At 36.2% G+C, this 58,911-nt stretch overlaps 2 protein-coding genes across 2 annotated transcripts; one reads left to right on the top strand and one right to left on the bottom strand.

Moving 5' to 3' along the window:
• Positions 1-8,197: 8,197 nt before the first annotated feature.
• LOC131663109 (uncharacterized) lies at positions 8,198-12,265 on the bottom strand. Its single transcript, XM_058933213.1, has 5 exons — positions 12,254-12,265; positions 11,266-11,357; positions 9,852-10,238; positions 8,353-8,552; positions 8,198-8,238 (listed from the first exon to the last, which is right to left on the bottom strand). The coding sequence occupies exons 1-5, from the start codon at positions 12,263-12,265 to the stop codon at positions 8,198-8,200; spliced, it is 732 nt and encodes a 243-aa protein (XP_058789196.1).
• Positions 12,266-32,521: 20,256 nt separating this feature from the next.
• On the top strand, positions 32,522-58,068 carry LOC131663185 (uncharacterized). The gene is made up of 2 exons (XM_058933386.1): positions 32,522-32,945; positions 56,398-58,068. The coding sequence occupies exons 1-2, from the start codon at positions 32,886-32,888 to the stop codon at positions 58,066-58,068; spliced, it is 1,731 nt and encodes a 576-aa protein (XP_058789369.1). The 5' UTR covers positions 32,522-32,885.
• The last annotated feature ends 843 nt before the right edge of the window (positions 58,069-58,911 follow it).

The following is a 58,911-nucleotide window of genomic DNA, read 5'->3' as shown; positions in this document are numbered from 1 at the left end:
ATTGAAATGTATTTTAACGAAAGATTTATTGATATGGCCAATAAAAAATAATACATGCGTTAATAATTACACTTGCAAAAAACAGGGAATAAATACATAAATTGAATGAAAGAAAAGTTCGCGGCATCGACGGCCTTGAGAGTTATTTCATGGAGAAAATGGTGAAAGTCAATCGGCGACCAACACCGACATTATGTCATTGTATGAATTTCGGTCGGACTATATACTTACGGTACATACCCAGAGCAGACATGCAGTTCTTGTGTTTCTTTTATAAGATTGGTCCAGCGACCTTGCGAAATTCGGTCAGCGCTCCGGTTTCTATAAGCTCAGGGCGATAAATGCCCGACCGAGCTCGTTACAAAATTACGATTTTTCTGAGTCACTGAGCTCGCCCGCAGTTTACGGATCATTTATGCATGCGAGACGTTGGCTGCTTTGTGTCTCCTCGCTTTGGCAATACGTGTCGTTACGAAAGTTCTCACGTGCTTTTCGTCTGTTGTGTCTGCGACGACCAGATTGCATCTGGATGACCGAATTAATCACATGAAATTCGAGTATACGAAATTTTTTGGTCGTGTCCTTAAAGACTGTAAAGATGAGTATTGATGAATAAAGTTGACCGCCTTGAGCTTTTTTGTACGTGATGTTTGCATATTACGAATGATCCATTTATTGAAAACATTTCGATTAATAAAAATAAAATTACAAATGCGTTGCTTCACACAAAACGAAATCACCAAACGTATATATTTTTATTAAATTTTTTTAGTGAAGAGTTAAAATGGCATTAAATTTTATTGCCTAAAAAAATCCGAAAAGAGTTAAATACGTCAATCACATGGTGATTGTTGTTTTTAAATTTGACTTAAAACGAGCTTTTTTCTCATTGATAAGATGAATGAAAGAACGGTAAGACTTGTACAGAGCTATTACTTGTTAACTAATTATCATTTTCAATATAAGATTAATCTTTAGAAAATTCATCTAATTATTTTAGAACTATTAATTTGCATTAACTTGTAGATTTTTAACGAGATTAAATTATCAAATACTTTATAATATCGTGCGAAATTCTAAATATAAAATTAATCGTCTTCATCGATGCACCAGTCTGAAATAACGAGTCAAAGAAAATTTCCACGAAAATGTAATCTCTCGTCATAGTTACTACATTCCTTTGCGAAAGTTATGAAAAGTATACAATACTTCCGGTGGCCGCTCCTATTTTCAACATTACTATGCATTATCAGAGCCTTAAGAGTCGCGTAACCTACTCAAGACTACATGGAAGCGTTACATAAGACGGCACGCGAAGCGTGAACCCCACTGAAATAAAGCAATAAATATAAATTTTTCGTTTCGCACGAGAAAGATTCAGGCGAGTGTCCGTATGTGTCCCAAATAAAAACAATCGAAACGCATGATCATGTAAATTTTCAGCCGCTTATCTACTTTCATCTACAACTTTAACTACTTAGCTCGGAAGATATTTATGGGTCTTTCTTGTCGGCAAGCACATAACACACTTTATGTACGAAATTCGCGGCATTGAATATAAAGGATATGGCATACTTCGATCTGGATTATCATTTATCGTGGGAGATTAAGTTTTAGAAACAGCAAAAGTCCATTTCGGAAATTGTCAATTAGAAAAGCTGCTGCGCGAAAGTACATCGAAATGCCCGTATCGAGCGAAACCCATCGCAAAAATAGATCCGCGCTTACACGCGTATAGCGAGCGGTTGTGGCCGGCTGCATTGTTCGCGGCAAAAAGAGCTGCGCAAGGTCTCGCCTTCTTTTGCCGCGTGCGCAAAGTGACCACGCGAGAAAATAAGCTCCTGCCTTTCACGTGGCTCTCGCGGTTACTGTGCACGCACGCACCTACACCTATACCAGCGCGCATTTCGTTCGCTGATTAAACTTTATTCAAGTTTAAAGCACCGTACGACGTCGTTATATCCGACCAAAAGATTTTATGACTTAATTGAAGCATAAATCTTATTTTTCAATGTCGCACGATTCGGACAATTATTGCCATCGATACGTGAGATATGAATGGCAATAGTGTCGAGCTCAAAATCTCTTGCTTCTCATCTCGTAAAAGCCCCGATGAAAAATATGGTTGTCACGCCGTAAAATCACTGCAAGCGTGAATCTTTTTATTTGGCGGCTTCATGCTCGCTGAGCACACGATGGGAGTATTTTGTACGAGCAAACGTAAACTTGTACAATAGAAAGCTAGGAAGTCGCGACAAGAACCGTGACATTAAATTATGTAGTGTGTCTAGGCTTGCATTTAGCTCTCTCTCGCGCGCCGCATGCTATTACATCTCAACGTGCAAATGTAGCTCTCGCACTGACGTGATGTCGCGATGGCCAAATTATTTCCACATGAATTACCCATGCTGACTCTGTTACAACACTTTTCACTTTTTATGCGGGCTACCGATCGATACTGCCAATCCTGAAAAAAAAAGAAAACGAGAAAACAATCTCACGATCTCGGAATTTCAATTTATCCACAAAATTTCGAAACTGCGAAAATATTGTCCACACAAACGGTCGGTTTTACAAAAACGACGTTCAGTACTACTTTTTATATCTTCTAAGTTAAAATTACGTTTAGTTTATATTTCGTAACAGAAATTATCGCTTTGAAGATCCTATAAATCAGATTGTAATCCATGGATTTCATAAAGGAAATTTACGCTTATTCTTATAAATCCATAATAATTTTTCTAATTTTTCATCATTTTGTAAAGTACTTGAACTATTTAATTCTTAGTTTATCAAGTACTAAAATTGTATTAAAAAATTCTCATTATCTCACTGATTATCGTTATTATTAAAATGTTAACACATCAATATCAGTGCTGAATCATTGTAGACACATAGGATCTACACAGCTTAATCCAACAATTTTTTTCGTTGTATACGATAGTAGTTTAATCACGAATTTAATTATAAGGTTTGAAATGTTTAAATAGCAAAATTGTTTGACAGGTGGATTTCATTCAGACTTGAATGATGCTTGAGTGAGATTGATCAACCGAATCAAAACAATCGGTTGATTTTATAACAAAATATTATAACCATTACGAATGCAGTGAAAGCATAATGGATTAAATTGAAACTAGAAAATATGTAATGGTTTTCAATAGCATGTCTAATGAAGTTGTCTGAAAAAAGTACATTGATGACCCGATTAAGTCAGCATTTTTAGCGGCAGCTCGCGGACGTGGCGCCTGTGAATGATAAGTGGATGAAAGTGTTATTTGTCAAGGCGTGTACGAAAGCACGATTGTGTCAGCGGCGACGGCTCCACCACGCCTTGCAAGAAAATGCCCAGAATGACATTAGCGTGATACGCGCGTCTGCACGTGCTGCATAACTAAATGTAGGTAAAAAGTCGGAGCAACCGAAAGGCGTCACTGACCGCGCGCGCGCGGTCCAGCTCAAGAGCGCAACCAAGCGTCACTGCAATATCGCGGGATGCTGTGAGGCGGCTGATGGAACGATTTTTAATGAGATGCGGTCTATAAATGCGCGCCGATGCATGAATTATTTATGAACGCGGTTATGCAGATTATGTTTGAACAGTGTGATTCAGGGCGCTCGGCTTGCTTGTCGTAATAAGGAAGCGGATAGCTGTTCGGTATCTCTCTCTCTCTCTCTCTCTCTCTCTCTCTCTCTCTCTTTCTCTCCTCTCGAGAGAGTTATTTGTTCTTTCGCGTTGTCGTTTGCTAACTGTCGTGCAAATAGCCGATGAGCTTGGGATTTTTCTGATAGTGCGCGAAGACATCGTGTCTCGCGAGCAGGCTCTCGAGTAATATATGTGGAAATTGATTTCTTCGGCTGTCCAAATTCGACGCCAGTTTTTCTTCCCTTCGCGAAATAGAAAATCAATAATATAAAATATATAAAATAGAAATAGAAATGTCAAGGTCTCGAGCCAATCATTGATCAAAGTGAGATTCGAATGCGGAAATTGAAGGCTCTGTTGCTTGACAAAACAAAGTATTTTGAGTTGAGAAAGTTGCGTATCTAGCGTGTATTAAATACTTTATTAGTTTCGTACGTGCATTGATCCGGCTCTGTACTTTACTTGGATTTGTTTTAACTTCAGCTATTTGATAACTCATTGGTAATTTTGTAGCATTTTATGTTTTCGTATATAATTCTTATACGTGGAAACTTCAGAAAATTCATATTTCCTCGTATACGTTATTAAGCGTGGTTAGGCAAAGATTGACGAGTTCAAAACGCTGCGAATGGTTATTATAGTTGTAAATCGTACCAATGCAATTAATTAAGTGGCATTTACAACTGCAAAAAAAAGAGAGAAGCTGCACCATATCTGAGCAATGCTAAATGATTAAATAAGCTGGCGAGACATTCTTACATAAAATAAAGTTAAATTATATCGATTACTAAGATTGACGCTAATTATACGATACTGAAGAAGTATATATTATGTTATGTGTACATGAATTCAAATGATCGACAATTTCCATTTATGAATTATTTATCACTGCTTGAAGCGCAATTCTCAGTATTGTTTATAACTTGTCGATAGAGTAATTTACTCTAGCGATGCCGAGGTGAAAGTTAATTAAGACATCGCAATCAAATTTAAATTCTATTTACCATAAATCATTCCAGCCGACGCGAAAGACAGGAAGTTCATCAACCATGATGATCTATCCGAAGGGAGCGATGGAACGAGAAAAAAAAAGTTCATCTAATATTCCTTCGAAATTGGCATTGAATTAGAAAAAATATCAACATCACGCACATGCTATTTATGTGTTCAGACGTCGAACCTAGAAAGAGAAACTTTTGTAGGTGGAAACTTTCGGAATTGATCTTAATCACATGATTGGCGGAAAGTAATTGAATATACCGAATTCAATAGCCCATCAAGATGATTATCTACTACAGCATTATACAAAATTTTGAAAAAAACTTGTTTTGATTAATTTAATTGGCTAGAGTACTTTTGATTTGGCCAGATTTGTGCTCGTTTAATGTGTGCAATTTCGAAATTGCGATCATGAAATTCAATCAGTTAATAACGTGGTGTTTTTTCAACTTTAATAAATTTTGATTATTTAATATTGTCACATATGTGATTACCGTCCATTTTTTTTCAATAAATGACTAGTTGACACTTTGGAAAAAGGAAACTCATTTGACTCGGATCGTGGAAAGAAATATTTCGTCATATGGCATCACAATGTCAACATAGTCATTAGTTCCACGCCGAAGTTTTCATGATACCTATAATTGTGACGAGTGCGGTCAGAACTGAAAGAAAGGTCTTGATTGTCAGTGTTTCCTTATGAGTAAGCATGAAGCCCAATAATACTCGTAAGGCAGCCCGCGAGGCACATTGCGAAAGGTGTGCGGGGCAGTACTCGACGCGCGTTATGAGTGATAAACCTGCTCGGACATTCATGCCGCCTGGTCCACCGGAGAAACGACCTCCAATGGTAACAGCCGAAGCAACAGCCGCCTTTTCCTGCGTGTGACATTGCACGCGCACGCCTCGTGGCAGCCACAGTACACTTTTCAGTTGCTCTTGTTCTTTCTCTCTTTCGGAGCCTTTGCCACGCGTAGGTGGCGTTTGCGCGCGCGTGCACAATTTATCTGCAGGCAATGAAATTACAGATCCGCTGTCTCCGCGCGCAGCTGGAAGTTTTCTCAATTTGTAAACTGCGAACGGGGATGGCTATGTAACATAACGACGTTATTCATTAGGCAAATGTGTCGATAATTGAATAACTCGGGGAAATGAGAGTTTGCACGTATGCATATGATTGTGGCGACCGGCAGAATAATGCAATCAAAACACCTAGTCGCAGAAGTCGAAAGCATAAAACACTCGCTGGCTGAGGCGTTTATCAGCTGAACGTGCATGCCGCGGAGTCGCATATCCCGTAATAAACTTTCGAATGATAAGCGATCATCCGGGGCAGGTGTGTGTATCGCAATCCAAAAGAATACAAAAGACCAAATCGAAAGAAAGAAGGAGTCCCCACTTTGACAATCGCACAGCCCGGACGACAGAAAGAAAAAGAAAGAGGTTACAGGACATGCAATGAGCACACGGCTGATCTGCCGGCAAGATCCACGGAAAAAGGCAATCCCTTGGGGAAGGTTTGGCAAGCGCAAAATAATTCCCGCGGTTGCACAAGAAGCGTTAGAAAGCTCTCTCTCTCTCTCTCTCCTTCCTCTCTCTCTCTCTCTCTCTCTCTCTCGTCCTCGCTCTCTCATCTCTCTCTCTCTCTACATCCTATCTCTCTCTATCTCTCCTCTCATCTCTCTCTCTCTCTCCTCTCCTCTCTCTCTCTCTCTCTCTCTCTCTCTCTCTCTCTCTCTCACTCTCCTCTCTCTCTCTCTCTCTCTCTCTCCTCTCGCTCTCTCTCTCTCTCTCTCTCTCTCTCTCTCTCTCTCTCCTCTCTCCCTCTCTCTCTCTCTCTCTCTCTCTCTCTCTCTCTCTCTTTCGAGTCACCTGCAAGCTGCTATATACTCGCGACAGCAATAGCCATTCTTCCGGGCGCAGCTATATGCAAAAGGCAGACAATGAGGCCGACACCCATGTGCCGCTGCATGTGCGAGTCGCACGCGCAACGTAGATTGACTTTTATAGGACGGACACTGGGAACGGGCGAAAATTCCAGGGTGTGGCATTTGCATTGCATTGCCCGCGGATAGTTTCTTTTTCTTTGTACCAGTGCAATATATATGCATAGCGATCTAGTTTCTCCCGTACAAGAGCTTGTGCGCGGTGCGAGCAGGATGTCTTTAATGTGTGAAGGTAGCCCGGCCGCGCAAGGTCGTTCCACGATTATTTTAACTATGTATGTCCTAATCAATCTTCGAACTCCGTTTCCAATTCTTTGCGATTGCTTTAGTGTGCAATAGACGTTTCCATATCATTGCAACTATCAATATTCTACCATTCATTTGAGCCATTATTTACTCAGCATTTATGGAATTCGCTATTTTAACTGTTTGCGTAGTAATCTGATTTTTTTCCTGTGTCTACCGTATAATTCCATTAGAAAAAAAATTTTAGTTCAAGGATATTACGAAACAGATGTCAACCAATGATGCACCTAGAATTGCAAAAGGGATAGTAAAGTATTCCGAAGCATAAGGATTTACGTGAGAAAGCATCAGAAATTTCATGTGAAAAAAATCGACAAGGAAAGCCTATCAAATGTAATGAAGAGGCCAGGAATTCGAGAATATCATCTTTCTTAACATTCTATATAATCGACAACGGGCAAAGCACGTTTCTACGTTGTATTGCGTTACATGTGTTGAAAACATTGAAGCACCGCATTATAGAGGAAAAGTTGGTTTTTTATTGGGATTTCATTTCGTGATCGGTGAGGTAGTGTGATACAGACTTACAGAGATACAAACGTAAATGTATATATATCAATGATGGTATATGCATAATCTCGGCCGAGTGAACTTTAGAAACGAGAGAACGAGCAGCAGACCTTGAACGCAAGCAAGACGCTTTTTAAAGTTCATCGCGCACTTTAACGATTTTAGAACCGCACCCGAGAGGTAAAGTTTACACAACCATTAGAAAATTTGTTTAGTACGTATGACTGCGATTCTCTCTATTCAGGTGCCAATTTACGTATAATATTTTGGCTATCATGGCATGCTGGCATGCTCACGCCAGTTACTTTTTTTTTGTAATTAAATGAATAAAAAAACACGTGATAGCCTAGTGATAAAACAATCATCTAAGATCCGTGGTGCGTATTGGTAATTTGCATACTCACGTAGCATAATGTGACAGAGTAATTGTGACATTAATCACGCTCTTCGTAATATATACGAGTCGAAAAGAATTTTCAAACTGGATCATAAAGTATAACATATTTCGAATGGCCAATGATTTATACGAAGGCTTAGATCTATTAGCGACTCAACAAAGGTACAATATCGTTTACGTAAGAGCTTCCAATTTCATTAAAACCATTGAAAAATTCAGTGACACCTTTGTAACAGCAAAAATAAGTTACGTCAATTAATGGTACCTTTGAAAATATCAGGCCAGTTAAATAATCGAAGTCTATGTACAAAAGTATAAAAAAAAATCGTTATTTTCTTGTCGTCAAAGAACCGGGAAGTTTAGAAGTAAAGTACGGGGAATGTCGCGTCTGTTTCATCGCTTGTAATTTACGCTGTACGATCCAGAGCTGGGGTTGATAGGTGACGCAGAATGACCACGATATTGGATTGGATTGTACGCTATTGCTGGCTGACTGTATTGAGGAGCTGTCGGCAGCTGACGTTGAGCGAGTGTTTTGTATTGAGGTCGGTATTCTTGAGTCTGGTACTGAGCTGGTTGATACTGAGGTTGCTGGTACTGCGGTTGATACTGTGGCTGGTACTGGGGTCGATATTGTTGGGCTTGGTACGGTGGTTGGTACTGGATTTGGTATTGAGCGGCAGGAGTGGGGGCTGGAGCTGGTACTGGGGCCGGTGCTGGTTGGCGGTAAGTTGATGCAATGGCTCGGCTGAAAAATTGATAAGTTGATTAATAGTAGAACAGAAAAAATATTTTTTGTTCTATCGTTGCCTACCACACGTAGGTATAATTCATCATTCATAAGGTGATTTACAATACGAAAGAGAGAATACCATTTCGAGTCATTTATAATATATATGTCAGCTACGATTCGTAGAAAAGTAAAAGTCTCGTTTTGTGCATTTTGAAATTTAGAAAATGTACGAGAAAGTAAAGCTGCTTTATCCATAGCTGATGCGCGACTCGTACAAAGTGCGCCGCGCACTGTTGGCGAGGAACGTGCCAGCCAAACAAATTTACCTATCTCCGCCGGTGAATCCAAGAGGAGAAGCGCAAGTGAGAGCGTTGCTCGCCGGCGAGAGTGGCTAATCGCGGATTCCCACGGAGTTCGCGCACTCACTGCTTTGACATTCAGTCGCTGTCTGTTCAATGCAGATACTTTCCAAGTGCATTTATCGCTTGCGCGAATTTTCGTAAGGGCTTAGATCGTGGTATTAGCGAGCAATATAGCGCGACTTTTGTTATGTTGGGCAATTTTCGACTTCGCTCCATTTTTAACTTATACGGCTCAAAAGATTATGTAAGAAAAGTGAGAATATATTGAACGTTGAGGAGTTCACCTGTTCACATCCGTTCATTTGTATCTTTTACGTTCACTTCGTAATAAGATCTTTTATATTTTGCGACATACCTTCGAAATGGCTACTCACGTTATTTCGTTGATGTGTGACTTTAAGAAATATTAATGTTTTCTTTCAATAAATGTAATAAATTGTTATTTCGCAAAATTAACGATCTATAATATTTTATTGATCAATTTTGAAACAACGGCTCATGCTATTTAAATTTCGAAACACAAATAGAATTCTGTATTTTATTATTCAAATAGTCAAAGATGATAATGGTGACTCGATAAGTATACAACCGATGAGGTAATTTTATTCAGTAGAAAAATAAATGCAGTAACACGGAAAGGTAAACATTCTTATTTAGAGACCACTGAAATCCTCTGAAGCTTGTAACCATTTCAGGAGAACAAATTAGTTTTAGTTTTCCTCACGAATGTACCTAAATTATATCTTCTTTTTTGTTTCAAAGAAAGAAGCAGACTATCATCGTAATCGTTAATTGGCGATTACGAAACATCAATTGATTATCTACCGTTATATGCTGTTTAACTTCTGGAAACTTTGATCATTCGCCACGGTTTTTGCAGACAAATAAAAATTTTTAATCAAAGAAATATAAATAATATTTTTTACGTGAATGAACTCAAGTTAATTATTACCTTGGAGTATCAGGACCATAAGGCAATGGACGTTGCTGCAGTTGATGATTGTATATGGGCACTTTGGGCACAGGGTCGTACCTCTCACCATTAGTGTACCTTGGATCAGTGTAATAAATTGAAGGGTCCTCGCGGTACTGACCGTCGTCCTCGTCCTTGCCTTCAGCGATGCTGTTACCGTTGATCGTGGGTGGGGGCACATTGATACCCGTACCCGTGGGTTCGAAACCACGACGCGACGCTCCATACTCTATCTCACGCACATTACCAGTGTCGTCGACAAAGCCGTATTTTCCGTGGACCTCGCCGTTCGGATATTTAGACTCGATCTTGTAACTTCCGTCAGCCGCCTCGAAGCCGTAGCTGTAGCTGCCATCTTCATTGTGTCTGTGGGAAAGCGAAAAAAATACTTTCAGATACTTCCTTTTTGTTCTAGGCTTACCAGTTATTTAACGAATGAATTGGATGAGAAACAAAACAGAATATTGCTCATTCAAAGGAGCCAACGACAACTTTCACCGAAATATATCCGTTGTTGTTATGCGCGAACATTTCTTGAAATTACACTCAAGGTTGATATCAATCGATAAAAATTTGAAGCTAATGTATTTTCGACGATGTTTACTATATATTATTAGATCTTACAAATAACGAAACATTTTTTTTATTTTTCACATATCATTAAAGTTACAACAAGAAGTTTGTAAAATACAAAATTCGATTAGCTAGTTTCTGTAGCATAGTTAGTATTAACGATGATTAATTGTACGTTTCGTATTTTACGTTAGAATCGATCGTTTGTGAGTTGTGCAACATATCTTGTTAGTTTACAACTAGCAAGTTTTCTGGTGGTGTTCAAATTTTACATTGTTTCTTAAGCAATCATTAAAATAAATAAATATCTGATTATATTGAATGAAGGAATCAAAAATGGTAATAAGATATGTTTAATATGTTCAACTATAAAGTAAATAAAACGTACTTAAAATGAAACAGATATCCGACTAATAAGTGTCGACTACATAATATGAAAATCAAAAGTAATGATAATCAACATTTTGATGGCTTGAATTCAAACAATGTAAGTTTGAAAGTAGTCAAAAAAAGATTTTTAACGCGGTATTTATACTATTATACAACGGACATTTATGTTCTATGGTGTATAGTCGTAAAAAGCTTCCCGAGCCGAAGCAAACAAAAAATTAAGCATTTCACCGACGACAAACATAGTTAACACAAGTGTCTACGTAATTTCGCGCTTTGTCCCGATGTTGAACAATGGACAGCAGAGAAATTAGCCATGCTCTAAAACTAATAACAGAGACAGATCGCGTATTACGCGTATTACAGTATTACAGTGGACACTATTCTTTCGGTCTCTCTCTCTCTCTCTTTCTCTCTCTCTCTCACTCACCTGTTTATCTGTTTCAAAATCGGTACCGGCGTTGTGGTTGGGTATTGTGATTGGCCGAACGTCACGCCGACACAGAATGAAGCAGCCAACAACTGAAAAACAAAAAAATTATGGTCATTCATCCCTCTATGTAAGAGTCCAGACGAGGGCGTGTATCTCGCAGACACTTTCGAAAGTTGTTGCGTAACGTATACGAACAGACTTGCGTGCCCATTACATGATTGGCATTCCCGATTCGCCATCCGACTTTAACGATAATTTGTTATCTATGCCTTTACAGAAATTAGTCCTGTCGCTGGCGTTAGCTACACCACAACACTACCTGCATTTTACGACTGATCGATTAAATTTCAACCTGATCGACAACCTTTGTCGGACTTGTAAAAAACTTCCAATGTTCCAAGCGCACCAATCATTAGTACACGTTTGATTTTCAACGTGATAGATTAACGGAACCCGTTACTTTCGACTTATCACTGATGTTTGAGAAGCTGATACAGTACCGTGAACTTCTAATTAATTATTAGTTAGAAATGTAGCTTATGAAAACAGAGAAACTTCAATTTATTTTGGATATATTTAAAAATATCGAAATTGTATCTTTAAAAGAACAATAAATGTTTTTATACTATGAAATGTTTAAAAATACAATTGAATAAGACTTTTTCACAATTACATATCGCGATAGTCTTCGAATTTCGCAATAAGAACCTTCAACCAATAAATTTCTCAAAGTCAGAAAAAGAACACAGCACTTCACTTTATCAGATCACCAATAAGTTTTTTTGTTGTTGTTATTTCGTCAGTTGAACTATTGCCTAGAACATTCTAATAAATACCAAAGCCGATAAATTAATGCGCGCTTTCTTCACCTCGAGCAAAATCAGAAAGACCAACACACGAAAACAGCATTGAATGAAACCCAATAAAACAAGAAACAGTAAAAAAAAGGAGTGAAAAGAAAGAAGAGTAGTCAACGTGGACTCACTAGTATGCGCATTGTTGCAGTGTCAGTCGAGTGGAGGAGTCGATGGCGATTGTGTTTATAAAGATCGCCTCACGCGGCAAGCAGTACGACTTATATAGGTCCCCATTGGGAGCGGCGGCCCGCCCATGGGCCCGACCACCACCTCACGATCCTGGCGCTGCCACCACCGCCGCCGCCGCCGCAGCCACAGCCGCTACCAACGCTATATATACCTACATTGTATATCTATGTGCGCACGAATAAGCTCGACTTTGAAAATGCCAGATGACCCGAGTCGCGGCTTTTCGAGCTGTGCAAAAGAACAGATCACGCCATATATACTATAAATCTCAAAGCTTGAGTACTATTCTGGACACATATACGCAGGTGCTGACCAGAGATATTGGAATTTTTTTTCAGTTTTTTTTTTCTTTTGTTCCTTGGTTAGCTTAGAGGTACGATTGTGCAATCTAGCACTTTGAAAAATCTATCGGATTTTTATCATCAAGATATCTCTCTATGAGTTCATTTGATGATTAAAGACCTACGCTTTTTGTCGCAATCTTAAGAGTAATATCCCATTAAGAAAGATTAAATTTATAATTGAAAAATGTGACGTGTCTAGGGTTCTTGCATATTTCCGAGTATGATGAAAGCTTTCAATCGATTTACACTTGTGTATAGTGTATCGAAAGTGGAACTTCAAGCTATTATATAATTTCCATTGGAAACTTATTTTTTGAATAATATATTCCACCTGACGATAAAGTATTTAAAAATTCAATCTTAAATAAGCCGCAACCATAGCTTATTTTTAACTAGTTTCTAAGAATGTATGAACACATTGAATACATTGTTACAATGACATTATATAGATATCTGTGTCCTCAATGCTTTTGAATGGGAACTTGAGTCATACCAATCGCTCAAAATAAATGCTTTTGTTGCGTTTTCATGAAAAATTTCAAAAAGTACTTTAAAAAGTCTTTTTCTTAAAGTATTCGTGAAACAAGAAACTTCTTTCCAAATTGATACTTATTATTTTAGTTCATTTTGTATCAATGCTAAAAATAATACTATACAACAAATAATTTTAGAACTCATCTCAATACAGATATACACAATAAATGTGTAGATCAACATCAGCAAAAACTTTCTAACCTTTCTTAGATCAATAGATCCTACCATATTTTTTCAGCTTGTTTTACTATCACTCTATGTTTTCGAAACAATATCAACCGAGTATAAAGACCGACGGTTATCCTATACGAAATCTATCAGGAAGGTGTACAATTATGTAAGGTATTTGAAAGCTATGTAAAGCGTTTTATCTTGACTTTTCTTATTACAAACATTGCATAAAAATAACAGTGACCGATGTGTTATGTAAAGATTTTTAAATCAATATAGAGCAGGTTCTCTTTGATGACAATTTACTGCTTTATGCAATGAAAATTAAAAAAATAATTATAAACATTATTAATATATTTCTTCAATGATCCGATCATTAGTTCTTACTGGATATACATTAAGAATACCTTGTTCCATGATATTATGTACAAAAATGATGAGTCAGTATATAATATTATAAAACGTCACTGAATAAAATTTGTCGATATGTTATACAGTAAAATTTAAAAAAAAGTTGTTTGATTGACTCGCTCTTACGATTCATCGATTTCCAATCAAAAATATGCCTTTCTACCGGTATTAGGAAGTTGTTATGAAAATGATCTTTGGCAGGTGAGCATTATGAAATTTTTCTCATGTTGTTACTTTTACGAACGGTCCACGCAGGTATAAAGCATTACCGTCGTTACTTTCTTTTCCATTTTTCTTTAACCCAAAAAACTTACGCAAGGTAATCACTTGTCTCAAGTTGAACTGCATGCTTTAATTTCAAGGCTTTGCTCGCATAGCCACCTATATATTTCAAGATACCAAGAGACCTTACTACAAACATACGCTTTGCGTGCCTGACAGTTAAGCAAAACATTTGTGTTTGCGAAAAGTGTCTCAGCAATGTGAAAGTGACTGTACTTACGTGCTAATTTAATGATTTACCGTGAATTATGACAAACAACGCCAACGCAAAGAACATATATATGTTAGTTATTTCGAGTAATCTTAACTGTAGATCTCATTGATTGTGATGAAGAAAATAGATGTCAGGGTAGAGTCACAAATAATCGAATGTTGAAAATGTTTGGAACAGCGCACATTTTCTCCAAGATCTTTTGGCGTGGGATTGAATCAGAAGGAATTTTATAAAGCAAAGTCTTTCTAATTAGAAGATCAAGGTGACTGAACATTAGCAGTCATTAGAGAATGAACTCGAGTTACCCGAGCCTTTCCCCTTTGCGTGTCTATAAGAACTTTTCCTACAGGTTGTTCATTCAGAAATCCGTAATGATTGCTTTCCTATTATTTCTCTCCACCAGTCCTCTCTCGTCCAATTCCGGGATCTCGCAGCCGGTCAAATAATAGTCACGAAGAATCAGTAGAGCGTCGTTTTGTTGATGCAACCGGTTATAATTATGCGAATCGCGTTTGTGGCAGTACGATTATGTGCACAAGGGCCAGTGCAATCGGATGCTCGGGGTCACGTCGAGTCGATGCAGAAGGGAAAAGTGAAAGTAGCTCGAGAACGCCAGCGATTTGTTTTTTTCTTTCTGTGATGCCTCGATGAGGGAATCGAGGAAAGTAGGGCTGCAGCATCGAAAAGATGACGGCTTCACTATGCTTCGGTATACAGGTGCAGTTTCGATGGAGTAACGAGAAAACGAGAATCGATTACCTGCGCACTCAAATTGATGTTCTTTCTCCCGGGTGGTGTAACTTCTTTGTAATGAGTATAATTAAAAATAATAATTCTTGAAAAATGTACTGTACGCCTTACAGGGAGGAGAATAATTGGAACGAATAAAGTACATATTACTGCAATTGCTTGTTTTCTCTTGATTGCAACTCGCATAGCTTTTGGAGCAGGGCAGCAGATGTTCACGCCAATCAGTCAAATAGTTTTGATTACTTGGGCAACAATAAAAATAAAAAACTATTTGTTAAACTAAATCATTTTAGGAGTACAACGCGTGCTCATTATGAGTGTTTTTTTTTTTTAATTACGCGATATATCGCCATGCTCAATTAGAACACTATACTTTAACTTATACGGACAAACCCACGCGTGTAAAAGACTCATGATCGCACTTTCGCAAAGATTACATTTTTTCACGCGGTTCGTCGGGCGATAACAGACGGTGCGCAGCCTGCTATTATTTTACGTAACACGAGCCAAGCCTGGGTGTTTGGTTAATCGCGTAATGCAAGGTGCGCGTACATGCAGCCGCGTACAATCGAAAGAGCTTTACTGCATATCCTGCGAGAACTTTCCCATTTCTACTACTAGACGTTCCACAAGTGCCAGCCGAGTATTTAATCGACTTACTCGTACATTTTTATCCACTTCTTGGCTGGTTTTGCCATCATCGCTTATACTTGTAGACTAGTTACGGGCCGAGAGAAAGACATTTACGAATTGCTGTATTACCAATGCTATAATTCGCACCACTGACGCTGCAATTTACCACTGAGCGTTCAATTATTTCATATTTTTATTTTCGTTTCGTGCTCTGTAAATTTAGCATGATTGTATGATTAAAAAAAAATAAATACTTACAACTCAATGTTTTTAAGGCGTTAAATTGTAGCAATTCAATGAACTCATACTTATACTATACCCATCATTATTGATCGACCGCCATAGTACTACTATACCAAGAAATGAGTAGTCGATAATTCTATTATTACCAACGGCTATTTTTAGATTTAGTATAAATTTATTGATTGGTTAAGTACACACCTAATAAGAGAATATAATTTAGCTACTAAATCCAATAAATACTCAATTTTTATAGTATTCGTAACTAGTCATAATTATATTCACCTTACCCGTGACCATGAAGATCATGTTCAAGGTTATTTCAAGGTCAATTTTGCTTTTTCAAATAGGAACCACTATTTTTTATCCCGAATTCGGAAAGAGCGGAAAATTCTACGTTCAAATGAGGTAACATAGTCAAATTCCAAATAACCCTCCAAGGTTATGTAGACGTCAATTTTATTTTCTTCTTAATCTTTCCACTCCTATGATCTGAATGAAAAAAGTAAGATTTTGTAAATAATATTTTAGACTAAAGTTACTGCACTTTACTAAGCGTACTCAATACAAACGACATGCAACAAAAATAATTTTCACTTATGATTTTTTTGAGCAATTAATGAGGTAAGTATGAAGTAACTGTGTGTTTTGTTTTATTATTTTCTATGAAAAAAAAATTGAATTTTTATACAGCAGACTACATTGCTCAGGAGAGAGTTGATATACTTTTAATCCCTAGTGAAAGCCAAGATAATTATCGCCAAGTTGCTAGACTCTACCAGCGCAGATTTCCTTACTAACGATACCTGATCCATACTATCATCAGGAACATTCACCGAAAGGCTCAACAAGGTCGACAGATGCGTCACCACAGAATTCATATTTACGATATTCATATCAAAACCATATTCACGTGCTTGTTATTTTGACCATCGTGTATCTTAATAATCACATTATCAGTCGCCAGAGTAAAAGGCAATAGATTGACAACTTTGAGGATTTTACACGATCAAAGATATCATCCCTATTACATAACAATCATACAAGCTATCACATCTGATGGTCTAAAAGATGGTTGGATGAAAAATCCAACAAAATTCAAATTTCTTTTGATTTATTATTTTTTTAGATGAAGCCAACTTTAAAAATAATGGTGAGCTGAATAAACATGAAAACCATGATAAGTCAGATAAAATCCTTATTGTTTCATTGATAAATGCAGATAGTTTATCTTCAGTCTCGCAGCTGTCTTGAGAGATCAGTCGATTGGATGTGATTTTTAGAAGGTATGTTCTTCTTTATTCATTTTGCCATAACTCTTGCTGAATAGGTCTCTAATTAGCCTTTATCCCTTTGGTGGAGATTGAAATTGATGACAAATCAGCTAATACGTAATGATTAAGTAATGATTTTGCAGTAAAGAGGGGGAATGATTAAGATCGCTTGGGTTTTCTTAAAAAGTGTAATTATGTTAACGTGGTTACACGATAATGTAAGTATGATAAAAATCAATTATACTTATATATTTAAAATTTTAATTCAAACAGTCCTTCCTAGGAATAAAAAAATAAAACGTATGAATTGACATTATTATTTAGAGCTTGCTGTGGTTCCAAAACAATTTAAATAGTTGAGTTAAACATGTAATAATAAAACGTCAAGAAAATTGATTGAGCAAGTATAATAATCAGTCCTTTCCAGGCTACCATAATAAACTATATATAAATTTTTACGAGAATATCTTGCATGAATCTAACTTCAGTTCATTCATCAATGTTGCCTGTATTTTTTGATGGCCAGCTTGTTAGTCGCAATGAATGATAATTGTAAAACACAAAAACTTATTTTTGAACAGAACGGTACTTGGTGGCATGGTTGGCTATAGATAACTTCTCTTTCGTAATGACATATGAAGGCTGTCATTAAGGTAGGCTTAAATTAATTTTTTTCCAATTCGCATCTAAAGTGAAATAAAAAATATAGCGTATAAATTGTATATTTCAAAATGGTCTAATTTTCAGCGGTCTCTTATTGGTACGCTACAAATTTAGTGCGAATTATTCTCAGTACCAGCATGTTTTCTGACTGGTGCGCTGAAACTTTGACGCCAATCACTCTAAGCAACAATGCGCTCTCTCTCTCTCTCTCTCTCTCTCTCTCTCTCTCTCTCTCTCTCTCTCTCTCTCTCTCTGTCTCTCTCATGGACGCTGCAGTTCGTACGCAACCTTCTTCCAGAAAGGCAGTTCTTCACGCGTACTACAGCTTCGAGAAAGGACAAAACCCTTTTGAAGTTCTTGCTACGACACAACTTTCTCATTTAATTCCCCCGGTCTTCTACTTACTTTTCTGAGGATCCAAACAAACTTCTTGACATTTTAAACATTTTCCTAACTAAAAATAATTTCTCTAGATAAAGAGTCATGCTCTCTTTTCAATTCCAATTATACCTACTTCTTGGAAACCCCCGGCCACGTAGCATTCTCCGCTCCCACTAAAATCAAAATCGGTTGGCTCTCTCTTCGTTTCCGGCTTTGATGCACTTCGTTCAAATGGAAAATTAAGATTAAACTGCTACTGTTTAGCAGCACTATTTCTATTTCCCAAAACAAGTCTACTCTATCGTCCAATATTCGATCACACATTCGGAAAAGTACCTTTCTTAGAAGGCGATGATAACGCTTTAGTAATCCTGTTCTTCGCCCCAAACTTAACCATGTCAAATACTAATTCCAAACAACCGAGCAATGGATTCTATTACTCCTGTAAGTAGGACAAAGCTAAGATCTTCGCTGACTCCCTAGAAGAGCAATGTTTTTCAAACTCAGTTTTCGTCAATTTCTTTGACTTTCACAACCAAATCATAAAGATCGGCAGAAACTTCACTCTCACCGACTCCGACACTATCTCCCCTTCACTTCGCTAGAGAAGTCTCGGAAGCCATCAAGTCCCACAAAAACAATAAAACCCCTTGCATTGATTCCTAATGGAGTCCTAAAGATTCTGACTCATCTACATTGGAGCCATCCGCAACCATCTGCATACCTTCTCTTCCAAAACCAGATAAACCTATTAATCAAGCTTCCAGCTACAGATTCATCAGCTTACTCTACACTTTAAGCAAAGTTGCTGAAACTATTATTCTTAACCATCTCAATAAACTCATTGAGGAGAAGAATATCCTCCAAGACTTTTAACACGACTTTCGTCACGGATTTGGGATGTATCATCAACTTCTTCGCAATGAAATTTCTAAATGCGATAAGTTCAACAGACGCCAGCACACTGCCAAACTCCTGCTGGATGTCAAATAAGCTGTTGATAAATTTTGGCATGATTGGCACTACTTTCTTATTTCGTCCCTTCCGCCATCTTATTAACCATTTTCCTTCACTGTTTTGCTTTAACATAATTCGCATGCTTCACGCGGGCATCCCGTCTCCACCGATGTGTTCTTCTTCTTATTGGATCATAACCTTCAAGTTGATAACCACCGGGAACGTGGTTTTAATCAGTAAAAACCTGAGACTACCGATTCATACGTGCTTCGCTCGGGCGTAAACGCCACACGAGGAGAGAATCTACTTTCCCGCACTTGTATCGTAATGTACTATTCCCGCACGCTTTTCTGTACGGGAAGTGTAGCATTCCAGCACGGTATTTCGGCGTGCGGGAAGAGCTACGAGAGCGTGCGAGAAGTAAAAGTAGGTAGGGTTAATCGTGCGGGAAGGTAGGAAGGAAAAATAGGTAGGGGTAAGCATGCGGAATAGTAAAAGTAGGTCTACTGCATGTACTGACGCTTAATAGCCTGTCATAAAAGACGGGACGAGTATGGGTTTCCCCAATTTGAGCATTATTATTTTCCGCACGGAGCGTTAGAAAACGCAATTAGCATGGGGATGGAATGCGGGAAAATCCACAGGGTTTCTCAAAGAAATATTTCTCAAGAAATAATTATTCATTTTGTAACTAATAATTCAAAAGCTTTTCATATTTTTTTACGAACGAGGGAGGGCACCAGCCGAAACTTCCTTTCCTTCTCTTGCTACTCAAATAAACCTACTACACTCGAAATTCCCGCACTTGTGTGAAAAATTAGTGTACGTAACTTGTGCTTGAAGTATGTGATCATCGCACGGGCCTTGTCAAACTTCGCCCGTGCGGAGAACATCTACTTCCCGCATGCGTTACGTAATGTACTATAAGACACTGCTGGGGATGCCATCACGACCAAATACCTTACTGTTTTTAAGAGACTTAATAGAATCGACGATTTCTCTAGATTACTGTGGGAGATGTTGGCTAAATATCGGCGTTAAAGTTGGGCACCACTTTGATGAGAGAGACCTGATATTCAATAAAGAGAGAGAGTTAGTTAAGATGTTGGCCTTGTCTTCTCCAGCTGTGTAGGAGATGCCGTCGTTTGTATAAGGATTGCGATTACGGTTTGTAGTTGTGCAGTGATTTAATCACCTTCTAACAATGTTTCGGGTTGGGTTAGAGATTCTCTTTTTTAAAGACATATTTATTATTTATTTAGCGTCGTAAAAGGATTACAGAGCTTCGTAAATCTCGCGTTTGAAAGCCTGGAACTCGAGATAAAAATGATTAATCCTAGTACTCTGCAGTAACTGCTGATAAACTACATTTTGTCTTTGATCTATTCTGTAAGAGCAGAGATAGTATTGTCTATGCTATGTTAACCATATTTGTGAACATTTAAATGGGGAGCTTTTGAGAATAAATTGAAGCTATCAATTTTGCTATCAAATGTGGAATCGGTTAACGAAATAGCCCAGGGATTTGAGTGGATGGGACTGAGAGTGGAAATTGACTTGGGATAATTTTTCAGGGTGATATGTTTAGTGATAAACATATCGCGAATGTCTGGGGATTTGCGGAAGTCTTTGAAGAAATGAGTAAGCTCCACAAATACTTCCATTAAAAATTTGTGAGATAACAGCAGCTTGAGGAGAAAAGAGTTTTTAGCATTTCTGTCACGGCAACTGCAGATGCCATGTTTAGATTTAATGTCGCTTGATGAAATAGTTGATGAGTTGGAGTTCAGAAATGAGACAATTTCTGAAAGATTTTTAAGATTTTTTTTGTCAGGCGGTGAGTAACAGGTAATGACTCGGAGAGGCTTCTTGTTGTGGATGATTTCAACGCCACAAACTTCCAAAGGAGTAAGTATGCTTACGGCTTTGTGCCTGAAAGAGTTTCTACCATAGTAGCGACACCATCATACTTATAACTAAGGCGGTCGCTATGTATAGAGTAAGTAAAGATGAAGAATTTCTGGGTTGATTGTAGGTGATTTTCAAAGATGCATGTGACATCTATCGAAAGTTCTTCTAAAAGATCGATGATTTCGAGTATTTTCTTTTTACCATTGACTAGAAGGCTGTTAGCGTTCTAATAGGAGATAGTCAGCTTGGGGTTACTGATGGTAAGAGGAGTAGTGGGGTTGAAGGAGGGATGTAAGTCCTGTGTAGAAGGAATAAAAAATCTCTAACACCTCGAGGGATTCGAATGGCACCACAGCACGTGGCGGAGAAAGGTTGGAAGGGAGACAATTAGGATGATGAACTGCTGTAGCATACGACTGATGGGACAAAGATGTAGAAGCAACTACGAAAGAAGAGTTTGCCAGGGCAAAATGTTTGGTTGGCTTATTTCCCGGAGCTATGGAGATCCACGATAAATGGTGCGGTGTAGACATTTGCAGTTAGCACATATGGATTTTTTGCCTGTTTTATCTTCCGCAATACAGAAGGCGGTGGCGTGAGGCTTGATGCAGAAGGCACGAATCTATGAAACTCTGCAATAGTACTACTAGTGTAATCTAAGCATGTGTTGGAACTATCAAGTATCTACATCAAGTATTTTGAGAAATTATTTATGTGACAACTATGTCTCAACAAGTTCTGAAATTAAATATTAATTTGAATCACAAGTTATTTGCGTTTTGGGAATCCAAATTAAGATATTGTTTCCACTGTTTACTAGAATATTGATATGAAATCTTGAGAATACTTTATTTATTCTTTGAATACAAAGTATCATGAAAAATAGAAGCCTGTAGATATTCCTAAATCAATAATGCATGCTTATATGTTACCGTAAATGCTTGCTAAGGCATCCCGAATTTTTAATTTAAAGCGGATTTTAATATATGTATTTAAATTGCACTTCTTGTGAAGCCATACCAAGCCAAGCGAATAAAGAATAAAGTAAATTCCTGTCGTGGGTGGCGACAGCCAGCGAGAGAATTTTCAGATGTGATGCAATATCTCCACCTAGTGATCTGGCACGTCACTCGATCTCGTTTAAAAATGTAAGCACGATTTTTATCAAGGTGAACGTTTTGGTAGCATAAAAAAATTAAATTAATATTAATAAATAAATTAATACTAATAAAATGGAGGCCAATACATAATCAAATAGATTTTAGTTCAAAAGCATCTAAACTACCGTTTCAACTTCTTATATATATTGTGAAAAAAAAGAATATAAAAAGAATGTTGCGCGATTGACGACTAGAATCGATCTAATCTAAAGTGCGTTGACTCGGAGCTGCTTTGCTTGCTATGGCTGTGTAAAAGTCGTAGTGGAGTGGGCAGCCCTCTTCTCATTTTGGCTATTCTATCCCCCTCTCTTTCACCCCCCCCCCTCTCACTGTCATTCTGTTTTTCCCTTCACTTTTCTTCTTCACATGTATTGCAAAGGTCGTAAAACAAATAAATGCTTAATACACGAAAAAGAATAATGATATTAACATTTTAATACATATTTTTAATTTGTTCGTTTTGCTAGAAAAATCTTCAATACAAGGTTTTAAAATATTTGTGTGTACACTTTTACTTGATATCAAAAGAAAAAAATCAACGAACAAAATTAACTATAGTACTTTTTTCTTTTACAATGTTATTTCGTTTGTTTACAATAAGTATAGCATAGAAATGTAACTTAGCGTATGTCAATTATTTGAACTTCCAGGGCTCTATTTTCTCTAACATTCAAAAATTATTTTTAATAATTTTCTAGAAAACGATCGGTATAATGTTAGTTTTTTTGTCATCGATTTCGTATTCGATCATAACGAAATAAAGTTTTGAAATGTCTTGTTTATGTAGTAAATTTGGATAATATTATCTGGAGAAAAGTTGATATAGAAATAGATATAAGTACTTTTGCTAGAAAAATAATTTGAAGATTGAAAATAAAATTTTGAAATAAGTGCAAATTATTAAAAATACAAAATTATAATACTTTTAGAGAAAAAATTAATTTTTTGTTTAGAGTTCAAAAAAAGGAGCTGAAATTACTTTTTAAAAATAAGATTTTCAATTATTTAATTGCAAAACAAATTAGCCCATAACATTTTGAAAAAGCTCAAAAAATTTAGAGTAGCTTTTGTAAATAGAACAGCTTACCCTAAAATTTATTACGAAAATTAAAATTTCTCTTCAAATAAACAATATCTCAATCCATTGATATTGATATTTATACATAAAATAGAATTTGAAGGATCCGAGAACGATATTTATACTTTGAGAATTTTATAAGAATGTTGATTTCAACAAGTAGGTTACTTGATTTAGATCCTTCAATATTTTTTAATATCAATTGAAGTAAAAGAATTAGTTGTCTTTAATAAAAATAATGTGTTACTACACCTCATTATCTATTTGATATATTTGTTTTAATAAAAATTGGAACTTTTGTTTACGTAGATGAAATTATCATCAGTTTCTATATAGTTAAGTTAAAAATATATGTACTAGTAAAGCAAGCGAAACAAGTCGCTTTTTATGCTAATTTTGGGGGAGGGGGGAGTGCAGAACGCATTCCTTTGTTGTAGATCTTTTAAAGTTCTTTTGGATGTATTAAACGCCATCTGTATGATTTAAATAAAACTATTTACAGAAAAATAAAATAATTATTTTGTAAAACAAAATGAAACAGTGGTAGCTGATTGCAAGTTATATAAATGAACACATCAAATTAAAAACTCTGAGTAGATGAACAAAGTTTTTCTCTTAATTAAATTAAGTATTTAAATTTATGTTATCGACTGTTGCTGCAGTAAGTTTTTACCAAGAGTACTAGCTATGTAAACTTTCACTTCCTACTCGGAGGGTATCATTCCGGTACTCACTTCTTTACCTCTGTTTATGATAATACATAAAATATCAATGAAATAAAAAAATAAAATCTTTTTTTGAAATTATCATGTAAATTATCCAGTTTATCTTGAAAAATATGTGGGAATGGATCAATCTAAATAAATGAAAAAACAAATAGTAGTTATATTATTTTAGTCATTATTAATTTATCAGGATTCACTCGTTTTTAATTTCGTATAAATTATTTTGAATTTTCCAATTTCTCTATAACAAGGTAGTTGATCACAATATTATGATCAAGGCATCGAATTTTGACATTGTGAAAACATTCAATCATTGACAATAAAATAGACGTAGAACTTAGTTGTAAGGTGATTTTCTTATAAAAGCAAATTCATAATATGTATAAGACTCTTTCTCAAACTTGGTATGCGAACTTATAATAATAGTTTTAGAACAATGCTATGCCATCAAACAATTAAAACAAATTATAATTATTATCATATTTTCCAACACCTTTCAGCAATGCTTATTCTTATTCTTTTATAATAGATTTTATTAAATTTTCTTACTTTTTAGTAGTTGATTATCAATTATCAAAGTTATTTTTTCAATTTTTTGAAATTATCTTAATACATTATATTCATAGAGCTCTTTTTTTAATCAACCATCAAGATGATATTTTCTTTATTAAATTAAGAACAGCAAATATTTAAACAATTGCAATTTATTTAATTAAAAATTCAAATTTCAAGCTTCCGTAGATTGTACATGAAAACATTCTACTCGAGCAAATGTTCAAATTTTATATATTCTACATAATATTATTCTACGTGGAGATTTAGATAAAAAATAATACTGTATGAGTGAATACATTTTTTATTTTCTTATAAAATAATTTCCAATTAACATAAAATCCAATATAAAATTTGCAAGTGTTCTTTAAAAAATTTTTACTCTTAGATTTGCAAATTTCAGTTGGTAATTAACTTGTTAATTACATAAAGAAAGCTCAAAACTAGTAGAATTGCATTTCACTGGACTAACTCAACTAGAACTTCAAGAACACAGCTGCTGTAAGGACACATGGAATTCTTGATGATTCAATGTTTATTAAAAATTATTTTCTCTTAGTAAATAAACTTCATTCCTGACTGCATTCTAAAACACAATTTCCAGTATAAAAAAAGTGAAACAGGATAAAAATAACAACATATCTTGTAGAAAAATGCAGTCAGACAAGAAAACGGCATAAAAATGACTCAAATAGAACGATTAGCACTTCATATCTTTTATTTATATTTTTTGAAGTGCTTTGTTCAAATCAGATATTGATATAAAGTTTCGCCTCTAACGTAAATAAGTTGCTGTTTCACATGTCTTGTTTGTATTAAATTAAATTTCTTTTTATTCTACTAAAAATAATGAAAATAAAATTGGGAAAAAGTTAGTTAATTGATGAAAAAGATTTCAATCATTATTCAGTCTGATAGAATTAGGATGATAATTTTCACTCTTCGGCAATATCGATTGGAACAGGTGCATTGTATGAGTACTATAGCAATATTATTTTTAATAATAATATTTGATGATAATAAAATGATTTATTTACATACATACGATCGTTTAATCGCTTATATACGTCTTTTGAATCCATTGTATTCGACATTGGAAAAATTACTGATAGAGATTCAGGTTAATGGTAACTCATCCGTCAAAGTAGCGTTATGAAGAAATTTTGTAAAATGAAAAGAAACCCACCGGTAACTCATAAATTTCGTGAAATGAATACATCTCTATTAATAGCAATGGTGCTACTAATAATTATTGACATTGTAGATATGCAAGAATTCATTCAGAACAACTTCCGACTTATACCGTTCGAAACGTTTATGATAAAACAAACCTGTTCTGTGGATTATATTGTTATTGTGAATGCATACATTTTATTGCCAGCAGGTTTTTGTTTTCTCACTTTGGACAGAAGACTACCGTTTGATCAAAATCAGTTATTTTTTAACACCATAGTGAATATTGCACATGTCTTCTGTAGATACGAAAGAGTACATTGACTTCATCGAATCATTTTCATCAAAACAATGATATAAGACAATAATTTAAATAAAATCGTTGAACCTAAGATTATTATTTATTAATGAACAACGACTTCCTATTAAAAAAAATTACTTCATATGTTTATAATATTATACTGATAAATTTAATTTCATTACAAATTTATTTCGAAAACTTTATTGAAACTTTATTTAAGGCTATCGAAATTTTGAACCATGGTACCAAATTGTACTCAAGTTGAAAATTGTACTCAAGGTTTCTCTTCATGTACATATATATAATACACTAAGATATCAAAACTTTATCTCCCAAGTTTCCTCTGGAATATGTATAATAACAAAGAAAAAAAACCATATGATTGTATAATAACAAAGAAAAAAAACCGTATGATTCGATAATTTGGTATTATAAGATTGCATTAATTCAATTCTAGCTCGTTTGACCAAGTCAATTATTTACAAATATTTTTTAAAGTCACTCTTTATTATTTCAAGTTTCAATTGTTAAGCTTAACTGAGTAAATTTTTAACAACTATTTTTAACCGATCGGCTTGATTAAACGAGTTGCAACTGGATTAATGTTATTGATCCATATGAAATTATAAAATCCTATATTTTTTCCGCATTATTATATATAATTGAGACAAAACAAGGGAGACAAATTTTCTTAATTTTTATGTACTATATATGCACATCAAAGAACCTTAATTCAATCAGATTTTTTAATTGAAGCTTTTTCTTACAAATTTTACATCGAATTTTGACTTGATTTCAAATAAAATTTTTAATTGAAAATTGGACACTTTGGTCGGTTTAGAAAAATAGTTTTAAAAAAATTTTGAAACGACATTCTAAGTTGACTATTCACAAATATTATCTTCAGATCAAAAATATTGTCAAATTTTTCAATTTATTAGAAAAGTTATGTGACGGCTAGCCATAACTTAGTTTTTTTTATATTTAATTATTAAATATGACGAACGGAGTGGGAACCTTCCTGATTTCCCACGATGAAAACGCATTCGAAATATAAACTTTGATAGTGGCCCGAGCCTGCGTACTCAAGCTTACAATCAACGCTCTATCCTGCTTTGTCCCACACGTATGTGTTGACAGGGGCCTACGATCATCGCGTATACATCGTGAAGTGTTATCACGCCGATAATGGAAGGGGACCATAAAAATGCAATCTATCTTTTTTTTTCCCACCGATTTTTAAGAAAATATCCGTAATATTAAATAGATTTTCATCAATTTTGTAAGCCATTATAATGCGCACCTTTTTGTCACCGAATAACCAATAAATAGAACAATAATGTATTTTATAATAAATCGTAAAAGGTTTGAATTTTTCTGAATGTTCATAATAGTCACTATGTATCGTCATAATTAATTAAGTTTAGTACAATTATGTATAAGTAATTATAAGCTATAGCGTTACTCTTGCTCTTAAAAGTGGCACTCCGAGAGCCATCTCTGGAGAAAAGGGCCCAAGTTAAAAAGGGACCGCCCTTTCTCTCTCTGAAAATTCACGCCCACAGACCAATAAAGAAATTCTGGATATGATTAGAAAATTTCCGACCAATACAAAATTTAGCCGTTATCGCTTCATGGGCCTGAGGAAAGGGATTTCCACCCAACCACCCACGGCTTATAAAAAGCTCTGTACAAGGCTGGAGAGGAAGTTAAGTGAAGTTAAGCTCAGTTCAGTCAGTTAAGTTAGAGGAAGTCAAGTTCAGATAGAGTAAGTGCGGAGTGAGCACCAGGAAGTCCGTAATAAGAAGTTTTTACTAGTGAGCGAGTCCCGGAGCAAGCATCAAATCACCCAACTATATTCAGAACATATAGAGAGAGAAAGAGGCCAAAGAGCAGAGAGAGAACGCAACATTAATAATAACTAAATTGATAAAATAAAAGTAAGTAAAATCTTAAACCTGGCTATCCTTTTCTTTCTTTAAGTAATCCGCCTTTCTTTTGGAAATTCATTAAGCGTGAGTCTGGTGAATTTCCATTAAAGTCCCTTAAGAACACATTAAGCGTGAGTCTGGTGTGTTCGTAATAACATTTGGTTATTACATTCCCCGTTAGCATACAGTTTTCTCAACGCAACAATATTGCTCGTCCCGGCTTGTGTGTTACACGATAGCCAAATCAGAGCAACCCTGAGTTTACGCTTGCTCCAAGCGTACCTGAGAGTGACCCCGACGTCACAGTTAATTAAGAAATTATTAATATTTCATTGTAAAAACTGAATTTCTATTTTAAATGGAATCCAACATTTATAATATATTATCTCAAGAAGGATTCATGCATACAATATTTGATATATGCAATTAGCATTAAAATTGTATAATTTGGTATTGATATTTAAAAGATTACAACAATTTTCGGAGTAAAAGAAATGAATTCCTAAATCATAGTTTTACAATTTTAATCACTTCAATAATAAATAATTTCACAATACCGAATACTGAAAACGTTCTTGTAATTATTTGAAAAAAGTAACAAAAAACAAAAAAATATGACAGCTTATAGGTTTTCAATAGAACATAGGAAATAATAAAGAATGTAGTTGATATAATATGACGATGAAGATTAGAGTACAGTTCCATATGCAGATATCGTAATTTTTTTCAGAATATGATGCTGAGCAATTTTTTCCCAGAGCACAAATGAATTTAGAAAAAGTATTTAGTAGTCAGTAGTGTACTTAGAAAAGGTATCGTAGTGCTGATTTGTAAAATTCCGTAAATGTTTATTTAAATTAGTTTCTTTCTACCCATTGGTCAAGAAAATCAAGCCTCTCAATATCTTAATTAGGCTTGTTTGTACTCGACTGCACAAGTATAATAGCTTCTTTTACATATCTCGCGAGTTCGAAAAAGCTAAATACAACATTTATGCAAATTATACGACATAGGATCTTAATGCGCTATGTACTTGCGGCGCAGATAAAACAATAGTTATAAGATGATGAAAATCGTTTCAAAACTTGGCCAAATAAAGACACGACTTTCAATTACCATGCTAGCTATGCATGCCATTCGTATGTTCACGCATCTTATCACGCACTTAGATCAGGCGCGGTTCCGTAGACACGCGACGTGCTCTTTCGCACATCCCAGCGCGGCGATATATCGGCACGACTAGTGGTTCAGTCGGCCTTTCGCCCGACTATACCTACGTCAGACAATGCGCAGCTCCGAACAAAGCGCATTCGTACCAAAATAAAGTTCTGACCTTCAATACAAAAGAGTCCGACCATAGGAGAATCCAGGATATGCTATTGTTTGCCCAGGCTAAGCGGCGTACAATTGATGAAATTCAGATTGTGCTTATCTAGATCAAGGAAATACCAGACTGGCTTACGACGCTTTGCCGAAAATCGAGATTTACGGCTTGCCCATGAATCACAAACTCTGGCCAAGACTTTAATCAACTGAAGTAAATTATCTCTCTTTGGAAAATTAGTTAAGAAAATTTATCAATGCTCACTTATTAAGGCAAGCTCTTGGAATGTATTGAAAAAAACCGATATACTCGTTTGAATGGAAATGGAAATGCCATTTCACATTAACTACAATGTACTTCATTGTGTTTCATTCAAAGTACGTTTTCTAACAATTACGACAGTATGTCAGTTTTTGTTATCCGCTGAAATCAAAAATTAGAGTGGTCGTATACGCAACTGGGTGTAGTCGTGAGATTGGCTGAGTTGTCAAATAGCTACACCATTTCGCGTAATGAAAGCGAAATATTTTTCGCAAGTGAATCTGGTTATTACACTAGTACGATGACGAACGAAAAGTGACGTGGCTGGCGAGCAGCAGGCAAAGTGGGCAGCGTATACCCAACCCAGACAAAATCATAACGTAATCAAATTTCCCCAAGATCAAGGTAAAGTCACCTCGGATTACGCAGAGTTCGATTGCAACTCGATAATCAGAATCAAAGTGAAACGAGTCCTGCGACGTCGTCAAAAAGCACCAACGCAGATCACACAACTATACATGACCTTGATATCGACCGCCGCGGCACCGGCATGGCGCGCCGGATGAGAAAGGCTTTCACGCTCCTACTCGCAAGGTCGCCCGCTCGTCCGTTCCTTTTCTCACGTGCGCAAGCTGCATTTATATACGCATTTACATCCGCCACGCGCACTGACCGTTGCACAATTGCCGCTGCTACACTCCAATTCGATTTTTCTCTCTTTTTTTTTTTTTTTCTTTACCGTGGATGTCGAATGGAGTGCACTATATAGCAAAATCCACCTTCGAGACACCTTTTGATCTCTGTCAGTGATTGTTGCGTCATCGACCTCTAATACGGAGCGCTCTCGATGTTTCGTTGGCTCGCGGAACGGTTTTTTTTTTTCGGCTTCGCGGACAAACGGCATTCTTACATCTGATTTTATGAATATCAAAATTTGAACGGGTTAAAATTACACTTAACTTGTCTAGACAATTTTTTCTGAAAATAATTGTTGTATGTCTTGAACGTAGATGCACCGTTGGATGATGTATGTAGCAATAGTTTATTTCCATACAGATCATTGAAAATATCCCATTCTCATAGCTAACATGTCACGTTAATATCGATTTGCCGATAACATCAATATTTTATAAGAATCTTTTTAAGACTTCCGGGACGTCTTAATGCAGTGAAATAAATGACGTAGGCATATACTGATGGAACTGATATTATAAATTTGCCGTATTCCGTAGTCAAAATTACTACAAAATATAGTAATCGTGGGATATATACTTTGACTGTAGAGAAAATTGCCATCTAACAGTAAAATTTTAATGATGGAAATTTTACTACGTAATACAGTAAAATTTACTAGAACCCATAGCGATTACCACTATAAGTAGAATATAGAAGATTAGCTCGACAAATTTTACTATGCCATAGCAATGTTTACTGCTTTGGGAAACTCAATTAAAATGCTATATTTGAATCGAATTGTTGTCGGAGGTCACATTAATCTTGACATTTTTCTTGAAGTAAAGCCTATACGATTCATTGATACATTACAATTATTATCTATATACATATATATCACATATCTTTATCTATTTAGTAGATCGCAAGTTAAACTATTACATATAGTTCGTCTGTTAGCCGCTTAACCGTATGATTCAGACTATTTTCTCAAATATCAATCAAATATTTATTTGACCGGTAGCGAGAACTAAACTGCCATCTGCATATAGCCCCTGTAATTTATTACCTTATCAGTTGCACCTTTGCAAAATGCAGTTGTGAAGAAGCAATTGCTAACTTCCGCATGCGCAAGGGACTTCATTTCGACTCCAATAATTGTTGCTATGTTCGTTGTAAGAATTGTTCAAATGATAATAACTTATACCAGATATTTTAACGTATAGTATTATCTATTTTTTAAATTGTTATTACTTAATCATTTTCTTTATGGTACCTAATAATTTTTATTCATTGTTATAATAGACTTTTGAATGTCGATTTGCCGATAAAATCATAAAACATATACATAATAAAAATTAAAGAAAGTTAAATAAATTTAATAGTGACTGGAGCATATCCCACAATCACTACGTTTCATAGTGAATTTTATTGCAACTATCGCACATTTTATCATAGCAATTCTTTCAGTGCAGGTACAATAAAAAAACTAGCGTAACATACCTAAAAAATATCAGAATTATATGTATTGAAGCAACATATGCATTTTCGCTGTCCGTTCTAATTGTTTCACTGTTCATTGCTTGAGATTGGCAGCCTGCGCTATCAATGTGTATACATTTCATCCAGTAAGATTCAATAAAACGATTGACCACCTCAACTGTGAGCCACTGTGTATTGATATTTTTGAATTGTAGACTACAACTGGCTGGTAACTGGCATGGCATTTTTATAACGATAATTCGTAAAGTGATCATTTGATTCCACTAATACGATAATCTTTCGTTTGAACTGTCAGTTTGCAACTGTCAAAGAACGAAAAATTGTTCTTCCAATTAAAAATCAGCTTACTTATTATAGCTATTGAAAAATTGAATTTCGGAGTGGAGAACTGAGAATAACATTGAGCTAATCGAAAATAAGGGTAATAAAATATACAGGTTAATATAATGATAAATATAATTTCTTCCGAGGGTGACAGAAGATAAGAATGAAACGGCGTTCGGATGATCCATTGGAGAAAAGACCCTCAGTAATATTGCGCCCTCATGATCAGCGGCGGTCATAGGCGCGCACCTAACTGCGTCGCGCGAGTGCGTCGAGGTGAGGGTAAGCAAGACTTAGAGAGCAAGTATATGGAGACTCGTGTGTGTATGCTCACGGCAGCAGATATCAGCTGTTACCGGCGGTGGCGGCGGCGGTGGCAGCTGCCTCAGCTCGGAGGCGAGCGGTGAGCGTGTCAGTCGTCAGTGCCCTGTGCTACGGTTAGGAGCGAAGCCGCCGTCGCCGCCACCACCAGCGAAGCCCCGCAAAGGCTTTCTATCCAGCGAGGAAGCGCGCGCGCTCTATCCTTGAGCCGCCGCCGCCGCCGCCGCCGCCGCCGCCGCCGCGCGCGCGATACCATAGCCCGCGATATAGTCCGAGCTTTTGGACACTCAAGATTCGACGCAGCGAGCATTTCCATTGTCTCGTTATTACAGTTTCTTTCATTCCTATTTCGTTTGGCTTCTGCTTCGGTCTCTCGTGCTCGTTCATGGTTGTATTGTCGCGCGTGGTGCCAAGTGAATGCCGGAACAGCACCGCGATGATATGGTGATACGGCACGAGTGAGAAGGTCAGAGGGTACGTCATGGCGTGCAGCGGCTTTTCATTTGGACGGAGCGTTACCAGCTCAGCGCTTGTCTTACTGGTGAGTTGATGTTGCTCGGCGCCCATATTACGCGTTCTTGATTCTTATTCGATATATACGTATGTAGCAGCTACTTGCCGGGCAAATATCCAATGACGAGCCGACTGCGTTTAACACCTGATTATACGGACATGCTCGGGTGCTATGGAACATAATCAGTGAAAGCCGATTTTGTCGCGCTTTCGACGACAAATTAACTTTGAAATCATGCTAATCGACTGCATTTCTGAGAGTTTTTTTAGCGGTCGTCGGAAATACGGTTTGTCACAAAGTTGCAACAGATAGCGGCTAGTTGCGTAGGCCGAACTTTCAAGGCAAAAACAGGCCGCAATCGCGAGCGCGAGAGCGTTCGCATACACCTATATAAACCGCTATCCTTTATCAGCGTTTAAAGTCGCCTGGTTTCGATCGGCGTCGATCGGCGTCGATCGGCGTCGACCTCTCGCGCGATGCAGATTGTAAGCAGACCGAGACGAGCATCGTTACGTATAATATTCTCGATTGGCGACCACGCGAAACTGCAGGCAGCGTTAAGGACCACTGCAGGCGTTAACCCAGTTGCAGGCCGACTGTGGGTGCCTCGTGCGCGCGTCCGCCCGCGGCGAAGTAAGTGAGTTACCGTACGCGATAACCCCATTCGCGCGCGCGTGCAATTGACAAACGCGTGGCCGATCGGCCGCAGCACGTGTCGCCGGGGTCCGTTATACCCCGTCGAGAGCCGAGAGAGAGAGAGCATCCTCGGCGCGCCGGGCGTGAAATTAAGGCCGCGCGACGCGCGTCCTTTCTCCTTCGAAGCGCTGCACAAGAGGAGGAAGCCGCGCGTTATCGGCGACGCCTGATCGCGGAATGCACGGGGCGCTCTTTACCGTTATATAGACTCCGGCGCGTGTGCACCGCGTGTAACTTGCGCCAAGCGACAAGGGTTACGCGTGAGTGAGAGCCGCCGCCGAGTCAAGGATCACTCGCGCAGTCCGCTAACTATACAGCCGATTCTATATGCGCCAGTGCTCTTATCCAGACAGCTTCGCTAGTGTAAGCAGGCCTGCCCCTCGAGAACGGCGCGGATTCGAGACATTCTTTGCTTTTCCAGCATTTTATTCTCGCTCTAGCGTACGCGTTAACGATTTTTTCCTATCCTAGACTTTATGTAGACGCGGCTGAATAGATATTTTATGTTTTAATTCTTGCGTCTCATATAAAACGGTAGCTTTCAATTCACATCGAAGGTTGTAGTTTTACGCGCATGTTCAGCGATTGCGCTAGTGACGATATGTACGTAGAAAATATCGTAAATCTTTGAATTTGCTAACTTTTCCGTGTAATTACCTTAAATCTGTCTGGTACTTGCATCCTTCCACTTGGTTAAGCGCAACATTACGTATGCGATAACCCAGAAAGTTCAGCTTTTAATTGCCGTATAAAATGCGAGAATAAGGTAATCACCGTTTACGCGCGAAAGCACTAAATTTTCGGAATTTGCGCGCGCGCGCGCGCGCGAGCGAAAAACCAGCGCAGCGGCTGCGGCAGAAATGAAGCTCGGCAAGCTAAGTAGCGACGGGGCGCACACGCTGATGATGAGAAAACAGTTGGGAATTGCCGAGGGGAAATCGCGGACTGACGCGATACGCGCAGCCAGAGCACCGTGTTCGCTTGCATGCAGGTCGATCTCGGTAGATCGAGCGTTTCGTTATGCAAGCTCGCGCTGCTAACGCGTGCCAATCGCCCCCGCCCACTCGATATTTTCCCTTCATTATGAGATAAAGGACGACGAGTTGATAATGCACTTTGCGCTCGCCTCTCACATTTTGCAAAATACCATTGCTCTCTTGTTTTATTCCATTCCACGTGGCTGCTGTATGCCGCGTACTCGGCTACGGGCACGTGCTAATGCTAGCAACGAGAAACTTCGTTCTTTAACTTTACGACCATTCGGTCATTGAATTAAGTCATACTACAATAGCACTTAGAGTAGGATCTCAATTATCTATAAATATCCAAAGCCCGTCTTACGGTAACCCGAAACATAATCAAGACTTCGGAGAAAAAAAATTTCACTCTCGCTTTACTCGCCGGATTCTTCCAAGAAAACAATTCAAGATAAATACACGATCGGCATCCTTTAGTTTTATAAATATGATTGATGGATCTTACAATATCGGCTTTTTCGAAATCCAACACGAAAATGATTTTCACTTGACTACGTAATTACACGTCGCGCTATCGAAGCCGATGCAAAGGACATCAACACACAACGCAGTAGGCGTGCATGGAATTAATTAACCCTGAAAAGATAGGTGTTCGCGCCGGCTACGCAGATCCGGATACGCGTGTTAAATTTATTTTGAGCAAAAACGACCACTTGGATTTGGTTACTCGACATCTGTGAACGTATATAAACCATCGGCGAAATTCCGGCCATAAATCATACTTATGTACCACTTGAAAGAAAACGGCGATTGTTAATGCGTAACTGCACAGAGAGACACGAAGCGCAGAGTTCAAATACTTGGATTCAATGACATTGATCTTTGTTGAAACTCATCAAGAGCCATGCTTGTGTTGCAGTGAATAGTTGCTAAATTCTGGCTAGGAAACTGGAATTTCCATTGTGAATTGAAACTTGGAAGCGATTCATCGAGCTAAAATAGAGAGAGAAAAGCAACGAGCTGAGCCTCGTTGAGATTTCATTACGGCAATAAGTTGGTCGTACGCACAATCAAAACAGTGGAAAGCCCACTGCGCGACAGACAACGAAATAAAAAGGGAATTGGTGTCGGCAGCTTATCTCTCGAATACATTTTTCAAATCGATCGAGTCAATCGAGCATCGATCACGCGCTCTCGAAAGAACGAAATATACAGGCCTTTTCGCTGGTCGTCGCGCGGCCTACGTAGCTAAGCACACACAGCCTCATATTCCCTGACAGATCTAATGGATTATACAAGAAGGCAGGCAGGCAGGCAGGCAGGCAGGCAGGCAGGCAGGCAGGCAGGCAGGCAGGCAGGCAGGCAGGCTGCCAAAGTATTAAGCGAGTATAATTCCACTTTACATAATGTGCCTCCGCTGCAAGAGGCCGCGCAGTTCAAACACTCATTAGACTTTATTAATTGCTTCTCACGCGTTAGCGACAGTCGCCTAATGGGCGCGCGCGCGCACGAACAAAACAAAAAAGCACCATCGATTCCGTATCCCCCTGTCTCTCGACTTGTTTTACCGCGGCGGCTATTGGTTTCCTTTACTCGCCTCGCGGCTACGACTCGCGCTATATAATTACAGAGAGCGCGCGCTAATAGTGTACGATCACGCTGGAAAGAAAAGATAACAGCTCATTATCTTGGGCGTATTACCTTTTTTCGAAGGAGCATCGATGATCTTGAGGATAAGTGACGATGTATTCAATCATTTTTCAAGTTCGTTGTACCTGTCCTCATGCTCATCACTCTTATTTTGGTACAAAGTTGCGTACGAGTGGCAAATCATAATCCGTTGAAGGATATACCAGAACGTTCCATAGAGTTAATTCGTCGTTGTCCTACTGCGGCAAATCAATCTCACGGCGCATTGCTACCGATTTATTTTGAAGTCGATCCCTCAGTCATGTAGTCTCACCCTGTATTTCCTGTCTGGTTCAACAAGACACTTCCTGCCGACTAGATAGCTCTGGCGACGTACCGTTCGTTGATCAGTCATCCAGCAATTATTTTAAGTGATCCGGTCTTCCCACTTCCAACCGCTCCAAGCCAATTAATTAATTTGTCATGACGCTAAATTGAAACAATCAAGATTGGCTCTCAGTATGGGGTGTGTGCCGCGTGTGCTAACCTGCCAGTGTGGGGACACAAAAATTAAGAAGTATAGCCGTATAGCCTAACGTGCCAATTATAGATAATTTTATTTCTTAGTATTGATGAATCAAAGCTACGTTTTCCTTGGGAAACTTCATACGCGTACTAAATTACTAAATCACGCGGAATATTCTTTAATCTCATCTTTTATGACTTCCTCAAAATGATCGGTTCCAGAAAAAAATGTTTAATGATATAAAAAATTAATTCAATTTTTTATTTCTATCGTTGAGCCAAAGAATATAATTTGTTTGATCGATAAACGTAGCTTCAAATTTGTTTAGTCAAACAAAGAAAACAATATAAATTTCGTTATCGATGGCTATGTATTGGCAAGATGTAGAAGTGTTCAAGCCATGCAATGGTCACATCTTGACCAGTGAAATTTGAAGAAAAAATTATTCCTGTAAAAAGTTAGTCTATACCCTTGTACGTCAGAAGAGTGACGGAGCTATTTTCTTGTCTCGCAGTCGCGCTCTGGTTTACGCTAATATATAATGCAATGTATCGGCCTCCGAGCACCTGAACTCATAAAAACTGCGAACAGCATTTGTGAATAATTCGAAGCGCTTGCGAAAACAGCCCCCGCTAAGCCCGTTATTTATGCGTCTTACAACTCTCGAAAACCACTTATACACTCCTACATAACATGAAAAATCAAAGCTAACCAGCATAACAATTCATAATAATGTCAGTTACAGGAATAATCAAATAATGAAAGAATATACTTGCAAAGTTGCTGTTTTAATAGCGTAAAACAATCGTCATAATCGAATGAAACTTAACAAGTTTATGTTTTCTCAATACAGATAATAATAGCAACTAAAGAGTAATTGTTAATAGCATTTCAGCAGAACTACAGACAACGCTGTTTTGATCTTTACATAACATTGATAGCTGTTATCAATATAGCTATAATCTTCTAATAAAGTAAGATTTTAATTAAAAATATAAAATTTTGTCATTAATCACGTTAAAGATTTTACATTGCAGTTAATGTAATAGTATAAACCATTTCGTAACTATGATGTACTATTCATTAAATTCTTTTAGTATGAAGTATCTAAAAAAATTTGACACAAAAGTTCTCCATGTTTGGTTTTCTTACTGTAATTATAATCAGACAATAAAATTATGTGTTAATATCTGCAATTTTTTTTTTGAAAAATACTAAATATTTCAACTAAACATGTGTAAACTTACTTTGATTTACACAAGAGAAATGGTTAAATTCCTTTTATCAGTTTACGATACGGTGCAGAAGCAAAGTTTGCCAAGATTCTTTTTTATATTCACGAAACTGTTGTATGTCCGGGGTGCAAAATTCCCTTAGGAGCCATAAAAATGTACCGGTCGATTTAATTGGCAGCAAAAAATGTAAGAGGTGCCAATAAAGAACATCAAGCAGAGCGGAAAAGACCGGACATCAAAAGGACCTTTTCTAAAAAAAACCTCTAATAAACGCTTTCACTGGAGACTATATAAAGACTGGTGGGCGTTCAAGCATGCAAATGAAAAAAATAAGAAAGGGCATTGCCGATAAGAGGATTCAAAAAGTATTGTACACATAAATAAACTGACAAACAATTATCCGATTGCTCTGTCCTGCCGGTTTTCTGATAATCATGTATCGCGCAAGTCAATGAGCGTGTGTTTAAACACGTGTGCAGAGAAATTTAAAAATCTGGAAAGTAACGTTTGGTATTGTCTAAACGCATTGTCGATAGCGTTGTCGTTTAGTTAATTCAAATACTATAGCATAAAAGAAAGAGCCACTTACAATCTGGCTATTTTTTATAATATATATACCACGAGTTAATGAATCGCTCTAATAAATAACGACATTCCTTAGCATAATTATTCATTCATGATTTATTATTATTATGCATAACGAAAAAACCTGTCATTTCATTTAATCCTTTCAGAAGTGCATACGAAGATTTTAATTTACTGAACGTTTGAAATTTTTATTTAAAAGGTGTATTACAGGTGTATATGTTCGTTTTAATGTCATTTATTATTTGGAACTATAAATATCTTTTTTCAATGAATATTATTAAGAATTGGTGGAAATAAATGAGTATTCAAAAGGAAAGGAATTAACTTTTTATAATTTCCGCACTTGTTTACTAACGCCTACTTGCGTCACACATCCTTGGGTCATTGACGTTTCTGCACCAGGTGGAAGACCTCGGCAAGGTCGAGGACGTGGACCTTCCGAAAAGATATGCACCGGTTTGTAACTGGCATAGGCAACTCTTTTTTTAATTTTTTAATTCTTTGGAAACATTTATCTTTCTAACGCAATTTCTTTCCTTTTAAATATCGATTCATCCGCTTTCTCAGCTTTACCTCATTTAAATCGGGAATTTTTTTTTGATTTCGTGATTGCTGGTACGTTCAAATCCATTGTTTATATTTGCGTCAGAGCAATGTTTTTCATTTGAAATTACGATCTATGCAGTGTCGAATATTGGTAGGATAGTTAAATTATTAAAGTATAATCTGACTTTTCCATTCCTAAGTTAGTAGATATTACTCGAAAAATAAATTATTATTTAAATTAATTTTTTTGGCTTATTATGACTTATTCGTGCTTAAAATAGATCAAAGCATTTGATGTAATAGGTAAGAAATACAGTCGCGACAGATTAATATAAAAACACACATACTATCACTCGCAGAGCAGCGAGTACTCGTCCTTGATAATTTTCTTGATTTCTCAATTGCTATATCTATAAGGTGAGCGTTCTCTTGCACGCTTGTATAAGATGTTAGTTGGACTGGAGGGTAATCGGTTTTATAGTGATGCCGATGCGCATAATCAAGTTGAAATCGATTGCAATTTCAAATAATCTTATGAAATACTGAAGCTTCATACAAGCTTATTATTATCGCGCCTTTAAATATTATCAGTAATCCCCGTATGTTGATAATGCATCTTAATATAATTATTTGTCTGTGACGGTGTTAAAATTGTGAATAGTCATCGCATTTTTAGGGTAAAAATTGTCAGAACTCGATTATTTTTTCTAATTTATTCAACGTGTACAATAACTATCACTGTCACTAAGTTTTCTAAAGTTTTTTTTTGTCCTTGTGGTCTGTGTAACGTTACTTAGTATAGGGATGCTTAAACTCGCCTCGAACACTGTATGTCTACAAAATAGAAGATGATTTTTCATTTCATTGATGAAATTCACGTAATATATTATAAAATTGTAGTATACGATACCTATTGAGTAACTATTAAATACCATTATTTTCGCCTTCAATCTGTTGCGGTATGTGACTGAATACATAAATGAAATTATATCGTTTAAAATTCACTTTACCTATGTTTATTTTTTTTCAAATCATGATTGTGGATATTGGATAATGATTGAAAACGTATTTCAGTTCGTCTACATTAAACTAGCACAACTTTTTAATTTTATACAGATACCTAGATTTTAATGAAAAATTGCGTCAAACCGCGAGTGTTTGAATAAATATAAAAAAAAATAAGTAAAGAAGTGCAAACGGTGTCTAGCATTGAAAAAATGCATAACTTGAGCCTGCGTCAGAATGTAGATTAATTTACTTCGATTAAAATCTTCGTAGACTGTATAATTTAAATTTCACTTTAAATAGTTCTCACGAAAGCAAGAAAGAGTGTTTATAATACGGTCAAACTGGTCCAATAAAAAATGAGAGATAAAAACTGAAAAAAGCTGACTTCGCTGAATATCTTCCAAAAATAATCCTTAACTCTTGGTACAGATGCACTCATAATAGTAATCCGTGAGTGTACGAGCTGGATAATGAAAAGAGATAAATAAAAGCACATATGTAAAGGGAGGAGGAGGGAAGACCAACCCAACGAAAATCGAGGCATGCCGAGAAAATACGCGGAAGGCAAAATAAAAATACAGTGGCCCCAGGGTAGATGTGGAGTTGGTGCATGCATAAGACGCGTGACATGCTGCGGGAGTAAACCCATATAGCATATATATGCCTCTCCGCGTGTGGAGAAAGAGAGCGTGTGTCGAGGATAAAAGAGAAGGAACAAGCGCACATACACAATATGCTAAGGGCCTCAGTCGTCGCGCGCGCGGCATTGAACGGCCTTCACGAATCACTGATTCTCTCTCTCACTCTTTCGCTCCCGCTTGGCGTATTCTGGTAAATATACCACACACGGAAAGGGGTATATTTATATAGCTGTACTTATTTTCTTCTTCGTTGTTGTCTTCTGCTCCTTCTACTTCTTTCAATATCCTCTCCCTTTCCTTTATCCAGCTTTCAGTGAGCTGCCGTTACATTCGAAGTTATTACCAAGTACTAATAAATTAACTATGATTGGCTTATTTTCGAAAGTATACCCTAGAAAGCATAGTAGTATGCGTGTTATGTTCCTTCAGTTTTTCCATGTAATTCTGCATTTTCTACTATTTTAATATTTGAATAGAATTGAAAATAGAGGACGTTTTAGCAAACAATGATTCTAATTTTAAATTATATCTTGATTATAAATTAATATGTCATTAGACCTTATTCGCTTAAATCAATCTTACCAAAATTAAAAGAAAAAACATGTAATGATACCATTGAGACTCGAGTATCAGGCATACTTTAGCGGATAATGATTGTGACGTTAACGAATAAAGTTGCACTCAGTGGAAAAACCCAGCAAACGAGCACTTTGCTAAATATAAGTTTCTCATTTTTGTTGTTAAGCGCGGTACACATAAATTTGCGCGGAATTATTGCGCACGTACATTTGCAAAAATGACTATTGCTTTAATTTATTGCGGAATAAAAATCAATGAACGTGTACTTATACATTCATATTATCTTACTCTTGCCTTCCTTGTTTTCTAGTTTTAACGAGTTTTTAAACGTTGGAGATATTCTTTGTCCAATGACCATTCATTCAGTTATAGTCAATCTTATATTTAGAAAATTCATTACATTTAGGTATAATTTAGGTACCTTGATCCGTTTTGAATACTTTATTGCTGCTGAATACTTTATTGACTACTGTGAATTTTGTCATTGAATTACCTTAATTTTTAATTGATATGTAAATCAACTTTAAAATATTACCAACATTTCCAAGCATTAATTTAATTGTCTGTAATGTATAACATATCTACAAATGACCACGCATAATAATAAAAATTACCGACCTTAATTAACCGGAATGTCTCTTTTTATCAGGAGCTGGCAATGCAACTATAATTATATCTGAATAACAATATAAATATGAACATCTATAAGCAGAAGAATATAGCTTGAAATGCACATATTATGTAATAATTTTCACGTTCATTTATCATTGATTAGAGAAACGCAATTTGCTGCAATAAGAGTCGCAAGCTTATTAAAATCTCGTTTGTGATTATTATGTCTATAATATTTAGATGTGAAAATATAAGTTGTCTCTTTAGGCAACAATAACTGCCAGCTTATCGTACCAAGATAATAATATAACGCCACTGATGTTTTATTTAATTGAAAATGAATGAATAATCTATCTTAATATTGTAATCAATTCCGATAAGTAATATCAGAAAAAAAAAACATTATTTGTCTTATTAAATTATAAAATTCATCGGAATGTATAATTTACATTTTAAAAGAAAAGTTACGCCTTTCATGTCTTAAAATAAGCGCAACGAGCTACGCACTTTCGGTAAATTTATCTCCATTCCTGCGGTTTTCCCTTGGATTAGTTATCCATGCGATAATATGCGAAATATAGCGCCGGCGTTTCTGTATGACCACGACCCACAAAAGAGGAGAAAATGCGTCGTCGAAATAAGAAAAGAAAAGAAAAGAAAGAAGCAGGACAGTCCGCCGAATGAGCGATGTGGTATGCAGTGGCAGCGGCGATTATCTCTCGCTTGCATGGCGCCAGAGGAGGACGATTTACGCGCCCATGAGAAGGAGACGTTACGCACTGGACCGGCGACCGCCGCTGGCTCGAAAACAACGTCGTTTCGTATTTCAACGAGAAAAGAGCGCGAGTGAGCCAATTAATGAACAGCGGATTCACGCCGACGCACGTGGGTATTTTACGTCGACGCCTTCATGAGATTAGAAATATATAGGTGACAAGTTTTAAAGCGAGTTTAACGAGAGATCGTTTCCGCTTTAAATTGTCTTCGCGCGTGTATCTTAATATAAATAACAGACTTTTTTGTAAGTTTCCAATCCATTTTTCTGACTAACATGACGTTAAGGCAAATAAAATTAAGACAAATAATTTGAATAACATTCTACAAATTAACTAAAATATTGATAGAATGGAACAGTTATATACGTCTTTCATGTTCAAATACATTAATAATATTGCAGAAAAACTGACTGCTGTTTAAAGTCATAACTAATGATTTTCTACTCACGTGCCCTTCAAGAGATAATCTCGTTAAGTATTACAAAATATTACATTAAATCTCTGACTATGCAGGGCATTCCAGCATAAAGTACCTTTTTTTCTCGGACTGCATCATAAAATAAACAAGTTGCATCAGTCGCGCATTGAAGTTCACGCTTGCTAGGGCTCGGCAAGAGAGTTGTAATTCAAAGAATGAGTAAGGAATCTTTCCGATGTTCTGCATTACGTCAAAAGCTAAACATAAAATTTAAATAAACAGAAATAACGCCAGTAGGAATAGTTTGTGATGTTTGATTATTGCTGCACTTTATTACGGTAAACCTGTAGATTAACATTTAAAAATATGAAAATTAACAGGAATATACGTTACGAAGTACAAAATCTACCTGACCGTAAAGAATAATCGTATGAGTTCAGTTCATACAATATTGCTATTCATAATTAAATGTTAAAGCAAGTCTTTTATTACTCGCCAAATAACGAATCTTTAAGTTACAAAGTATAAAAAAAATATTCGAATCTGAACTCTAATTTACCAATTGAATTGAAAAAACAAGACATACTACAATAGACGTATTACAAAGTCATGATTTATTGTAGCATTTAAGTCGTAATTATTTGTTTCACTAAATGTGAAAGCAGCAAGCTATAAATCAATGAAATCGGTTGTGTACAAAATTGTAAATAATACCTTAGTTATTTTAATTGCACAAAAGATATAATTGTACGCGCAAGTGACGTTGAAAATTACTATTATTCACGGGGAAAAGAGATTGTTAAGTAAATAAGAATTCCGATGCAAAACCGAGCTAAAAATATTGTTACAGTGAGGAAAGGTTAATTTATTCTGGAAGAAGAAGAAAACGTAATTTGTTGATGAAAATGAGATGGCTAACGTAAATATCAGGAGAGGTAAGGGCAAAAGATAAATTTCAATGAATGAACGAGCGAGCGAGTGTAGGAGTAGAAAAACGGGAATGCGAATATTGCCAATGCTATAATTCAAAGGTTAGAGCATACCCGGCTACAATTCCGAAGAGAGCAGAACACGTGCAGTTATCCTTTTTTCATAGGCAGTCTACCCATTTGAGCCACATAATTCATATCGATAAGCGATGGGGTCTAAATACATTACTATAATACTTAGCTGCTTCGGAATGCACTCTTTTACGAGTGTCTATTTCGTATGAAAAAAATATATTTTAACTGGCATTTTAAGTTTTTCTCTCAAAAACTTTTGCACGATATAATCCTGTTCTAGTTTGTAACCATTTCGATCGCATTTTCATAAAAAAAAATTGGGAAATAAGATTGACAAGTTTCTTTATCTTTTTATATTCTTTTATATCTTTTTATATTTATAAGTTTCATGAATAATTCAAGATCAACGATATTATAATTTGTTATTGATAGAAAAAAGACGGAATTAGCTATATTTAAAGATCGAATATTTCAGGTTTATTTATGGCTCATAATAATAACGTAACAATTCATCGCTCAAAATGTATTCATACATCATAGGCCAAGAAAGATAAGAAAGGTAAATCTAAGAAAGTCAAAGTCATCATTAAATGCATACATTCTTAGACAATAATTTATGACTCACACGGTTACATAGGGGTTCGAATTTTCAGCTGGTCTGTAAAAATGGAGTAAGCATCGTTTCTTTCATTGTACCGGTAACATTTTTTATATTTTACAACATTTAAAAATTTCACAATATCCATCAAAATGTAATATTTGGTCGTGAATTTGTGAAAAAGAAGAAGCTAAGCAAAAAATTTATTATTAGTTCAAATACATATGGGAGATACCACAAAGAAAATTCCGTAATTCAACATCGCTTACTAATATTTTTAAATTTGATCTACCCTCTTATTCGAACCATTTTTACATATTTGATATGTAAAACTGAACATATTTCGGCTTAGTACGAAAAAAAGCTTTATACGCCTTATTAAATATTATGGTTTTTTTAGTAATTTCATACACCGCTAATCTTGTTCCGAATTTATTTATACTAGATATTATTTCAATCAATTGGAATATTATTGAAATATTTACTGAAAATTAAATGAAAATCTAATTTTTCAATCAAAAAACAATCCTTTATATTTCGTTGAAATAAAAATATTACAATTATTCCAAATTCCATCTAACGATAAACCATTGTAAAATTTTATCAAATTTAATTTAATTTTTCGTATCATAATTGTTAAATATGATTAATTACGTTGAAATTTTGAGCGATTGAAGTATTGCGCATTATTGGTTCGATTAATATTAATAATTCATTGTAGTTTTATCTAGTTTTATCATGGTTTAATGTAATTGAATGAAATCTTTAAGAAATTGTAGCAGTGTAACTTTCAAAAAATATTTTTATATATTCAATCTTTTATTTACAAATGGCTAATTTAAATTAATCACCTGTCCTTGAACCTCGAATTAAAGAAAGTGTACATTGATCTTTAGCATATTCAACCATGCTATTTATAAAGTAACAATCACCGCCGACTATCCAATAAAATTTGCAGAACTGGTTTCATTGTTAATTAGCGGCGAACTTTCTTAATTGTCACGAGCTGGTGTATTTCTTTGAACCTTCTGATATCCTGCTGTTTCACATAAGATTCTAAGATTTTAGTTGATCCTTTTTTACAGTTTATGGAAAAAAAATTAATTTGTATAACCTTTAGGTCACTTTATTGTGTGTATCATTAGTTATAATTAATGACTGTAACGAAAAAAATAAAGGGGTATAGCATTTTTATTTAAACATTGAAATAACCTATAATATAGAAAGTTATTTTGTTCACAATTAAATAATTGGTAAAAAAGAATTAATATTGAGAAAGATTTGCGTACTACAAAGAATATTACTTCGTAAACCTAGTAATTTTGAGCTTTTTAGTGTTGTATAGATACTTTAATCCTGAAAACAATAACAGAAAGAGAAAGGATCATAGCAAAGAATAAATCATCAATATAAATATAGAAGAATAATCGGTTGATGACATCTCTTGGTTAATATTTTCCTCTTTGTGACGCCTCAAGACACACAGCAAACACACGCTCTTACACGTGTTCAGACAAGAGGGCGAGAGAGAGCAAGTCAAGTGCCCGGGTGCAACGTTGTGCAAGTGTGCGTATAATAACACGTAGGAGTACCTTGGTTGGTCCAATATCGCCTTTCACATAACTGCGAGAGCAAATGCCGAGGCTTATTGCAGCTCACATGGCTGCGCACTTAACTACTTATTTGCCATTTGTCCATAATCCTTTAGCTAGACAAATGATTGTAATTGAAGTTCTTGTAAAACATATCAATGTTCAAATTGAAAACTCCATTTGTCACTATATAGACTCGGTTATTTCTAATTTATTGATTACTTCAAATTTCTTTTTATATTACAATATTTTTTTGTTATTTCTGTAGAAACTTATGAATCCTAAATAATAAATCCTACAAAGTACTTTGATCATTTACCAATAAATTTTTATTAAAATCGTTAATATTTTTTTACACAATTTCACAGTTTATTTTATACGTTTAAACGGTAAAATTGATGTAAACGGGCGCATTTATGGACCTGACATAAGAATTAAGAAACATACGTGTGCAATGTTGAAATATCGATAGTCATCGAATTCCGATTAATAATCACGTAATAAGAGAAACTAGTCTAATTACACTAGAATGATTCTATACAGATTAGATTTTACTTTTATAATGTAATTTTACTATTTTCCAAAAAATAAAGAAAAACTTACAATTAGATTTTAATACAATAAAGTAAGAAATATAAGAAGTAGTGAAGGATTGCATAGGAGCATCAAAAACATGTACCTAATTTCAGTGTAGAAAATAATACTAATCATTCGTTTTTCACATGTACTTTAATAACTTTCTCTGGTATTACTCTTCCGGTCGTATAATGCTATCGTAGAAGACAAGTGAGAGTAGACTGATTCCCCTGGACCTCAACGAAGATAACAATCAACCACTCGGTGCATGCACCTTACGTAATCATTTGTCGAATGAACACAATACTTGTCGAACGATTAATACAAATAAAATACACATACGATACTTTTTGTAATCATGTCGATTTCGGTGAAGTAACTTAACATCCAATCCTCTTCGTTTAAATTATCTTCTTTATATAATATCGACTTTTTTCTTTTCAATAAAAATATTACTTTACTCAAACATTCAATAATTTACAATATTACATCGAGTTTATATTTAACTGAGAATATTTTATTTTTGTTACAGGTAAGAGTTAACTGGATACTTCTAACAACGAATTTGAGTAAGCTATACATTTATGAAAATTCCGTATTTACGTAAAATAATCATTCAGTTAAATCCTATCAGTATGTCTTTATAAATATTTGTGATTTTAATAATGATCTTAGTTCACATTATTTTGTATATAGATGTTGATTATTTAAAAATCATTGATCAAATTAAAAATCAAACGGTTTGTTAAAATAAATAGTACTTAACATACGGAAACATAAAATTTTAACGATACTGCAAATTACTACAACAAATATATTGTTTATAAACATTTTACAGAACTTTAAATCTTTTTCATCACTTTGAATCAACTTCATATTTTGATTGAATTCGGAAATAAATATATTTACCTGTTCACCTTACTAAAAGAAAAATTCACTATTAAATTTTCTTTCACAACAAATTCAATTAACATTCTTAGAAAAATTAGCATATAGAAATCTTTTAACTTGAATTGAAAATTATGTTCTATAGTTACTTCAATCTAATACAGAGCTTATGCGTACTATTTCCATGCAGCCGGCGATCCTCATTATTGAGACAAGGCTCGCAATTTTATTATCAACGGAAATGCCATGCATTGTACGGTCGCATTTAATTATATAAATTCGCCAATAAGAACCGTTTTTATTTTAAATCTACACGGTGTACAATAATTGAAAATTTTTATTTTTAAATATCACCAAATTATTTTGAATTATAATAGAGAAATGAATTTCGATATGATGGCAAATCCGAATCAGCTTGACGTTTTTTTTTTCATTAAACAATTATTGTCTAGAGGATAATAGTTTTAAAAGATTCTTGAACTGAGTGAAATTTTTATTTTGCAGATCGTAAGAGACTGTAATAAGAAAATGAATAAGAAAATGAATGAAAATTTAAATTATCGAAAGAAGAAATAACAATCAACTTAATATTTTATAAAAGTAAAATCATTTCATAAATAAAATTTTAACGCATTGTATTTTAACAGTGCAGATTAATGATTAAGATTAAAAATTAAATTAAAGAATTAAATTCAGAACTAAAATGTTGATATTTTCATATTATGATTATAATGTTTATATAGACGTAAAATACATTAAAGAAATATTTTGATATTTGATATCATAAAGGTCTGGAAGGTGCATTTTCATTTAAATTTTGTGTTTGAATCTTTTGTGAGGAAAACATTGAAAGAACGAAAGGGAAAAATACAAGAGGACACATCCTATCAAAGTCCATGCAAAATAAACCTCTTCAATGAGTCGAAAAAACGCAGCTGCAGAGCACTTTGAGACGTGCGCGCGCGCGCACACACACTCACAATACACGAAAGCCCGAAAAAATATAGCCGAAGAATTGCTTGGAATTCCTGCACGAGGAAAAGGAAAAAAGTAATGGTGGGAGAAGTCAAAGGAGAAAGAATACCCGGGAAAGAAGAATTTAAGCGCAACGTCACGCCTCGATTGCATGCGGCAAGGACGGCCGTCCGTGATTCTCGCTCCATCTCTTTTCTTTTGCCAATCGCGCAACGAATACGATAAAACACAATAAGCACACGCGAGGGCGTGCGCAAAGCGTGAAAGTTGGCGCTCCGCAGCTGCGCGCAGAGAGCACGTGTAGAACGCACGCAGGAGCACTCGTACACGGGATTTTCCATGTCGAGGCTCCATTTAAAAATCTTGTTAATGTCCGCCCAAGTATTGCTGCAGTTTTTATTTTTTTGAAATCCAGATTGAAAAGCACGGAAACGCAACAGGTTCACGCGGTAATTAGTGGTTTCGTTTCAAAACTCATATTTCTGCTTCTGTCGGCGGCGGTCACGTGAAGGAATCGACAGCTCTGACATCGTTTGAAAGCGTGTGTGCCCATCGTAAAGTAAAATTTATCCAGCCGCAAAAGCTACAATACATCATTGCACTTCGGCGATGTCAATATCTCATGTTCCACATAACAAGAAAACAATTCGTCGTTGTAAGACGTGGAATGGCCTACATACACGCTATTGTGCATGAATACGCGACTTTGGCAATTGAACATTATTAATAACATCGACTTCGTAGCTCGTTACGAACACGTATAACGACACGAGTGCGAAGCTTGTTGCCGCTATGGTGAAAGTCAGCGCGCAAGCGAGCGAACGAGCGAGAATCCAGCCGCGCCACAGCTCTGGAATTTGACGATAAAGCGAAAGAAAAGAGTGTACATACATATATACCTCTCAATTATTACGAGATCAGTGTACGTATCATAGAATGCGAAGGTGTACAGTCGATAACCCGATCAACAAATTGTTGCAACGCAAGTGCACGCTATTTTTCCTGCTAGGAGCGCAAGCCGAGCAAAATTTTCTGGCACAATTCGAGCGCGTTTGCTGATTATGCAAAACTATCCGTAGGCTGTCTAATTACGCAGGTATCCCACCAATATAGGACGAAAGTGTTTGCCCAGCACATTATTATAAAATAAAGTGATCGTTAAGCGGCACGTAACATTGAAAAACGTTAATTTCACGCCCACTTTTTCACGACACTAAATCTTCTTTAGTACAACAATCATTTATTCGACGTGATTGCGCCGCTATGTAACGCGAGCCGTCAAAATCCTTGTTAAGCGCAAGACGACAATACAACAAAAGCGAGATTGCCGTGCTGCAACGAAATATCCTTTAATTCATGATTCGCGCGCCGCCTCCAATGACGTGTACACGCGCACATGTACATAAATATATAATAACGCGAGGACCGCGAGAACAGCCATACGCACGCATATATACGCGCGCGCATGAAATTTATGGCACGCACCAACTACTTTCGCACTTATACATGCGCGTATTGTTGTGTTACACAACTTGGCTTGGCCGCACGTGATCTAGTTCTCGCGGGGTTCGCGACCTGAATACCGCGCAGACATATAACCTTCCGAAACGCTGATCAAGATAGTTCGAGTGACCTTCGCAATCGCCGGCGTACAACCTCTAGTGTATGTGCACTACCCACTTAGATCTCGATGATGGGCTTTACATGCGCTATAACAGTGCTCGAGTAACAGTCCGATATGTGTTTTATTAACCCTGAGTATCTTATTCTACAAGGCATCTGATCTATACGTGCTCTCACTAATCGATTTTAATCAGCATATTTTTATTAGTCTTTGTATTCCAAGCGAATAATTTGTATAATGATTTTTTAACAAACCGAATATTTATTTACGCACGCGAAAGCATAATTCAGTCGATATCAGCGGCGTAAATACAGTTCAGCCGGTACATATTTCACAATGAATATAGTACGGAAGCCCCCGAGATTTACCGCGGAATCCCCCATAATACCCAGTGCAAACACTGACTTACACGCTAACATTTTCATTTAGCGTTTGCCGACGACAGTGTCAGTGTATAACGAATTCCATCGCGGTGATATGCTTTTCAAAAATCCACGACGTGTCGGACCAGATTTCGACTGCAAACTTTACGGATGATCCGCTGAAATATTCAAGCTATCGTTCGCGCATACTCTGCACGTAAATTATGGCACGAGCGCGATAACGTGACGGCGCTTTGTGCAATTTACCAAGCGCGAGACTTTGGGCCGTTATTGTTGCTTGTGCCACTGCGCGACATGACGTTGAGCCACAAGCGAGTGAAAAGAAGCCGGATGGCCTCGCGCCGGGCCAAATTAATCGCCGCGGTCACCCGAGCGACACTAACCTTACTTTATTGCGGCGGTTCATTGTGCGCGCTCGAATACTCGGAATGTCGACCGATTTTTCTTCGCATCCTCGCAGTGCGGTTACCTACTGACTCCCTTTTACCTTCTCTCTCTTTCTCTGCCTGCGGGCGAGCTTTTTTCCGGCGCACCTCTCTCGTGCTCTTGCGGATTCGTCCAAGTTTTTTTTTTGTGCACGGAGGTGTTGTGTTGCAGGATCGCCGACTTCTGCAGAAAAATTTTCAATTGCAGAGACGTTAACTGGTTTCACCTTCGATCCGGTATCTCTGCGATGCTAATTGGTATACTTCACGTTTCAATAAACATCGTGAACAATTACGTTGGGACTATTTTCTTTTTTTCTGGCATAGCTATGTTGTATCTTCAGCGGTATATATCTATATATATATATGTTTTTGTTTTGGTATAGCAAGTCGACGTGTAAGTAACTTGAGTATCAATCGATTAACTTGGCTAGCACATACATCAACAACTTATACAGGGTTCATCGGCATATCCTTGCTCTCGAGGCGCGTCCCAGACAGGATAAAGCAGAGCTATTATTCGCGTCTCGTCACACACATTTTCCCGCGATGCGGCGCGTGTGCAATCGCGCCGATTATCCAATTTACCCTGCCTCGTCGAAAGCTGCAGCCTCACGATGCGCGCGCGCTCGATCGGACAAGAAAAAAAAAATCTGACAGCGAGGAGCGAACGAAGATGTGGCGTGAAGAATGCGTTGCTTCGTGATGTTTATCTGTGCACACCGGATTAAAGAAATGCATTGGAAAAACAGTGACGCAAATGTACGCTTCATTTCATTCTACTATGTCGAACACAATGTTCGATGTATTGCACGCGAAATTGTTGACCGTACGTTTGTGATGAAATTGAATTTGGAATATTGAATTATTGTTTGCCGATGAAATACATCATTAATTTTGATTTCATGTATAATTATTTGTATAAGTAGCTAAATTATTATACCTTAATTTTAACGAAACGCGTGCTATTTATAAATTAGTAATTAGCCTTCGTGACCATAAAATGCAAAAAATGATTTGGATGATAGAGTAGACCGTTGAGTTTGAAGAGATATGCTCACGTCGAGTTGTAATAAGGGTAAAAAGAACTGCAAAATTTCCATCGTGGGGCAGATAAAGGCGTCGCTAAGGTGTTGTACCTTTCGCTTTCTGCAAAAAGACGTAACCGCGGCGCCGATGCAAGTGCAGTGTACGACGCCGTGCACAACTATACCGTGACCTTGGCAGATTGGCCCTTTCCCCAATTCCCAATGGCTCTACAATGTAATGCCGCTCGATTAGCTGTCTCGACAATGCTTTGTGTACCGTCATCTTCGAGTCTTGTAAACAACGTAAACATTGATCGATGGTTCAAGTTTCGACCGCATAAGTACTCTTCATTGAAAAATTTTCAATTACAAAGCACGTAAATCATTAAACTGCAAAGAAGGTAATCATAATCGCGTATGATGACAAGGCAGCGTACCATCTTCAACATGTACAGCTCTGCCAACTAAATTAATTGATCGTAAAATTTTAATGAAAGACACCAGGATTCGCACGTAAATAAACTTTATAACGACAATCATCCGAATGTTTAATAATTTTTCGTAAGTTTATTGGGAGTGTAAAATTCCACGGTACGTAAAACTGGCTAGCCGCCTTATTATGAAGAACAACACCTTGACATGCTTGTAAAACGAGATGCGATCAATGAGAATCGAGCTTTCAAGCTCTTCAGCCTCGCCCATTCGTGTAAATCTGCTAAACTGATATATCAATGTAGCTTGACAGCTACTGCACTAATGTCAATATAGTTGTTGTACGAACTCAGTTGAAAGCGTATTTACTGATAACTAAATCTTGAGAAATCAAGGTCGTTCAGACTTACCGACTAGCGAGCCCACCATACGCGTGTCGCAGTAGCTAATTACTTGTACTGCTATAGTCATAGACAATGTATTCAACTTTATTTTTTATTAATCTACATTATACATATACTTATAAGTTTCTTTAATACGATACGTAGTGTATTAAATGAAATTGTATTTTTTTACATCCTCGATTGGAAAAACCGAATTTATTTAATTACGCATGAATGGATTAAGAGTAATAGTACATTACATGTGATCGTCGCCCGTGCGGAGACCATCTACTTCCCGCATACGTTACGTACACTATTTTTTCACACTTGTGCGGGAAGTTCGAGTGCAGTAGGTTTATGTGAGCAGAAAGAGAAGGAAAGGAAGTTTCGGCTGGTGCCCTCCCTCGTTCGTAAAAAAATATGAAAAACTTTTGAATTATTAGTTACAAAATGAATAATTATTTCTTGAGAAATATTTCTTTGAGAAACCCTATGGATTTTCCCGCATTCCATCCCTATGCTAATTGCGTTTTCTAACGCTCCGTGCGGAAAATAATAGTGCTCAAATTGGGGAAACCCATACTCGACCCGTCTTTTATGACAGGCCATTAAGCGTCAGTACAAGCAGTAGATCTGCGTGTACCTTTACCTACTTTTACTATTCCGCATGCTTATCTCTATCTATTTTTCCTTCCTACCTTCCCGCACGCTTAACCCTACCTACTTTTACTTCCCGCACGCTCTCGTAGCTCTTCCCGCACGCCGAATTACTGTGCGAGAATACTACACTTCCCGTACAGAAAAGGGTGCGGGAAATCGAACTTCCCGCACGCCGTGTGGAATAGTACATTACGATACAAGTGCGAGAAAGTAGATTCGTGTGTCATGTGGCGTTTACGGCCGAGCGAAGCGAGGGTGGAAAGCTACACCAGACGAGAAACTCTTTCCCGAACATATGCCGTACCGTTTTTTTTTGATACGACGTGTGGAAAGTGTGATTTTCAACGCACGTTTTTTGCCGAGCGTGCGGGAAAAACGCACTTTCCGCACGGAGTGTCGAAAAATAATGATAGCCCAATAAATACTTCATGATCTAAATCGAAACAGTCGATAAAAATATAAATGGCTATAAGCTTGAATTGATTGATAATAGTTGAATATTGCTTCTCTTGTACGAATATTGAACAGTAATATTATTTTATTGTTTTTTATTTATTAAAAGAATAACGTTGCTCCTTACATCAACATATCTTGTTGATGATTTAATACCCGGATGCATTGATAAAGAAACATCAGTACCAACATTTTTATTTCATTGCACAAAAAGATCGTTATTCATAGATTTTCTGTTAAATACGTCTACATCCAATTAACTCGTTTCGGCCGGAAACGCCACTTTCGGTACACCGGTCTTCGAGCGCTCATAACTAATGTTACAAGCGTCAAAAAAATCATAAAGACCATATTCTGAAAATTTAAGAGATGACCTTTCCATTGGTGTCCATGAAATTTTTACGAAAAATTGTTTATCTGGGTAAAATTTAGTTAAAAAAAATACTAATTTTTCACATTTTTTGAAATCGAATTTTCAAAAGGTTTGTTTCCGGTGTGTAATGATATTGAAACTTCACTAACAAATGGAAAAAATGTTAGAATTTGATAAATACATGATTCTCGGATGAATTTTCACCTGGGAGTATCTGAAATGGCGACTCAAATGCGGAATTTTTTCCGTTATGTTTATGAATTTTTTACTAAAAACTATTGACTTATAGAAAACCTACCAAAAGAAAAAAGTTTTTGAAATCATGAAAGAAATGCAATGGAATTTTTACAAAGGGCTTCAAGAACATTTTTAGTTTTTGATTAAACAATTGTAAGAATATGTTATTCTTAAAAGTTACCGGTTTGGAATCAACTTCGAACCGGTCTAGATGGATATTATGGACGCGATATCTGAATTTAAAGGATATGGGGTGTCGAAGTCAGTTTGACCAATGAGTCATTTCAAAATAACGCCTGAAGTGCAAAATTTTGGCCGAAAAATTAATGAATTTCTTTCTCGGAAACAAAGCACTTTACCAAAAAATTTCTTAATCAAAAAATTGCTTAGAATTGGTCAAAAAATACACTTGAATTTTTTCGAGAAGTTCTGATGAACTGTGATTTTATAAATTATCAATTTTTGATAATTATAAAAATTTATCAAATCGTTTCGAAAAAAATTTAGATATACTTCTTGGCCGACTAAAAATTTTTTGTTTTTAGTAATTTTTTCGTAAAGTGTTTTGTTTTCAACGAAAAAATTCTCAATGATTACTTTTTAATTATCTGATTATAAGATTTTGAATTTTTTTTCATAGAACCAAGAACTTTACGAAAAAATTACTGAGAACAAACAGTTTTTAGAATTGGCCAAGAAGTATATCTAAATTGACAATTAACAAAATCAAAAAAGTTGATCAGAACTTCTCGAAAAAAATTCAGGTGTATTTTTTAACCAATTGTAAGCAACTTTTCTTGCAAGAAATTTTTTGGTAAAGTGCTTCGTTTCCATAAAAGAAATGTTTCGGCAAAAATTTTGACTTCGGACGCCATTTTGAAATTTCTCATTGGTCAAACTGACTTCGATACCCCATATCCTTAGATTCAGACATCGCGTCCACGATCTAGACTAGTTCGAAGTTCATTTCAAACTGGTAACTCTTTGAAAACTCGATTTGAAAAAAATTATCTTCGATAATAGTGATGTTTGTATTTTAAACAAAATTTTTCAGCACACAAATGAAGTTCTTCGATCATTTAAATGATACCACCCAAAATAGTACAGTTCAAACTATCAGAATACATCTATTGCAATTTTTTTGCTTCGAAATGCAATAGCTGTTAGCGCTGAAAGAGAGGTGTACAAAATATGTCGAGATGGACGTTAATGGGTTAAACTACATTTTACCTAGAAAGGCAATTTTTTGCAAAAATTACTTGCATACATAAAAAAAATCATCTCTTAAAATGTCAGAATATGACGCTCACAATTTTTAGTTACGCCTGTAACACGAATTATGAGCGTTCAAAAACCGATGTACCGAGAGTTGCGTTTTTGGCCGAATCGGGTTAACTAATGAGCATGGTATCAATAAGACGAAATCAAACTCGAGTGACCTTTCCTCCTCGGAAGGGTGCTTTATATGTTGAATTTCGAAAATTTTATACCCGCAAAGCTAATTCTAAAATAATATTCGAATTTTTTTTATTTGCCATTTCACATTTTGAAATATTTTTCTAAAATACTACTGATGTTTATTTAATCAGATTAATTAGTTATTTTTTATGATTTCAGATACTGCTCCAAGCAGTTTTAGTATGGGAGCGAGGTTTCATGGCGCCAGCACCAGTGAAAAAAAATGATATCCTAGCTGGTACGGAATTTTTATCCGTCTTCATTAATGGAGCTATGGCTCCCAGGCCAACAAGGAAACGTCTCAGTCTTCGACGAGGCAATACTGTTATTGCAGATAATGTGCCAGCTGAATCGAAAAACGACGAAGCCAATATTTTTCGAATATCGCGAGCACCGATTACGATAAAACCGACAGTAGCAAGACCACGAACTATAACTACCATTCCTGATGATAGTATGCAATATTATCCAATCAGTCGTAAGCTTTTAGATAATAAACACCACAGCCTTGAAACAATTATAGACGATTTACATCGACCTGGTAACATTTCTTCTAAATTTATAGCAAAACAAGATGTTTTAAGAAAACCTAACAATAATAATAAGTCCCCGATAAGAATAGTAAAACCTATCAACCAAAAGGTCATAGGTGTCAGTGTAACATCATCTGTGGCAGCAACACCGTACATAGTAAGAGTCGAACATAATGATCAAAATGGTATCCCTATGATAACACAATCATCCCCTGTAGTGACAAGTACTATTTACGTTACACCTAATCCACCGTTGGCAAAAGATGTGACATCATCGCCAGCTAGAATTGTCACAGAAGAACTCAGTAATATCGTTTCAGAGTCAAACAGAAGTGAATTTTCAGTGGATGAAAGTGTTCCAAGAACAAGCACACACAATCGTGCTTATACTACTCCAAGACCTACAGCTAGCTATCATTCTAACTCCAGGGATAACAATCAACCTACAGATTCTGCTGTCAGTGGTAGCAATTCCGAGCCTGTTGAGCAAAGATATGAATTTCAAGAACATAATTCTGAAATGAAGGAAATAAACCACGAAATTGCAGAAGTTCATGCACCTTTTTTACGCAATCAAGGTCGTAAAGTTGGTAGACATTTTGAAGACTCGACATATAATCAACCATCTGAAATTCACAATACTAAATTGGAAGGAAAAGGCTATGAAAATCAGAAATCTAAAGCGTTTGAAGAACAAGCAAAAATATATAGTGAACCTGCCAAAGTCTATGGTGAACCAGAAAAAGTGTACAGTGAACCATCTAAAGTTTATTCTGAGCCAGCAAAGATTTATGGAGAACCATCCAAAATCTATAGTGAGCCTTCAAAAATTTATTCTGAACCAGCAAAAGTATATGGAAAGCAGGAAAAAGTTTATTCTGAACCCGCTCGAGTATACTCGGAACCAGCTAAAGTTTATTCAGAACCTGCTAAAATTTACGGTGAACCAGCAAGAGTTTATGATATAAATGGTCATCCGATCGGCGAACCCGATGAAAAAAATTATGAAGTTGATGAGGCAGTTAGTGTCGGTAGTAATGGAAACGTTCATGGACCGCAATCTATGACTGAAGCTACAAATATCGACGAAGATGGCCACAAAGTGGGATACGTCGTCGAAGGGCGTAATTATCGAAAATATCGCGTTGAAGAAAGAACGTCGGATGGATTTATTGTAGGAGAATATGGAGTTGTTAGTCACGATGATGGATCACTGAGAGGAGTAAGATACACTGCTGACGGAACTATTAATCCACGGCTCATTTATGATGCTCTCATGAAATTTTTAGCTCTCTAATAACAAATATCTTTTAGTATTATACTATTTTATAATATTTATTTATATACATTTTTAAAAGAAAAATGTTGTGAAAAATTAAAAAACATCACGCACATATGCTACATTGCAAAGGCCTTTATGTGAACGAAATTAAACTCGTACAATACTGCTTATCTCATATGAGAATTTAGTTTGAGTTTTAGTCTTTTCATGTACTTCGAAAATAGGAAGCTTAATTTATTTCCCTTTTGCTATAGAAAATTTTCCAAATTCATTTATTTGCTCAAATCATGTTTATAGGTATACATATAATTTTTCATAATGAAATACTCGTAAATGTCCTATAATTTAAACCAAAATATTTTTATATATTCCCTTTCTTGATTATGTATATTTGTCAACAGTTAACCCAAGAAATTTATTTATAAGGTACATTACACTACCACGGTTTTATTAGACTATTATTGTTTTGTTATTGATTACAAAACAATTTTTCATTTCATTTTTTATTATTGTAAAGAAAAAATTAAGAATGTTTAATCTTGAATTTCTGTATTAGTTGCAAATTGCTAAGGTTAGATATGCTTTCTTTTATTATAAAGGCTCTTGTAAATATCTTGATATAGCTCATTTTTCAGAATAATATTACATTTAATGCCATCGAGTCATGATGACTAAACGACTGATTCCTTTTGTTCTTTTGTTTATTCTTTCTTGCCAACTCAACTGCCTCAATATTATAATTAAGAGCGATATTTAGTTCATAGGTTTTAGTACGCAAGAAATTTGAATTTGCTTTCGAAATATATACCAGAAGGTGTCTACTATGAATGCAACAAAATTTCATGGTAAACTCAAAGA

The sequence above is a fragment of the Phymastichus coffea genome, unplaced genomic scaffold, assembly GCF_024137745.1.
Source record: "Phymastichus coffea isolate CEN01 unplaced genomic scaffold, Cenicafe_Pcof_1.1 PCOF00031, whole genome shotgun sequence".
NCBI classification, from domain to species: Eukaryota; Metazoa; Arthropoda; class Insecta; order Hymenoptera; family Eulophidae; genus Phymastichus; species Phymastichus coffea.
Note: the sequence above shows the minus strand (reverse complement) of the source record. Positions and strands in the feature narration are given on the sequence as shown.

What these genes read in the sequence shown, in the direction of transcription:
- LOC131663185 (XM_058933386.1), top strand. Translation starts at nt 32,886, where the DNA reads ATGGCGTGCAGCGGCTTTTCATTTGGACGGAGCGTTACCAGCTCAGCG. An exon ending in GCTCAGCGCTTGTCTTACTG is followed by an intron (nt 32,946 to 56,397) that starts GTGAGTTGATGT and finishes TTATGATTTCAG; the next exon opens with ATACTGCTCCAAGCAGTTTT.
- LOC131663109 (XM_058933213.1), bottom strand. An exon ending in ATTTTGAAACAGATAAACAG is followed by an intron (nt 10,239 to 11,265) that starts GTGAGTGAGAGA and finishes GCTTTCCCACAG; the next exon opens with ACACAATGAAGATGGCAGCT. An exon ending in TATGGTCCTGATACTCCAAG is followed by an intron (nt 8,553 to 9,851) that starts GTAATAATTAAC and finishes TCAATTTTTCAG; the next exon opens with CCGAGCCATTGCATCAACTT.